The sequence below is a fragment of the Parasteatoda tepidariorum genome, chromosome 7 (genome assembly GCF_043381705.1).
Source record: "Parasteatoda tepidariorum isolate YZ-2023 chromosome 7, CAS_Ptep_4.0, whole genome shotgun sequence".
Lineage (NCBI taxonomy): Eukaryota > Metazoa > Arthropoda > Arachnida > Araneae > Theridiidae > Parasteatoda > Parasteatoda tepidariorum.
This window is the reverse complement of record NC_092210.1, coordinates 71,560,420-71,632,508: the sequence shown is the minus strand read 5'-3', so window position 1 is coordinate 71,632,508 and position 72,089 is coordinate 71,560,420. Positions and strand designations below refer to the sequence as shown.

The 72,089-nt window shown below is 28.6% G+C and overlaps 5 protein-coding genes across 7 annotated transcripts in view; 3 read left to right on the top strand and 2 right to left on the bottom strand.

Annotated features, from left to right (window-relative positions):
* Positions 1-211, bottom strand: part of LOC107440022 (solute carrier family 12 member 2) — an 86,110-nt gene extending 85,899 nt beyond the window's left edge. The window contains exon 1 of the mRNA XM_071183816.1: positions 1-211. This exon is cut by the window's left edge and continues 273 nt beyond it. Within this exon, the coding sequence (XP_071039917.1) occupies positions 1-111 (111 nt within the window). The 5' untranslated portion in view covers positions 112-211.
* Positions 212-11,645: 11,434 nt separating this feature from the next.
* On the top strand, positions 11,646-20,115 carry LOC107440021 (Cytochrome c oxidase subunit 5A). Its single transcript, XM_016052794.4, has 4 exons — positions 11,646-11,972; positions 13,982-14,244; positions 17,299-17,459; positions 19,913-20,115. Exons 1-4 carry the CDS (start codon positions 11,897-11,899, stop codon positions 19,923-19,925), a joined length of 513 nt encoding a protein of 170 aa, XP_015908280.1. The 5' UTR covers positions 11,646-11,896; the 3' UTR covers positions 19,926-20,115.
* A 3,461-nt stretch (positions 20,116-23,576) lies between these two features.
* LOC107440020 (GDP-fucose transporter nac) lies at positions 23,577-36,089 on the bottom strand. The gene is made up of 7 exons (XM_016052793.3): positions 35,861-36,089; positions 31,609-31,669; positions 29,905-30,045; positions 28,708-28,824; positions 27,260-27,368; positions 24,765-25,057; positions 23,577-24,004 (listed from the first exon to the last, which is right to left on the bottom strand). The coding sequence occupies exons 1-7, from the start codon at positions 35,920-35,922 to the stop codon at positions 23,753-23,755; spliced, it is 1,035 nt and encodes a 344-aa protein (XP_015908279.1). The 5' UTR covers positions 35,923-36,089; the 3' UTR covers positions 23,577-23,752.
* A 78-nt stretch (positions 36,090-36,167) lies between these two features.
* On the top strand, positions 36,168-55,165 carry LOC107440019 (Alpha-methylacyl-CoA racemase). 3 transcript variants are annotated; one of them, XM_043043628.2, is made up of 6 exons: positions 36,168-36,454; positions 39,372-39,510; positions 46,172-46,315; positions 48,969-49,126; positions 51,944-52,136; positions 53,787-55,165. In XM_043043628.2, exons 1-6 carry the CDS (start codon positions 36,347-36,349, stop codon positions 54,179-54,181), a joined length of 1,137 nt encoding a protein of 378 aa, XP_042899562.1. In that variant the 5' UTR covers positions 36,168-36,346; the 3' UTR covers positions 54,182-55,165. The 3 variants fall into 3 exon arrangements, with proteins under 3 accessions (XP_042899562.1, XP_042899564.1, XP_042899561.1); XM_043043627.2 differs by lacking the exon at positions 46,172-46,315 and adding an exon at positions 42,930-43,073 and having other exon boundaries at positions 36,192-36,454; XM_043043630.2 differs by lacking the exon at positions 46,172-46,315 and having other exon boundaries at positions 36,171-36,454.
* A 9,580-nt stretch (positions 55,166-64,745) lies between these two features.
* The window catches only part of LOC107440018 (retinol dehydrogenase 7), a 22,055-nt gene continuing 14,711 nt past the window's right edge, over positions 64,746-72,089 (top strand). Inside the window, exons 1-2 of the mRNA XM_016052790.3 lie at positions 64,746-65,080; positions 70,578-70,790. Of these exons, the coding sequence (XP_015908276.1) occupies positions 64,870-65,080; positions 70,578-70,790 (424 nt within the window). The 5' untranslated portion in view covers positions 64,746-64,869. The remainder of the gene's footprint in view (positions 65,081-70,577; positions 70,791-72,089) is intronic.

Genomic DNA, 72,089 nt, shown 5'->3' with positions numbered 1-72,089 from the left:
TACTTGAAATCGAGAATGTTTTGGATCGGTAAGAGATGTTTTACGCGTCATTTCAATCCAATCATTATTTCGAGGCAATAGTTCACTTTCGGGTTCTGACATATCAGCCATCTTCTTCGAATGTAAACACCGGTCTAATGACTTTTCGAGTTTCCGCCACTACGGCGAGTAGATTCACGGAGCAACTTCAATGCGCAATCGCTGACGTATTTTCTCTTCATTTCACTTCTATTGCAAAATGAAATAACCACGACTAGTAAACTTATGATGTCATTAGGTCCTATTCCTATGCATTGAGAGCCTCATCCAAAGTATAAATCTGTTACCAAATTTAATTTTCCTAATGTTACGAAAAAGTTTAATCAGTTCCGTTATTCTTGAACAAGGATGAACTAAATCGTAACAATGAGTGTTTTAAAAACGCTCGTGCTGTTAATTTGCACCAAAACTCTTGAATGAGTTATCGTTTTTAAATTCGTAAATTGTAAACAGGTTACTTGATTCCAAGCGAATGAATTAAACTCAATCAAAAAACAAGAACTGATTAGAAAACCAATTTGTTGTTTTTAATATTCCAAATTCAATTAAATGAATTAGCATAAAATAGTGAAGATGAAATTTAAAACAAAAACCACTGGTTTCATATTTTTCAAAATTTAACGAGAAAAGGAATAGTTGTAGTTCAAAATTGATATTTTATAAAGATCAAAAAAATTACTAGAGATTTGTTACAAACTTTTGAAAAATAATGAATTTAAAAGAGTTAAATAAAATTAGTATCATCAATTTAAATCAAGTGACTGAAATCTGTCATTTAAATTTTAATTTTAACGACCTTATTTAAAATTAAATCTCTCTAGCTTATGTAAGGGACTTCTAGCTAGTGCAAAAGCATGAATTGTGGCGAAATTTTCTCTTGACTCTCTCCGTACTCTTGATTTTCTAAAAAAACTTTACTTTTATTTGTACTCCAATTATTTACAAAGTTATAGCAGTTTTTGTGCAAGATGATAACAGTAGGTAGACTAAGGATTTTAAGTCTATAAATGAGTTTATCTTAAAATCATATTTTTTTTCACATTTTACACCATTTTTAACACGATATCCATGTTGTTGTTTTTCTAAAAATTGTGTATTATTTGTCAGAAGTGTTTAGGGTTATAGCCCTCATTTTTCGAACTACAAACTAAGATAATGTAGGGTAGGGTTTCATTTTTTATGCATGATTTTGCGCAAAGAAAAGTGAGAAAGTTCCTAAAAATTTGCTGTGTTTTAAATACGTTGATCCCTAACTCTGTAATATATGCACTTGCTTTCAGGATAATAATTCAAAGCATAGTTGATAGCCTTCTATATGAAATCCTCAAAAGATTTTTTTTCTCTTAGGCGATAGAAAGTTTTTACTGTGTTTAGCGTAAATGCAGAAAAGAAAATTCCTTTTTTTTTTATTACCTAAAATGGCCATTAAAAATAATAACTTTTTTGTTAGTTTTGAATGTTTTTACGCCTAATAAAACAAATAAACTAATCTCTTTAAAAAAAATTATATTAATATTTTAAAAAATTTCTAACTAAGTCAGACACCTCAATACAATTTTTAGCTTTCCTTTTTAAACTTAAAACAGCAGTCATTTATAATATATTATATATTTTCATAAATATATTCTAAAAGATTATCAGAATATATACCGCAGAGGCATACATTATTTACTATACAGCAGTTTATGGTAAGCACTGTTTCTAAACAAATTACTAAAAAATAATAATAATAAATAAATAAAAAATTTAATGCTAAGAAGTTTTGAGAACAATATAAAAACTTTGAAAATAATTTGTTTTTTCATGTTAATAAATTTTTTTCACATGAACGTTAAAACCTACCATTATTTAAATTTGATTTTAAATCGGCAAAAATAGAATAAAAGATAAAACTTGCGTCCTTTATCTAACACGAATGTATCTTGCCATAGAAATTGGTTACGAAAAATTCTCAAAATAAGCTGAAGGATTAAAATAACATAAAAATGCTCAAATGAAATAAAATAACATCTTAAAAATTATTTTATGCAATATGTTTAAATTTATATCCCTCGAATAACAACATAAGAATAAAAACTGAATTTTGTTCATTCTCATTTATTATTTTTTATCTGAAAGATTTTTAAAAAAATTAAAATAAATTCATGATTTTATCAATCTGATTTTTTTTAGAAAACATATTGACTAAAAATCTGTATTTACTAAATATGTAGTAGCAAATTCAGATCTGTAATCTTGAGGAAAAAAATTTGCTCCAATCTAAAAATTTATTTTAGTGCACAATATCTTTCAAAACACAATTTTATACACAGATTTTATCACAAAAATTTTATATAGCAGAATTTATTATCATTTTATACAGCTACAAATCGAAATTCAATCATTAAATAATTAAAACTCCTATCTATTTTAGCAATGTAGAATATCGTTAACAGCTTAGTATGGTTATATAAATCGATCAATTGTTGTTTAATAATATTTAAATAGTTTTATATCTTAATATGGGTGAAATGGTTCGATATTTTTTCAATATTATGTGAATTGTTTTATCAACTTAGAAAAAAGTAATGATAATCTTCCTTTTTCCGTTTCGATATAAAACAACAAGCCTGAAACAAAAAATACAGGCAACTAAGTAAACTTTCATGAGAAGGAAAAAAGAAGAAAATATAGTAAAATTGAAGGTTAGGGTTTAGTTACTAGTAAGTGAACTTTAATGAGCCGAAGGAAATATGGTGAAATTGTAATGTCATAGCACCAAAATTTTAACTCACTATAATTAACATCAGAGGAGCCCTGTCGAACATACTGGAGCTAACAAAACTCAGAAAAAAAAATATTTCAGGAAAGAAAATTAGAAAACATATTTGCATAGCAACTAGTTGAATTTATATTATTGCAAAGTTATCTACGCTATCAACTACTATCAACGCTTTTTATTGCTCCAATTTTGAAAAAAAGGTTTGATAAAATTCCAAATACCAATATAACTATGTGAAAATCGCAATTAAATAAAGAACAACAATATGTATTTTAATAATTTTATATTTATTACAAAAATTCAATTACAGAAATTCAAATTACGGAAATTCAATTTAATTTATTTATTACAGAAATTCAAAACATTAAAACTCAACAGCAGTATATAATTTTATAAAATCCCTGTTATTAATTATAATGTTATAAAAATAAGAAAAAAAAGCTTGTTGAACAATCCCCTAAGGAAAAATTGAGGTATTTCTAAGCTATTTTTCAAAGGTAAAAATGAGGTTGTTACTTACAATACATCGTTAGGTAAAAAGGGTGCAAATGAATACCTCAAAATTTACCTCTATATTTACCTCAAATATGCCTACAGATATATATATATATATATATGCCTCAGAAAACAGTACTAACGGTCAAATATATTGTANCTCCAATACAATATTTTTGTAGTAAGATTCTACAGTGGGCAAAAAATATATATATATATATATATATATATCAACCTAAGATGTTTCATTTAGTACTTCAGAGGTAATTATGGATCTACTTAAAGTGTATTTTTTGACAGTTGTAAAGGTAATTTTTTACAAATATGATATGTTTTATATGCTACCACATGTTTCTACCTCAAGTATATATTTTTATGCTTGAAGAGATATTTTTTTATCAACTTAAGGTGCGTCATTTTACACATCAAGTTATTATTATCAAGTTTTTTCTTCATGATTTAAATTAATTGGATGAAATAAGTTTTCTTCTTCAGATAAATGGCACTACACTTCTTTCATTTCTATTCAATCCTCATGGCTAAAAGCGTTTGAAAGTGAGACAGGTACCAGAGCTACAAAATAAAATACACTGAAGAAAGTACTACCATTAACAACCTTCCTTCATAAAAATTTAAATATATAATTAGAATCTCATTAGGAAATTTTTAGACTTTTTATTTCTCCATAATTGAACCAACATTTTTCATTATGGTACTTATAAGTTTAATAATTAGATTTTGTTTCTTTTTTTTCTTACAAATCTTTACATAAACTCAACAAGACTAGATTATATTTTTAAACTTTTTGTCAGATTTCATAAAACTAATAATTTTATAATCAATTTTTGATTCTGACTCTGAAAAGGACATCCGTTATTATTAATCACATCAGAGTATCATAAGAAATAGTTGTTTTAATATTTTAACCAATGTAATCATCAAAAGTGTTTAAACAAGAAATAAATTGCCTGAAACAGTGAACAATTTACACCATGAATTACTAATATTTATTTTTGTTTAATTATATAGGGAAATAAAGCTTTATAAATGGTAGAGGTAACTTAGGGGAAAGCTTATGGCAGAGCTAAATGTTCTTCCATAGAAAATAACTGAATTTTAGTCATTCAAATATTGATACATAACTATCGTTCTTTTATTAAACTAAATCTTTAACGAAATACTAAATTTAAGGTCAATAAATAAAAATACCCGGAACATGGTAATTAGGAGGAAGAATAAAATAGGAGAAAAAGAAAGTTGTCAATTTAATTGATTAGGTTCATTCAATCAAAAGGAGGTACGTTTATATATAACTGAAAAACGTAATTTGATCTCACCATAAAAAATCAAATGGACATTAAAGCAAAAAATTTAAAACAACTAAAGAGATTAGAGAAAGAATCAGGTAAGTAACATTTTAGTGAATTTGAGTAAATGAGCTTCAAAGTTTATACGTTCCTCGTTTATGCTATTTCCCTTTATATATGTTTTTAGTATATTTGTGAAGATATAACTCATAAAATTTTGGCGGGTAAATTAATTGCAGCTTTTTTTATAAAGGAAGAATTTTAAATAGTTTTTCGTGTTTAATATTTGATTGTTTTTAAGGGAGGATTTTCAATATTTTTCAATGAATACAATTTCGTCTGAAAAGCTAAAATAAACATACATATACGAGGCGCATCCAGAAAGTAAGTTTCCCTAATTTTTTTTAAAAAAAGAACTCACACTTTCAGGAACATATTTATTGGCAGCAAGTACAGCAATGTTTAAGCTATTTTTCAACATAGCCACCACCAGAATTGAGACACTTGTCGTATCGTGGGATCAACTTTTGTATCCCTCTGTCGTAGAACTCTGCCGCCTGTAAATGGAACCAGCGTGTGACAGACGTCTACCGTTACTGTGAAACACAGCGGAAATTGTGTCGTGCCATTCAAAACACGAGTCGTGGAATGCTCACTGCAGGTGTTGCGCACCACCATGACAATGCCTGTCCACATACGGCATAACGCACCACAGCTGTTTTGACGGAATATGGCTGGTTGTTGTTTGATCATCCACCCCACAGTCCTGATATTGGTTCCAGCGATTCTCGCGTTTTCTTGCACCTCAAGAAATTCCTGTCCTCCTGTGAGAGTTTTGGCAACGACGAAGAACTGAAGACGTCTGTCACACGTTGGTTCCATTCACAGGCGGAAGAGTTCTATGACAGAGGGATACAAAAGTTGATTCTACGATACAACAGGTGTCTCAATTCTGGTGGCGGCCATGTTGAAAAATAACTGAAACATTGCTGTACTTGCTGCCAATAAACATGTTCCTGAAAGTGTGAGCTCTTTTTTTTATAATATCTATATATAAATTAGGGAAACTAACTTTCTGGATGCGCCTCGCATTTAAGCTTACATTCACGAAGCGAACTCATTTTAGCAAACTCAATTTGGAACGAATTTGCATCAAATTTTATCTTGTCTTGTTTGTCTGAAAATCTTCCCAAAACGATTCAGAGGCAGTGTGACCTCAACATTCGCGGAGTGGACGGTGTACGCTTAAATATATAAGTATATCTTTTTTTGGTAATTAAATTTATTTTTGGTAATTAGGCGATTTATCGCTTAAATTGGAGATAATTTATTAATTAATGACTTTAAAAAAATTATTTTTTATTGCACTTACTGTGATCAAAATGTTATATCATATTATTACTCCTAAAAGTAGGCCTAAAACGGAATTAAAGTATTTTTATTCATTTTACTACAAAAAATATTAATAGCTGTTGAAAAATATTAATTGGCTTTAATTTTTTCATTAAAAAATAGCAGTTTCAAGCAAAAAAGGCATATTTTTTAAAATTAAAAAAATGATAATAAAACTGTTTTGGTTATTTTGTATCGTGGTGATGCGACTTTCATTTTTTTTATACTTTGAGTCCCCACGTCACAAATTTACGGCGATGAACAGACAATGCACTCATCCACTCAGTTTACATATGCAGCTTTTTTCTTTTTTAACTTCTTAGCCTTGAATCTAGAAGACAAGAGGTCGCCTTCTTAAGGAACCAGATAACATTCGAGAAGAATTTTTTTAATCGAAACTAATCAGTATTTTCGTACAGTAGAGGTAAAAACCACAAAAACATCTCATGGTTAGCCCGATGAACTGGAATTCTACTCTGTCTTAATCAAAGTATAATTTGTAGTGTATTGTAGTCTTAAACTTGTTATTTACAATTTAAAGGAAATAAGCGGAAAAAAAGAAAACTTTTGGCAATAAGTATTACTGATATTGTGTTTATTGGTTCTGTTTTAATATGTACTATGTGTACTAATATAGGTACCTCGATACTTGCTATAGAATTTGGAAATAGGTTTTTTACGGCTCACCGAATGGGATAAACACTGAAAATTTTTTCTTTGATTATTTTAATTTTTGTCCACGAGGAGTAAGCCTCGAGCGTTAGCGTCATGCCAAATAATACTGAATATCGTTAATCTTTAACTTGATGGGAAATCTTCTAAACATATGTTTTTCGTAATCCAATTAACGCTGTATGTAAACTTAAATACGGAATACCTATCCCTATGGGGTATCTGCTCTTTCATCTAATTTTAAGGAAATTGAAAGGGGTGTTCGCAATTGCATATCTAACATGATGCAGATGAACACTATACAAATTTATGTGCAGTAAAAAACTAATTTAGAGTAGGATATTAAATAATTATGATTATGAGTAATATACTTAGAACTCTTCCTCGCCTCCTCCATAATAGGCTTCATTGGTGCAGAGAGATGCAGTTCATCTTACGGTTGAAGTGTCTGGATATAACGAAGTCAGTTAAGAAAAAGGCCGTAGCCGTGTTGAAATATTAATATCAATAAACTCAAAATCGAAGATTTTGAAGTCACATTCAGAGCAACTTATAGCTTCTTGGTAAAAAATGCACATTTAGCTTCTAAAGATAATCAATGATTTTTATCCAACTTTTAAGTCTTTACCAATAATTCCAGGGGGTCTAGGAGTATAAACCAGGGGGTCCAGGTTATATGCTCAAAAATGAGTAATCTTTTGATTTGCATTTAAAAAGATCACCATACCGGGAAGGCGTATCTGAGTACTTGTAAGTACTCGCAGAAGAAAATTTGCTTATTTTGACAAAGCTTTATTTTTATGGAATACAGCAAATATAATGATAAATTTTAAGTGCTACCAATCTACCTGGTTGGTCAATCTAAAAATAGGCCATCCAACGGCTACGGGGCCGATTTTAGAAAACTCAACAAATTTAAAGCAATTATGGTAACAGAATAGAAATAGCAGACTGGAAAAAGTCCTGGGACAACATTAAAATGCTCTATTTTTACTTAAAATTAATTTTAAAACTGCGTATTAAATAAGTTGTGTACAGTGTGCAAAAACAAAAATGAAAAAAAAAGAAGAAGAAAAAACGATTACCCAGAATAACTTTTGATCTAATGAATCTTCACGTTCTAGTACTCAATCTTAATGGTTTGAAGGGATGACCTCAAATATGTTAATTAATAAGTGCAGACAATATTTTAAAATAAGAAATCAGACACAAAAGCGTACTTTCTCTGAATAAACATAACCTTTTTTGACGGATTCCACTCATTGACCCCCAAAATATAGGGGTTGGCTGCGATTTGGAAAATATGGTCCCAATAGTTTAGTCAAGATAGGACTCCAAAATTTGGGTCCCTTAATATTAATTTTACCTTTTTGCGTAATTCACTATATCTCGAGAAATTTTTAAGTGAATATAAAATTTTTTGCACACAATTATAAAATTCATTTATCTACAGATTCAAGACCATGCAAAAATAACTTTAACCAAATATTTATTATTCTATTTAATAATAATTTTTTAAATTTTGAATTGTAAAGTATACAATTTTTTACATCATTTTAAAGAATATAATTTTGCATGGTAAAATACAAAATTTGAGCAAAATCGGTCAAATATCCCGATAAATTTTTGAGATTCAATTTCTCAGGAGTATTTCTACCGATTTTGCTCAAATTTTGTGTTTTATCATGCAAAATTATTTCCTTTAAAATGATTAAAAAATTTAATACCTTACAATTCAAGAATTTTTCAATTATTATTAAATAAAATAATAAAAAATAATAAATATTTACTGAAAGTAATTTTTCGCATAGAATTATCTTTAGATGGACGAATTTTATAATTGGGTATACTACAGCCTACGTTACAGATTGTGTTATTCCTACTAAATTTAACTAGTAAACAGCATTTTCTGCGAACCTGATTTCTAGCAACAAGTAAAAGCATCAAACGAAAAGTCTTGTTATAAGTCGGTACTCGCCAGGTTGGAATTGTATTAGTCTAGTTCCTTTGGAAATAATTTATATTGTTGTTTTATCGAAGTTTATGAATTTAGTAAGCATATTTAAAACTCCGTTTAATAATTAAACTAAAAGGTAAATGTTATTCCTAGTAAGTGGAAGTAGTTGTGCTTTTTTCATATTATACCCATTTGTGTGCAAATTTTTTTTAATTCGCTTAAAAATTTCTCAAGATATAGTGAAGTACGCAAAAGTAAAATTAACATTAAGGGGTTCAAGCATTGGAGCGCTCTCCTGACCAAACTATGGGGACCATATTTCACAGATTGTGGCTACCCCCCCATATATTGGGGGTCAGAAATCCAAATCCGTCGAAAAAAAGGTATGTTTATTCAGAGAAAGTACGTTTTTCGAAATTTATTTTTTTTAATATGTTTTTTCGAAGTGATTTCGAAATTTAAAATATCGTCTGCAATGCACTTATCGATTAGCATATTTGAGGTCACATCCTAGAGCCATTCAGATTGTGACCTAGAACGTAAGATCCGATTAGATGCCCAGAATTCGTCCACGTGATCCACTAGACATCGTGGATCAACGTCTACTAGACGTTTTCTTATAACTTATTTGTGGATAATCCTCAATGGCTTTAGTATCGACGGCTTATAGATAACTATGGTAGACAAAACTTGGATATAGCACACGACTATTAAAAAAACGACAACGAAACGACGATTAAAAAAAAATCTCTCTATTCCCTTACGAAAATTTAAGGTATATTTGTGGTAGTTTGAGGTATTTTTGAGTTATCGAGGTTGTTTTGAGGTATATATGACGTATATTCGAAAAATTTAAGGTATATTTGTGGTAGTTTGGGGTATTTTTGAGTTATCGAGGTTGTTTTGAGGGATATATGACGTATATTCGAGGATGCTGAGAAAACAACCATAAAAATTTTACTTCACAAAGGTTGTAATTGTGGTGCACGATGTTCTTTTACATGCACTTCGGCTCCTTTTGAGATTGTTCAAAATTCACTTCAAATCAACTAAGCTGATGAGGTGATTTTCAAAGTATGCAGCTTATTATTCTGACACTTATTAAAAAAATGTATTTATGGGGTATAAAAAATTTACCTCATTTCAACTAACTTGAGTAAGTTATTTATTGAGGTCTATGAAGTCATTTTATTTATACCTAAGTTCATTTTGAGGCTGTTTTAAATTAACTCCATATCAACCAGACTGATAAGGTGATTTCTAAGGTATACCAAGTTGTTTTTCTGCCACTTGTAACAAAAGAGCTATTTATGAGGTATAAAAATGTCACCTTATTTTAACTAAAGAGAGTCAGATATTTATTAAGATGTATAAAGTCATTTTATTGTACCTAAGCTTAATATAAGGTTGTTTAAAGTTGACTTCATATTAACTAGATTGAGGAAATGATTTTTAAGGTATACAGGATGTTTTTCTGACATTTATAACAAAAGAGGTATTTTTGAGGTATAAAAAAATTACCTTATTTCAACTGAAGAGAGTCAGATATTAATTGAGGTGTTTGAAGTCATTTTATTTATACCTAAGCTTATTTTGAGGTTGTTTAAAGTACACTTCATATTAACTAGCTCGCTTCCCAGAGTTCCGTTCGTGCCGCACGCGTGTTGACAATTGAAAGTGTATGCTAAATTCGGTAAGTGTGTTTGACATTTATTAATTTAATTTTATCACTCTTAATCAAATATGTTTCAATTTTCAAACTTAAATTTTATTATTTTTGTTTTAAAAATGATTCCTGATCTTAAATAATTAAAGTCGGAGGATATTCTTAGATTTTGTTGTTGTAATTCATTTACGTCGCACTAGAGCTGCACAATGGGCTATTGGCGACTGTCTGGGAAACAACCATGAGGATGATCCGAAGACATGCCATCACAATTTTGATCCTCTGCAGAGGGGATGGCACACCCGCTTCGGTAGTCCGACGACCTGCACGCGAAGTCGAGCACTTTGCGATAGAACCCTACGCAGACTGATCCAAGTGCTCACCCATCCGCACACTGACTGCAGCCAGTGATGCTTGACTTCGGTGATCTGCTGGGAACGGTGTCTTAACAATCAGTCAACTGTGGGACGGATAAGCAGACGTACAGTCTAACTACACAGCCAGGAACCGATCAAGACAAATGCAGGCTCAAGGCCCACCAAATTTTCCGGGACCCTTGCAAGATATTTTGAAATTAAATTACTGAAGAGTAGTCCTAACAATGAAAAAGAATCTATTGAACTGCATGATTCAAGAGAAACATTCTAAGAAATTTTGAAACTAGACAATTGAAGATTATTTTTCTAAGATAAAGTTTACGTATCCATAAATTAAAGCAAATTATAAAACAACAAAACAATGTTATATCAAAATAAAAATAGTTTGGTGGCCACAAACGATTGAAAGCAGTGATTCTTGCTAAAAGTCACTTATTTTTATTTAATACTGTTTGTTGTAACACTGTTTTTTATTTAATACTTAAACCAACACAAAGCTAGCCCACCTTTCATTAGACTTTTTACAACTTTTCGAGGCCCTCAGAAATTGTGGGCCCTAGGCCCATGCCTATTGGGCCTAAGCGATGATCAGGCCCTGTGCACAGCTTGTAACAAAAACAAACAGTAATAAACAAACGGAATGGGGCCAAGTCAGGACTGCCAAAAAATGGAGTTATTCAGAATCTAGCAACCATGTCACCTTTTTTAACAATATATCTATAAATAACTGAAACAAATTTCCACTTCAAACTAACCGGAATTACTTAATAACATTAATATCTTATGAAATACGGCAGATTTGAGATCAGAAATTATCTAATTTATTTCTTTTATTGAAAACAAAATTATCCGTTTGAAAATACCGGCTCGCAGAATTAACTTGGAGCTCGAGATTGTTATTGTTTGCATTTATATAGAAAACACCAACGAGGAAGGAAAACACCATCCATAGTAACCATAATTTCTGGTGTTCTAAAAGTTTCAGTGCGAATATTGGAGCGTGACCATTTTATGTCCGAGTAGATGCTTGAGTAAAAGTTAAAGTGATTAATATTTTTCATTGTACGCTTTATAAATTATTATTTTTTTTATCGTTAATTTATGTTTTAAATGTTGGAGTTCATTTTAAATATCGATATATAATAATCGATAGTTTGTTTAAGGATACATCAAGACCAAGGAGTTTTAGAAGGGCAAAAATCTTCGAGACTCGATCTTCTATATTAGAAAATGTTACGCCGAGTTACTTCTTGCTTAGTTCAAAACATTGGGCCTAAATTGCTTACAAAACCTAGTACTTCTAGAGGTAAGTTTTTAATTCGAATATAAAACTGAATTCGCTATCAGAAATCTCAGTTTTCTATGCACATTGCAAAAATGTTTTGGAATTGTGAAGAATTGGAGAATATTTCATAATTTCCACATCGGTAGCTTTGAATTTATAGGTTTAGATTTTATTCCATACATTTGAAATTATTGGCTGTGAACTATTTTGATCTATGTTTTTTCCCCACCATGTATTACTCATTCAGCTGTTTCTTATACTACTTACTTGACCTTAAAACAAACTATTAAAGGCTTTCGTAACAAATAAGTAGAGCAGAAGTAGTTTTAAAATATTGAAGTTAGTATGATGGGACTATTTTTTTAATTGTATATATGTTATTGATATTTTAAGAAATTAAAGATATATCATGCACAAAGAACAAAATATACATATGGGCAATTCCACGATTGCGAACGTAAAATTTATAGACTTTATAACTGAATTAAAATGCATCAAATATTTTTAATGTTTTTGTAAGGCTAATTCTTGGTCTTCAGCAGGAGATATTTCCGCATCATAATCTGTCGCCAAGGTATACCAAATAGATTTTGAGCTTGCAAAACATGTAGATGTTGGGTGGCTATATGTTATATCATAGTCCAGTTAGTATCATAGGGATGATGCTTTTTTTAGATTCTCGCTGGCCACTGCCCGGAAATTGCCCACTAATTGCTGTCTAGCTCTAATTGAGTTGCTCTATAGCACTAATATATTTCTGCAAGATACTTTTAATAATAACCAACATATATGCTACTAATTTCAAATAACAAAAGCTCTGTGTTTTAAAAAAAAAATTAAACAATTTTTTAAAAAATTGAACATGTAATTTTTATTAGAATATTATGTATTACAGTTGATATTCTCGCATTTTGTTCAGAGTGGGGAACACGTATTTTGTAAATAATCATCACTATAAAAAAATAATTAAAAATGATAAAATCCGTAGTAGTACTTGCTGAATCTCGACAAAATCATGCGAATCGGACACCTCAAATGCGTGTTTCGTTGCAAGATTAGGCTGTTGTAATAAATAATATTGTATAAAAAATATTGGATTTAAAAACTATGGAGAAGTCAACTGCCAAAAATACGATAGAATTATTGCCTTAAATGTGTCAAATTTTAAATATATCGGGATATTTAAAATCCATATGAAAATCAACTATAATTGCTGAAAATACAATCGTAACATTACATCGATTTTAGATACTATCGGCGTATAATGAGTGCGTCAAAAAGTGATTATCTAAATGCATGATACAAATATTACGTGTAAATTTCTGTACAAAACAAACAAATAAATAAAGAATTTTTTTCTTTCTTTTCAAGTGAAAAATCTTTCTGCAAGAACTCAGTGATGTTCTGCGACAATGTCGCCTTGTTGCTGCGATTCTGCAATAGGGAATTTATGTAAAAAATTCTATTTCTTTCTGTAACTAGTTAAACTGTATTTGCAGTATTTACCAAATAAAGTTTAAAATACTGGCCTCGTCAAAAAATTTAAAGTTATTTATTTTTACTTCGATTGGTGACATCTAAAAACTAAAAGAATAACAAAAATAACATGGTATATATTATCAGTGATCTGTCTAGGTTTTTCTAAAGAGTATCTATTTTGGGAAAATGTAGACATAATTTGTGAAAATTAAAAATTATATGAAAAAATTAACACAAAATTATGATAAAAATATAGATTTATCATATCTAACGAGACACAAAATAAAAGTTTAAAAAAAAGTATTTTGTGAAATTTTTCCTACAGTTGAATTTGTGAAGGTACCTCTAAATGCTAGTAAATTTGGCTTGGATAGACCTCTGATTATAATATAATGTTCATACTCTCGTGTTAGTAAGCCTACTGACTAAGTTGATCAGTATAAAGAGCAAGTGTTTACACAGGTTTCACTGTATCATATTTCTTCAGAAGATAATGTGGTTTAGGTTTTATGAAGAAATTGATCCAAATACCCTCTAATTTACTTTTATAGGGGTCCCAGCCTCTCTTTTACTAAGGTATACCCCAAGGGTACAATATTCATCAAAGAAAGAAGAGACAGATGCTGAATTTGATGCTCGATATGAAGCCTATTTTAACAGACCAGAAATCGATGAATGGGAAATACGTAAAGCCATGAATGATCTTCAAGGTATGGATTTAGTGCCTGAACCCAAAATAATCATTGCCGCTCTCAAGGCCTGCAGAAGGCTCAATGACTATGCTCTTGCTGTACGCTTTTTAGAAGGCGTTAAGGTAAGAAAAATAAATTTTATCTGTAGATATTCTAACATTTGTGATTTAAAAAAGTTTAATAGAATAGTAGATGTAGATTAAATTCAAAGAATTTCTATTTATAAAAGTAAAATTATCTTAAACGTCTAACTTTTGATTGTTACATGGCAGTATTTTATTTTATTTTTTAAATTTTCTGCTTTTAAATGTGTTATTTACCTTATATAGAAGTGAAAACTGAAAGTGAATTATTAAACTAAATTTTTGTAGAGTACAGAATTCAAAAATTATGTGTGATTTTTTAATTTTTTAATTTTAGTTTATGGTGTTAAATGCTTTTAATTACATTGATTGATTTGGCTGAATTGTGTTACAGTGGCATTATTGAAATTTGATTACACAGTAGTAAAATAACTATATTGCTAGGAGGCATCAGCTATTTATCGCTGTGCTTTCCTTTTCAGGCTTTGCAATAAAGCTCATTTTGCTTGTTCATTGGGTAGTGCTTTGTTTTAGTCGAATGAATTTTGATGCTTATTTAAAAAGAAAGTATAAAAATATCGTATGACAGTGTTTTCATCTCAGAAAAAAAATGGGTGAGAATTTCTCACCCTTTCTCAAAAACAGGGTGAGATTTCAAAAAGTTAAGTGAGATTTCAAAAATTAAAAAAAAAACACAAAGAGACTTGAAGAGAAAAATCATTTCTTTAATTATAATGCATTTTGAACATCTTCTAATTTTTAAAGCATTGAATATTTTTGCTGCATCATCATATGGAAAATGTTCTACATCTACTTTTTCATCAGCTATTCTCATTAGGTTGCTCAATTGCGTATTTGTTTCGTTTTGATCGTTTCTACCCACATTTGTTTCATTTTCATTTATCCGTTTCGGAGTAGAAGATATTGGCTTTACGAGGTATTTATCCATCTTACATTAACGAGCAAAAAATTTGAACGTCTTACATGAAGAAACCTTACCTACGGTAAACAAGTGGTTGCAGCGAAATGCGTTCTGAAAGAGGTTCCGTGGTTCGGTAGGATGGTGTTCTGTTGTTCTTAAAGGTTCTGAACAATACTGGTAAATAGGGAAGCTAGATAATGGGGCAGATGTTGAAAATAATAAAAGATCCAGCAAGAAAAGTGAAACGGATTTTATTCAAAATGGTGCAAATGAGAAATTTTTTTAAAAATGCGAGAAATTTGCGAATTTTGAAATTGGTTTATAGAATGCGCGAATTTCTCGCGGTAATCATTTTTTCATGCGAGAATATTAAAAAATATGCGAGGTTCTCGCGCTGTAGTGAAAACACTGTATGAGTATTTTTATAACTTTTTTATTTACTTTGAATGAATTTTGATACTCTTTTTAAAAGAAAGTTATAAAAATAAGAAGCATATATACTACATTTTGCGACAATTTTAACTTGCATGCATTATGATTGGATATAGATACATTTCAATATTTGGAAATTTCATTTGAAACAAATATTTCATAAAAGTTCCCTATATTCCAAATTTCAGAATTTAGAGACATAACAATTTTAAGTCCTTTATTTTGCCACAAACTCTTCAAAACCAAAGAAAAGGTAAATAAATGGAAAAAGATAACATTTTACAAGATCAGTAAACATGACTAGTATTCTACAGTTAAAACAAACATTTAGGTTGAATTAATGAGTAACATCATTCAACATAAATAGTAAAATGATGTCTATTCTTCTCTTGTATAAATTATTAAGCATTCTTAAAACTGAAATATACATCTGAATTATGGCATAACCTTTCGTAAATTATTAAACATTGAAAAAAAAAAAGATGAACAATTTACTTTTAACTTTCCATTTCTGCCCATCTTATTTCTTTCAATTCTCTGTTGCCAAAGCAAGAAAATAAATTTCACTGGTTTTGTATAGTCACTAAAGTTTTTTGCATTAAAATTTTTTTAAACATTTAAAAAAATAAGAGCATATGCATCACATATTTGTGTAATATTCAAAGATATGTAGTAGATAAATTATCTCTATGTTTTTATCAAACTTGGCTCAGTCCCGACAGCAGGATTAATGTTATTAAATGCGATTTTTTTTTATTGTATAAAGTTTTAGTTTATAATTTAAGATATTAAAGTTACACTGTAACATTTACAGTTTGTTTATTATTATTTTTTTTATACGAATGTTATAGCTGTGATATTTCAGGTTATATAACAATTTTTCCATAACTGTTCTGCATTTTTCAATTATCTTAAATCCTTATATGGAATCTAATGAAATTGAGGTAATTATTAAATTATTTTTGTATTTATGTATAAATTAAATATTCTTGTAAGTTTTCAAAGTAGTGTTAGTTAATATCAGGAATTGAATGAAATCATTTTAGTTTGTTAATGCTCATTTGAATTATTCTTTGATAACTTCCTTTTTCTTTTAGGTAGACATCACACTAGGCCTCAAAAAAATTAAATTAGTATTATTTTTCAAATTATGGCATTAATGGATAAGAAAAATTGCTCTTTCTATCATAAAATTTTTTTTTTACACATGTGCCAATTCTAAAAGTTTTTATTAAAAACTGATTAATAAGTATTTTTATATATCTCTATGATTAAAAAATTCTTTTGGTGATTGTCTCTGTGTTTAGAAGAGACAAAATGGAATTTCTTCATAGACATTTTTCCTCATTAATTTCACATAGAAAAAGCTAAAAAAAAATCTTCATTATGTTATATATTTGTAAAATGATTATTTTTTAAAATTTGTTAGCTTGTTTTTAATTTAGCTGAATTCATATATCAATGAGGGCTTATAAAAGTTTACTGAATTTGTATGAATTATAGGTGTAAGGGATTTCTTTACTTCATTATTTAGGAGTTTGTTTCTAAAATTTCGGTATTTTAATACAATATTACAACACATCGATTTCAAGTTTTGCTATTGAGTAATCTTATTTTTAAGCATTTTTTGGCAAATGTTTGGATGTTTTGGAGTATGTAATGTAATACTATATTGTTCTAATAGGATATGATAAACCTGTTCTATAGTCATGTAATGTAATACTATATTGTTCTAATAGGATAAATGTGGTTACCGGTTGAAAGAAATTTATCCTTACATCTTGCAAGAAATTCGCCCAACTCTAGATGAATTAGGAATTTTAACTCCTGAAGAAATGGGATATGATAAACCTGAATTATGGCTACCAAACCATTTTGAAAAGCCAATGTTTCCAACCAGGTAATTTTTGATTGCATATTTTTCATGTAAAGCACCTCAATTATTTTAAATTTACTTTTGTTGCTCAATTCATAGTTGTATGAATGACAATTGCGAGAGCTAAATTATCCTTTGGCTAGAATGTTTGTGAATATAAGTTTTCGATTTAAATGTGTTTCCATGTAGTCAGCTTAAATATATACATAATTATATAGACAGGGTATTTGTGCACCTGGAAAGTCATGAAAAATCACGGAAAGTTATAGATTTCGGCATTGAACAAAATTTGTCATGATATTAACTATTTAAAAAAAAAATCCATGGATTTAGGTTGCCGAAAAATCTCATTTTTAAGATGGAATTTATCCCCCCTCTCGATTTTACAGTGTTCCGAATATCTAAATTTGTAACAAAATCCCCCTCTCATAGTCATATTTTATTAAAATATAAAATGTTTTTATCCTGTTCTTTAAAAATTATGGTGTTCTTTCAAAAAATGAAAGAAAGAACATTATTTCTAGAGCGAATTATCTTTTAAACTTCTGTGATTTCAGAATTTATCTATTTATTTAATCAATTTAAAATTCTAGTTTAGGCTTTTAAGAAGAGATAAAACAGGTTTAAATAACTGTATATATCTGACTGTATTTAGATATTTGCTTTTGTATTTTTTTTAGCTATTTTGTTGCTTCAACTCTTTCTCTACTCTGTTTTTTAAGTTTATAATGAATAAATATGAAGATGCAGAGTATAACAGTTTTAGTTATACCTATAGTTTCAATTAATGCTATTATAATGCTTTTTTTAAATTTATTGTTTGTGTTTTGTCAGAGAAAATAGTAGCTTCGGTAAGTCGTGAAATGGAAAGTCATGGATTTGAAAATTTAAAATGTAACAGATACCCTATATAGGCTAATAACTTGTTTAATATTTTGTTTATTTAAGTTATTATTTTAAAAGATAATTACACCAAAAAATTTTGAAGCATATAACAATTTAAAAAACTGATTATTTATCTAGTGATGCTCAAACGACTTTTCTGTGAATAAACTGTTTTATGAATTTTTATTTATGACCTAAACACTTGTTGAGTCATAGACAATGACTAGTCTAGTAAAATAATATTACATAATTCCCAATTGTACAATATTTGTTAAAGTGGTAATTTTTATTTTTAATTTCATCTCGTGAAATGTTTGTTGATTAATAGGTGATAAAGCTGTGAATTGGCTTGTTAAAACTAATTATTTACTAAAGAATACATTTTTTTGAAAAAACTACTTTTACATAGTTTTTTACAAAAATTAAAAATAGTAATAGTATAGTTGACATGAATTTTAATTTTTCTGTTCAAATTTTTAAACAGAAATGACAATTATACAGTAAAATCTTAGTATTGTGCATCGTTAGGGATAAATGAAATTGAAAGGTTTAGGGCAATAAGTGTAAGGGGAGAAAAAAGTCTAAAATTATTTCTTGCTTTAAAATATGTTACTTTGCAAAAAAGGTTAATTAAAAATAATCGGTTTAATGAATTAATAGTATACTTTTACACGAAAATACAATCAAATTGCTTTTTGTATTTATTAACTTATGTGGCATTATATCGTAATATGCATTATATCTTAAATATGCTGCTCCTCAACTTGTACAGGCGATATTTTTAGTTAGTACTAAATTGGGCAACAAAAAAAAAGTGCTTTCTATGGATTTATAATGAGGGACTTATTTATAATGAGGTAAATATTGTTCCAATATAGTTCAATGGGGAGAGGTGTTGAATGTTTGGACTTCTTAATGATAATTTCTCTTTTTATGTGCTTCATAATACGTTTTTCTGTTTATTTTAGTGTATCAAAAACATTTTGCTCACCATTGTAGAATGCATTTTTCGAAAATTAAATTTATCAAAAAAATAATTTTATATGATAATTATTCATTTAATAATAGTTGAAAAATATTAGTAATTTTAATAGTTCTAAAGATGGTATTTACTCAAAAAGGTTTTTAAAAAAAGGCCAAACTTTTAATTACTTTCCTGACTAAATATTTGGGGCTATATTTTCCAGAGTGGAGCTACCTTCCTTATTTTGCAGGTCAAGAATCTAAATATTTTGAGGGGGGGGGGAGGAAACAAAGGAAAGTGTACAATTTTGTAACTTAATTGATAGTTGGCATTTATGATAATTTTAACATCTTTGAGTTCAACCCTTTTATTAAGATTGACTGTTAGTACTTAAAACTAGTACTTATCATTAGAAAAAAAGTTTTTCAAGGGGATAATTTTTTTTTTAGCTTACAGTGAATGAGACACTGTTTTCAGTACATTCTGTGGCATATGTATATCCTGATGACTTGGTTTAGTAATGCTCTATTGGGTCTTTATTAAATTATTATTTTAGAATTTTGTTATAGCTTATTTAAATATTGTTGTAATTTTATAGTGTTTTGATTACTATTTTTTTTCTTTTTAGGAACGCTAGTTAGATTTATGATAAAAGAATCAAGTAGAGAAAAGCTACATCTTCTAGTTGTAAAGAATAAGTTGTTACAAATCAAATTTAATTTTTCTTTCAAAAATATGTAAAAGGAAAAAAGAAGTTTTAATTTCTGCTTTTTATTTTGTGGCTATACTGTTACTATTTTCAAGAAAATATAAAACAATCACATCTAAAAATTGCGTTTTAGTCATTATTACCAAAGTTAATATTTTTGTGATTTATACAGTAAATATTTAAAAAAAAAAACATTACTAAATTTTGAATATGCTTACTTTTCTAGAATATAGTGTAAAATATTTCTTAGAAAATGAGCCAAACCACACTTTTTGCAATAAAAATTGCAAGATCCCCAAATGTTCCTCTTTTATTGATTCGAAAATCAGTTTAAAAAAAAGTGTTTAGATAAAGTTAAAATTGCAATGCATGCTAACTTTGGACATTAACCAGTCTCCTCAACATTCAAGTTGTTGTAAAGCCATATTGGCGTATTGCTCTATAGATCAGTACTACAATCTTTGAACTTGGGAATTGTTCGCTATTCAAAATTTTTCATGTGAATTCAGGAAAGTCAGTGATGCTGAAGCTTCATCACTTCAAAATTTTTGTATTCTTTTAATTCATTTGATTTAATACAGATATGATCAAATATTCCACAGCATTCGGCTTTTTCAAATGCTTTTAAACAGAAGATTTTATTAATAATATTTATAAAAAAAGTGGGGGCAAAAATTTTGCAGTTTTTTCTACATAATTTTGAGCAATTGAATAATGGTAAAAATTTTAAACTTCATTGCACAAGAGACTATATTGGATGCATTCATGCCTAATAAATTCACTTTTTCTATTTGAGATAGTTGCACTAAATTTACCTCTTTTTTGCTGGCAAGTTTCACAGATCTAAGATATTTTCCAAACCAGTTGACTTCATTTTATTGCAAGTCATTCAATGTCCTACGAAAACTGTAACTATCTTTACTGTGATACAAACCTCTTTTCTTATATCTGAGATAATTGTCTGCCCACGTGTACAGTATGTCAGTAATTTTGTGACAAAAGCATATAGACTGGTGAGTCCTTCAACTACAAGGTGTTAATAAATTGTCTACTTCTAACTTTTCAGCTTTAATGTTCATTATTATTTTTCAATAATCCTGGTGCATTTGTAGAATAAATGCATGTATAAACATTCATTACATCAAAAGTAATTAACAAGCAAATCTTTTTATAATTTCATTTAAATCTCCATAAAAATTTATAAACAAAATATAAACAATTGGCATAAAAGAAAGGACAGTTTATATGCAGGGCTGCCAAATTTTTACACTTTTTGTAAAAATTTGTTCTAGTGGTAGCTAAGTATTATTCAAGGTATTATTTTTTATTCATTTAAACTTATTTTCCAGACCACTACATATAAATGATTTAAAAGTTCGTATGCAACACTACTTTGTTTCAGCTCTTTCGTGGTGAAGCTTTTAAAATGTTGGCAAAATTACCAAAAATTTGGAAAACTTGGGTTTTTAAATGCCTACCACTCTATAAAATATTTTGCAAAAAGCATAGTAAATGGCAGAACTGTATATGCATCACAGAAAGTAATTGTAGAATGCAATTTAGTAGTATGCAATTACAAATGCAATAATAAAATATATACTATTATAGGTGTAGCTTAAGGTAGGGGGTGCACATTTTGTTTTTAGAAAACTTTATTTTAAGTTTAATGTGTATATATGCATAGTTATTTTTATATGCATGTATATATATAAATGTATGGATAAAATTTAAAACAGGCAATTTTCTAAAATCAAAAAGTGTGTGTCCTCCCTCACACTACATCTATGAATAATATTATCAAAATTAAATCAGTAACACAGCCAAATTTTTTTAGAATTTCAATAAATATATTCAATATGAAATTAAATTTTAATATGAAAATATATATAATTATAATTTAAGCATATTATTTGTATAATAATAAATTTCTAAAATAAAATAACTAAAAATTTGTTAATTTCTATAATATAGCTTTTCTTTTGTTTTTTTAAAATTTTGTTTTAGATCTATAAATCTTTCTGATGTTATGCTATAGTACATTTTTTTATTATCTCACTTGTACTATAGCATTGTTAAAATTGTCACGGTGTGTTATTATACTACATTTCTTAAAATCGGAAGCTAATATATATCTAGAACACAGATTAATCAAAAATTTAAGTAGCTTAAATGGAAAACAATTACCCTGGTAAGTTATTTCATGATAAAACTGTATTTCTTTATATTTAAAAAAAAATTATATTTTTTAAAAAGTATAAATTATAGATTAGTTAAAGTTGAGAAATAAATAAAAAAGGAATACCTTAAAGCAAAACATAAGACCCTGATCAGAAAAAGCAATCTTCATAAAAAATAATCAAAGTAATAAAAAAAAGCATGGAATTAAATCACTTTTTAACCAGCTTTCTCTCTAAAATATGATCTCAGGAGAAGAAACTTGTGGGACATTATTTTGAAGTTGGTAAGGAAAGTACATAGTAAAATGTACCCTTTTGGAATAATAAAAAACATAATTAAACTTCATAACAATTTTGAGCTTCTAGGTGATGAAGAAAATTCATATTATATACTTTTATACTCTGCATAAACAGTATTTACAAAAATGTCTGTATTTTATTAATACAGAATTTTGTTTATTTAATGATACTATCTTTATAGTTAAATTAAAAACAGTATCAAAGGATTTAAAAAAAGATACATAGTTATTAAAATGTTAGCTGTTTCTTATTGCACATTTAACACAGAACAACTTTAGATATGAAAAGTATCATAAGGAATGTTATTGTTACCTTGAGTATCAAATAAAATTTCCATTGTTGACAGAAAAAAAATAGGTTGCAAAAAACAATGCTTAGCTTTTAGTTAATGCCAAGNAAAGAAAGTAACTCAAAATATTTATTATTAAGAGAAGGAGGGAGATCTTTGCAGAAATGTGCACATTTTGAAACCCATCTTTGAAATGGAAAATACAGAAAGCATTTTAAAAGATACTTATTTTGTTAAATTAAGCAAAAAATTGTTATTAAGTAAATGTAGTTATACTTTAGTAAAGTGTACAAGCATTCTTGTCCATGTCTCAAATTTAAAAAAAATATTATTTTTTTAAATAAAACTTAAGTGATCATTATTTACCCCAGAAACAGAGTGATCGTGAATTACCCCGGGTCACCCTAATACTAGAAAATGGTCAATTTTCGAATTTCTCCATTATTCAAAAATATCGATAGATCATTATTATTTATTAAGTCTTTCTTTAGTTTTAAATTATGTACTTCTTAGATACAACAAAGCAAAATAAAGTTAACCTACTATGAGGAATCACATAACTAATAATCTTCATTAAACTCATATAAAAAACTAGTCACTGTTAAGTTTTTTTTTATAACGTTTTATATAAAACATTTTCTTAATGTTTTATTCATTATTTTTAGAATTAAATATAAAACTTAGCAAGTAAAAACATTAATGTAATCATTTCAGTAAAAAAATAATTTTTTAAAAATATAAATATATTTACAAATCCTTTGTTTTTCAAACACAAATCATCTAGTTAAAGGTGGGCTGACAAAAAGTTTATATACAATTTGCTGTAGTAATTCAGATTTTATTTGAATAAATTAAGTAAATATACATATATATTTGTGCATTTTGTATTAAATTAAAAAAGGTGCATAATGGAAACTAGAATTTTTGTTTAAATATCAACAATATATCAGCTATACTTCTAACCCATAATATGGCTAAATTGGCAGGCTAAAATCACAGTTTAACATTGTCTTTTGTACTTTCTACATTAATGTTCTCTAATTCTCTGTGCTGTTTTAACTTCTGATAATCAGCCATCATTTCCAGTTGCCGTACCCTTGTGTAAGCTGCAGAGCCAAGGAGAACAATGGAGTTGCTTATCCACCAAATTGGAGACTTGGTTTCATTAAACCAGGCAACTGCAAAAACAGTTTGTGCACAAGCTTTTGCTGTTCCACTGATATTGTGCGTCAAAGGAGAAGTAACCTAAGAAAGAAAGAAAAGTACTATTAGTTGCTCATGCATAATAAATTTTACTTTATAAGGGGGATCTGCTGTTGCTCGCTGCACTCACTGAACCAACCACGTTTCCCAATTAAACATATTGTTGCATCGAAATTAAAAGCGATTAAATTTAGAGATGAAAATATTTTTTTGTTGTACTAAAACAAATTAAGTGCCACATATTTAAATTCTGATTTTATTAGGATAAAATTTAAGCCTAATAAAAGGCAGAGCCTAATTATTACCTCCTTGCATCATGATCATAATATAATTGGTGAGTTCAGAGTTGCAATTTGATCATTTCACTTGCCAAACAAATTACTGTAAATACAGCTTACATGAACAAACATATAATGTTATGGATAAAAGAATAGGAGAAAAAAAAGAGACAGTGAAATGGAAAAGTCGAAGAAGAAAACATGAGAAGGGAGAGCAAGTTTGTAATAAAACCATTTTCACATGTTCTGACTTGTATCCCTTCTCTTTATATTCCTTTCCCTTCTAATCTCAAGTTTTTCTCCTATTTTTAACGTGTCTTTGTTTTTTATTTGCTACTCATTTTTTCTGTATTGAAATTTCCTTTCAGTCTTCCTTTATCATGTTTGTCTTAGTGTCATTTTAACTACTTGATGAAAAAAGGTCTGTTCTTTTCAAAATGCTTGAGTTTTATTCTTCAGTTAAAGTGTTTATAAATATTTATGCTTTTCACAGCTATTACAAATTTTTTTTAAAGAAAACTTACTTTAATTTGAAGTCCAGTAACATATCCAATAGCAAAACCAAATGTCCCACCAACGAGCATCAAAGCCCAAAAGTAGGAATCGGAAATTAAGTGAAAGTCCATAATAACAAATATTTCTCCAAATAGCAGCATCAGTGGTATGAATAGAAACACAGCATTAACATTATTGTAGAATGTTAATCTCCATATATTACCATCAACAACTGGGAGAATCTTTTTCATGTAGATGGAGTAGAGAGACACAAAGAGACTGGCAAGTATACCGTAGATCACTCCTTTGATGGACAATGAACCTAAAGAGAGAATTATTTCACATCACAAGCTATTCCAAAATTAAAATACAGTAAACTATAGTGTCCAATGAAGTTCTGGTTGAAATTTCCCTGATTTTTCAGTTTTCAAGACTTGTAGGCTAAAACTCAGAATCACTTTTTTTCATAATATTTTTTTAAAAATAAATCTTAAAAAATATAAAATAAGCAACACAAATTTAAATTAAACTTCATGAGCACAAGTTTAAACAATATTAAATTTTTTATACTGTCACTGAAAAAGAAAATTTTAAATATTCAAATATAAGTGTTTTTAAGTGTTTAAGTGTTATTACATGTAATATTTACCGTAAAGTAAATTGAGAAAATTACAAAAAGAAGTTAAGTTGTAGACTATTTTATTCTTGCGACATAACACGAAGTTATGTTGCGAGTATCAACTGATCTAAAGAAATAATTCAGCAATTTTATTGAAGCAATATTTTACTCATTTAAAGCTTTGGTGAATAATAGAAAAATTGGTAACAATGCAACTTTTTTCCTATATATGTAAAAATACCTTTTAAAATACTTCATTGTTCACAAATGTATTAAAAATAATACAATGGTTTTGGGCATATTATTCAAGCATAAATAACATATGCTTAAAGACCACATGCTTTAACTCAAACATAATCACACAAGGGGACTTAATAAAAATAATGAATTCAATTTTCACACAAGAAAAGTATGACTGATAATTTTATTGTATCCTTTGAAACAAAAATTACACAAAATAATGACTATAAATTACAACTTAATAGGATTCATTTAGAGGTTGTGTTTACTCTTCCTTCATTTAAGGTGTGATCAGGTCAAAGGAAATAATGGTTTAAGTAATATCTTTGAAATGTTTTATAAATTATCTGACTAAATTTCCTTTGCTACATTGGAATAAACAGTTCAGCGCAGACATTCCAATGGATGTATCTGTTGCGTTTGTGGAATAGCAAATGGGGTTTTATGCAGTGATTGCTACAATGAAAGCGTTACTAAAACAGGGAATTGTACTAAAGAGTATAAACTGCAAAATTATTATCTTATTTTTATCATGTATGCTTACTAACTGAACTGAAAAATATAGATTTAAATTTAACAAACTTTTGCAGCAACAAAATCACTCTATCAAGAAAACATACATTTAGTCTGGATTAACAGAAAATAATATTCACACATCCATGTATATGTGTGAGAAAAAAAATCTATTTCTTGATTATGAATGAATAATTACACAGATATCTATATACACATAAAAGGGAAAAAATTGGGTGAGCATTAGCTTAAATAAACAAAGTTTTCTACTTTACTTCCTTAAGAAATTTTATACTTTGAACTAAACTAATCAAAAATTAAAAAATATTCTTTTTAGTCCAGTTGTTATAAGAGCAGCAAAGAATGATTGAGTAATTAGATGCAATGTTTTGGCCTTCAACTGATATTCTAAATTATGGTTTTTAACCAAATTATAGATTCAACATTCAAAACTTTGTCTTTAAGCATGGATTTTTCTTTTTTAAGAGCTACAGTAGATATAAACATGTACAGACTATAATAGACATCTTAATATAAAATGGGGACATTTTGGTCTAATCTTTTAAAATACTCTTTACCAATATTTTTAAAACTAAAAAATTACAATATCAATATATTCCTTTTGAAATATTAAATATATATAATGCCCATTGATTTACTTTAACAAACCCTGAAAGGTTTACAATCCAAATGAAATATGCAGCAAGTGTTACATATAATTTGTTTATAGATAAGTAATGTATTATAATTTGGAAATATGTTTTTAAATCATGTACAATTTTTTTTTTCATGTATTTAGTTAATTTAAATTTTGTTTTCGAAAATCCAATTACTGAAATATATTGAATAAATATAATTAACTATAAAAAGTTTCCAAGTAAAATTTAAAAGACAATAAGTTGATAATTTCTAAGAACAATTTGGTTTTATAATTGCAAAGAAAATAAATTTTAAATTATAAAAATGTGAAAATACCCACTTAGTGGGTATATAGATGGGCTTTTTCAAGATGACTCACTATAAAAATAAAAAAAAACTGCCAGGTTTTTTTGGACTGGACCCTTCTTGGTGAACCCTGTTATAGAATTTCTATATTTGAATTTTTGTGCTTTTTCCACGTTGTTTAACTTAATTATACATGACATTACAAACCTTCCATTCCTTCTTCATTTACACCCAGCACAAAACCAAAAATAATGATGGCACAACAGAAAATTGCCTTGAAAGAAACTTTTTGATGAAGTATAGTAAAAGTCAAAATCTGAAGGAGAAAAAGATAAGATAGTTTTAAATACTTTTAACAGCCAATAAAAAAGTATTCAAATGCTTAGAGTTATACTATTTATATTGAGACAGCTTAATTTTTTTAATAATGTATATGCAAAATTTTGACTAAAAAATAAGCTGCATTTTAAGTTCATAATATATATATATATATACATATTTTAAGCAATTTAAAATTAAATAAAAATTGTTACTAATATGTAGAGACAAACGCAAAAATTGCCCAGCGCCCTACCGACCAGGCTATCCCGGCCTCTAGCTAACCCATCTTAGTCTAGGCTTTTCTCAAATCTGTGTACCATTTGCTTTAAAATTAAAGACACAGGATGTTAAAGAAAATGAGTCCATTTGGAAAATGTATCTCGTGAATGGTTACAGATTTCACGGGCAAATTATTATAAATTTGATAATTGTTTTCAAATATAAAAATTCTGCTTATAAGTTGTTCCACATCTAGGCTTCTTTCTTAATGTTATACGATAGTGAATTATTACATTTTGATAAGTGTTTTTTCTTATCATGAATATAAAAATATTTAAAAATAATGTCTTTAAAAGAAAGGAAAATAACAGACTGAATGAAGATAAAAAAAAATCACTCTTTAAACCAGAATGTTTGGGACTTTTTTATTATCTTTGGAGAATAATAAAAAATAAAGATTAACGAAGTAAAAAAATTTGTTTTTGCTTTTTTTTTCTGTGGAAATTTTCGTTCCAATTTTTCATGCAGTTATTACTACTGATTTTCACATAGCTTTTAAAATCAGATATTATTTATCACAACAACAGAATCTCGAAATGAAAACACACATTCAGTAACGCCTCTTTGAAGAGTCCGATTCGCGTGTTTTCGTCGTGTATCTTTTTTTATCGGCAGTTACTACTACAGATTTCACGATTTAATTTTTTTAATGTGATGATGAATTATAAAATGCGAGAATATTGCCCATAATATTAGAATAAAAAATCACATATTCAATTCAAAAAATTATTTTATTTGATCCAATTTTTATTTATTTATTCAATTAATTTAAATTTTTTTGAAGTTTCTATATTTGTTATTGTTAAATATCTTGCAGAAAGATATTAGTATTAAAGAGGTATGTCGCAGAAAGCCCGAAAAATTTTTGCCACAGGGGTTTTGTGCATAATGTATAACATTTCTGCTGAATGTTATACATTATTGCAGATGAACAACTTAAAACTTTAAAATTGAAAGAATAAAATAGAATTTAATATCAAATCACTTAAAAAAATTAAAAACATTCATTAATAACATTTATCAAAAAGTAAATTAAAGAAGGAAGTTTTACTCACAACATTAAAGACAGTAGTCAAAGACCGACCAATATAATAAAATGGCACTCCAACAAACTTAAGACACAGATTGTTGAATGTTATCATAGCTACAAAGACTATTGATAATGGAAGAACCTGAAATGAGAAAATTTCAGAACCAAAAAGAAAAACATAATATGATATTATGAAAACCTCAAAAAAACTTTTTCTTCTTCTTTAAATCTAAATCAGGCCTTGAAATAATGTTTGCTCTTTGGTGAGTTCTTATTGAAGTTTTTACCTGAACAATTTGATTTTATATCGTCTATATTTTATTTTTTCTCCAAGTGGGACTTAACAACATAAACAACACTTTTGTTTCGTAAAACAATTATTTACAGAAAAATTCCTGCATGAATGCATGCAAGGTTTCTCAAGAGGATCTATATTGCATTTTTCTTTTCATTATTCTTTTGTTACATTTTAATTTGATCTAATATTTAAATTTAATTCAATTCTCTAATGTCTATGTAGATATGTTTTATCTAATACTCCAGGTCTAGATTAATAATTAATCTAACAAAATCTTCTACATTATTGAAACTAAATGCAAATACATATGAATCCATTTTTACAAACATGAATTATGTTTCATTATTCGTTAAAAATAATAAAATATAATTCATGTTTTTTTTAAAAAAACAAACAAACTTAGGAACATTCTTATTGAATCTGGTTTCATTTTTATGTTTAAAATACAACATTCAAATTCTCAATTTCTAAATGTATATGTCCTATGAATTTTCTAAATGTAATTTTGGTGAAAAAGTTACAATAAAAAATTAGTTGGTGCAGAGTTGAAAAATATTTTTTACTGAAATGAAAAGTTTGTTTTCAAAACAATTTAATTCAATGAAAAATTATTAGTTTATAACAAAAAGAATAGGAGGGAATATCCTGACTCTTCTCAAAAGATTAAAACCAATTAAACTTCTTTGTCAATTTTCGATTGGTATTATTAGAGAATCTTGGAGTGAACTTTGAAAACTCCAAGTCAGGGAACTGACCCAATGATAAAATTAATGACTTTCTTGTACAATAAAATACACAGTGGTTTGTACAAGAAATGTTTGGAACATTACATAACCTCACACAAAACAGCAATTTTGTTAGACAACAATAATTAATTTAAGACTCTTTGAACAATATTAACTTATTAAAAAATTCCTTACTTACAGATTTTAATATTTCAGCCGAAATTGTGATGTCTGGAAAAGAGACAATAGATGGAACAGCTGCGGACATAAAGCTTAAAATTATACATAATAATATAGTCACTAAGCATTGGAAGCAGGTGATAAACAAAGGTGCATCAATCTGGAAATAAAAATTTTAAAAAATTCATAAGACATTTTTTAAGATATGAAGAGGTTATGAGTTTTAATTATGATACAGATTACTAGTGATAAATTATTACTAGTGCGAACATACTTTAAGGTCTAATTATATGTTAACATACAACAATTTCATATTTAAATTTCTTTCATAACTATAAGTAAAAGAATACAAAATATTTATTTCTATAATAACAGTACTTTCTTTCATAACTATAATTTTTTTTCTTCTGGGATTTACAGCATTTATTCTCTTTATATTTATTTTTTAGAGAAATTATTTTTGAGATTTTGAAAAACTATTTCTAACAACATTATTTATTTTTTGCAGTAATTTAAATAATAAAAATAAATTTATAAGTAACAACAATAACATAACAATATCCACAATTATATAAATAAAAAAATTAAGCTAATAATAATCAAAACTATTATGCATTATTACAAATATCAATGGTAATTAGTAACAACATTTATAATGAAATCAATAAAGTGAATTGTTTAATAATGTTGATTCAAAAGTGTAACAATGCTGAACGCAAAAAAATTAAATTACTTTTAAAACTAAAGAGCTAAAATCATAATTGACTTAATAAGTTCAAAAATTAAGCTGGGATTTTTAATTAAAAAAATCATTTAAATATTTTAAGGCATTATCACAAAATAGACAAAGCTTTGATTTTTTTTATACAAACCCTGTTGCTAGTGTTAGTTGCATTCTAATGGAATTTCAAGTTGCATATCAAAATAAGTTTACATTTGAGTTACTCAAGCACACTAAAATCTTGTTTAGAATGGCATTTTAAGACAAAGTCTGATATAACAGTTTAGAACATAATTTATAAAAATTATTAAAGAACATTAAAAATTTTTCAGTTCAAGTTTCCTGACAATTCTCCAAAACTGAAAACATAATAATACATAAAAATCAATAACTGCAAATTTAAGTTAAGAATGCTTTATTTTTTCTCTGAAAACTTCAAAAGTATAAATAGTAAAACATTATCTGCTGAATCACATGGCAATTAAAAAAATGGTATTCTTTCCTTTTTTAACAAATAATGCAAATTTATATTATGTATTGAAGATTGAGCTCATAATTGCTTTTAAAATATAAGTATCATAAACTGGACATAGGTTTAACCAAAATTTTTATTTTTTAAAAAAAATAGTTACATTTAAAAATGGCTTAGCTTTATCACTTGGGCAGACATATTGGAGCCAAATAATTAGCATACTTCATTATGGAGAAAAAAAAATGTGTCCCCAATGAAAAGAATGAAACATTGACTGTATCAGTTATCATTATTTTATATCACTTGTAAATCTCTGGGAGTATATCAAACCACTTAACTTAATCAGTAAGTCCTACCTATAGGTAACAAGTATTTAAAATCAATAGATTACATAAAATTGAGTAAGATTTGAAAAATTTGTATTTATTTTCGATAGATGCAACACACAAGACTTTAATGTTAATTGGTAATGTAGTCACAAAGAAATTATAAACTAAATTTAACCAAATTAAAATATTGCTACTACTCACCTTAAAACTATCTCCACTAAGTAAATGCTTATTAACAAATACCAATGTAATGGATACAACCCTGTAAAACAAAACAAAAATCAGAAAGGCAAAATGCAACGTTAAAGAAAATATATTACGATCCTCTATGACAAGGAGCCAAAATGTAATTATTCAGATTATTTATAAGAGATTTATGACATAAGATATTGAGTGAAATCAAGATTTATAAATCACAATTAATAAATAAAATAAGATTTGGAGGTAAATTTCGCAATTTACCTCCAAAAGGAAACTAGCCAAAGCACATTGTTTTATGTCACAACATGCTTTGTTGCAAAATTACTGGCCCCTTCATCAATATCGTCTACGGTCGAAAACTTAAACATAGGGATTGATCAGGGCTGCCACTTATCTGAAAAAATTTATTAACTGGTATTAAGAACATTCACAGACACGCACAGGAATTTTTCATTGAGGAGGCAATGAAATACACTAAGTTAAAAAAATTTGATATATGTATACACAAAAATAATAAATATTTAAAAAAAATTATAATATAAGGGGTCTGTCCAGACCAGGGTTGGCAAGATTTTGCCGCAGGTGGAAAAAACCATGGTAAATACCGGTAAAAACCGTCCTGGCAAAAACAGGTTTTTGCCAAGCAAATTGGCAAAAAGTGGCAAAAACCTATATTCTCCAAGATGAGAGGACAAAAACACATTTTTTGCACAAAATTATTCCTAAAATTGAAATATATACTATGAATATAAATATAATTACAGAAAAATTAACAAAATTATTATTAAATCATAATTAAATGATAATGTAATAATACATCATTTTAGTAGTTTAAAACATTATTGATTGGAAAATTTGTGATTATTCTCTTTTTTCCAGTGAAATGAACTTATTTTAAATTAATATAACTATAACTTAAAGCATAAAATATCTGTCAACATGTGTAGTTAATTATTGTACAAATAATAATTTTTTATAATAAATAATAATATTATACAAATAATAATATTTATTTATTTGTAAAAAAACATTTATTTTAGGATTCTAAAATGAAAAGAGATAAAAAACTTTCAATCTTTAAAAATTATTACCCTTATATTAATTATTAATATGTTAAAAATAATTTTTCATGTAATGTATCAAAATTATTATTCCTTATGATTGATTTAAATTTGTTACAAGTATTTTGTAATAATATTTAATCAGCAATTTAGATAATTTGGTTTTTGCTGGTTTTTACCAGTTTTTGCCACTGTCCTGGCAAAAACCCCTTTTTGCCGGCAAAAACTCCAACCCTGGTCCAGACATTTTCTGAAAGGTCCTGTTTTTGTAAAATTGTGAAAAAAATATTTATAATTTGTGAACATAAAATAAGCGTTAAGTCACATTCTTTCATCCAGGGTCCTGCTCTTGTGAATTTGTGCAAATAGGGTCCTGTTATTGCAAAAACTGCTGAAAACCTTTTCAAGAAGCTTTTAAATTACAAATAGATACAAGATTCTGCTCAACAATTGCTGCTACTAAATTAGAGATGCAACATACAACACAGACTATTCATTTCGGATGAATGATGGAAACAAAATCACTCACATTTTTAATAATTTCAACTGACATATTTTAAATAACACAACTTAGTAATGTATCACTTTTAATGTGTTACACATTAAGTACACTTAAACAATTCTCAAATTTATAATATTTTATTTAAAAAATTGCCAGAAAATAATTTTTATTAACATAATATTTAATTAATTAATTTTATGAGTAAATATAAATTGATTAATTATTGAATTACGAAAAAAAAATGATTTAAGATTAATAAGAATGCGCACACAATGCTTGTAAAAGTAGAAATATTTTCTTAGAATACTACATTTGGAATTTAAACTTAGGGAAACTTTGTCTGTCTTGAACTGTCTTTCTCCCCCCCCCCTCCGGAAGGGTTTATTTGATTAACAAAACAATAATGAAGATAAACAAATTTATGAAGGACTGGATTAAAAGAAAAATTATTTTGTGAAGGGTGCATTTTCATGAAAAGATATTTTGTGTATTTCTTCTAAGCAGACCTCTGAATATATATTGTTTACCTACAGATAATTTCATTGAAATGACATTTTTTTAATAATTACTTTTCATTAGTTTATTTACAAACAATTGAAAAATGTTGTTGATCTAAAATTAATTTCTTGATCACTACTCAACTGGTCTGTATACAATGTAATTCAAACACTCTTAGACTATTATTAAATGAAACAAAGAAAATAATTATTTGCATGGAATCATTTTAGGATATTGGATTTCCTAATTATGAACAAATATTTTTCAATCTATTATTTAAAAAGTTCTTGAGTTCTTTAAAGGTCTCTGTTGATAATAATACAAGTAGAAATTTATATTTTTCTCAATAGGGACCTGTTTTGGTCAAAGAGTACCCAGAAATTTGGAAGTTTTGGGTCCTAATGACCAGTACTTTTCAAAGTTTCATATAAACCTAGGATTTGGGTGTAAATATAGTGACAAAATTACTATAGTTTCAAACAATTTTTTAACTGTCATAAATGAAACTATCAAATTAAACCAGTATCCACTATATAAGATAAGAATAATCAATTAGCAATAATGCAACTATAAAAGATAAGTCACGTTGTTTGGATAAAGAATAATGAAAAATCAATAAAATCGTAAAAATAATCCCCCAAAGTATAAAAAAGAACCACACAAGTAAATGCTTAATGCATACTTTTCCGATAATTTCATAAAGAAATTGTCACATTTTGAGAAACATATAATTAATTTTTCTCAGAGTTCCCCATATCTGAATTATTTTATAACTTAAGGAAATCCTGATAAGGTGACATTTATTCCGCTTTTTTCAATACAATAAACTTCGAGAACACGACTTCACAAAAAAAAAAATTCTGCTAGAGTAAATTAACAACAAAGGCAAACACAAGTATAAAATTGATTACCTAAATATTAATTCTGTAACAGATAATATTTGAAATATCGTGCACTAGAAAAAAAAAGGGTATTTGTCTCAATTTTTTATACTTATAGTTTTATGAGCAGCAGTTTCGCTGAAGTAAAATAGCCTCAGTGTGCGAATCATGGGTTAAAGTATTCTTTTAGTCAGGCTAACCGTGGAAGGTTTTCGAGTTTTACCTCTTCATGTAACGCAAATGTGGATTAGTTCCATCAAAAAAATTTTCACGGAGGCAAAATTCTCCCAATACTTAACTCAGAAGCTCTCCTGTCTTCTGGATTGCGTTGAAAATTACAAGGCTATGGAGTAAATTATTGGTAATTGTAAACTTAAAATTATGTCAGCTGTTCAACGACAAAAATAAAATAATATATATGTGCTGATGAGAAAAAATGTGTTAGTTAAAATTATTTTTGAATGTCACTTTGTGCACAAAAATGGCAGACTATTATTTATCTTTTAAGTAAAAGCAGAAGAAAATTAAGTTCTACAAGAAAAGAGAATTGCAGCTAAGTTCTTCTTCAAACAATCACATAACTGGGATTATACTCATTTACAAAATAATTGTATTTGATTTGCAAATATTTATCATATATATAAATATACAGTAGAGCGCCGATTATCCGAACTGCTCGGGACCGAACATGGTTCGGATAATGAAAAGTTCGGTTAATTGGAAAGTAGCTTAAAATCTAGTGTAAATGATTATTATATGCACTAACTTCCCTTCGCACCTTTTCGTTGTAGGATTAGGACTAGCAGTACTATCTAAAATAGCTCTGGCGTGTTTAAAGTTTTTTTCTTCTAATTTTTAAATACTTTTATTATTTTTTTTAAAACTTTTTTTCTCATTTTGAATTATTTTCATCGTATTTCAGTTTTTCATAATTTTTTCGTAATTACTGATTTTACCATATTTTTCATTATTTTCCATTGCAAAANAATTTAGAAAAATTGTCGATAGGTTAAAAAATATTCTAAACTTTAAAAAAAAAAAATCGAATTTAGACATAGTTCGGATAATTAGACGTTCGGATAATAAGGGTTCGGATAATCGGCGCTCTACTGTATATTTATTTCCGTAATGTTTTTTTTTTTTAAATTTCTTGCGGGCGGATGCCCGGAAGTTGCCAAGGCTTGGCGGTTATTCTGCCACAGATCACGTTACGGAAATCTCCCCAAATTACTTAACATTTGAAACACTATCAGCACTATACCATAATAATTGAAAAAGAAACGGGTAACATATTGATTTCAATATCGTACCAATAACTTGCAACGACTGCGATAATACGCGTGTATTTCGAAAAAAGTGATTCCTGTTTCATCTTTGTACTGTAAAATGTGTCAAATAAATAAGTGGAAAAATTCTATTTCTCTAGTCAAAATTAAAACCTTTTACAAGACAGAAGTTAAAATTATTCATTATCAATGTCTTGGCAAGATCAATGTGTTTATTTATTTAACAACGCATCGAGCTGATTACATTTGTGCCGGTTTAGGTTCATAAATATCAATAAAGGTATAAAAAGAAAATGAATAGTACTTCGCTTTTTGGCAACACTAAAAATGTAACCTTTTTGGTGGAAATATTGTTGCAAAACAGGTTTGTAATGGCAATAGCAGCAGGATAAAGAACTGAAAAGAAAAAGTAGATTGTTTATTTTCTGTCAAATCCGAATCAGATGACCAGATGACAATTGTTTTTTTTGTTGTATACTTCATTTTTATGCATTAAATTAAACTGTCAAAATGGCATTAAGAGGTCTTAAAGTTATCGAGCTTGCAGGTTTAGCTCCAGCTCCCTTTTGCGGCATGATTCTTAGTGATTTTGGAGCAACTGTCACACGAATTGATAAGGTAATAGCTGCTCTTTGTCGTTTACACTATTTAGTAAAACGTAATGTCCTTTTGTATTACTGAGGCGCTGAGGTCCTCAAAAAGTTGTCAACTTTCGAGTTTAATTGATAGATTGTATGGTCTTATGTATTACTCCATATTTTATTAATCGTGCCCAGGAAATAATATTGCAACCATTCAGAAGTTTGGAATAATAATCACCTCTTATTTACGAATGCATCGTTGTCTTTCATTACCTTGTTCTGTCGTTGTCAAGGCAACTCTTAATAAAACTGGATCGTTAGATTTTTAGTCTTGCCATACACTATGCTGAACAAACACAAACTTTAGGATGAAATAAATACAAAATATGTATAAGCCATTACTACAAAGTACACAACAATTAAATAAAAGGTGACTATTATTATTTTAATCTTTTGATATGGTTACAATTTTAAGGATTAATAAAATATGGAGCAATACACAAAATATATTGGTTACCATGACTTGATTTTTACTACTTGCTCTTTGCCTTTGCTGACTTTAGCTTCTACGAAACAGAACGGTGTCAAAAAAAAATTGATTTTATCAGGAGTTGTTTTTTATTTACTGCATAAATCTCCATGGGAAAAGGTGTCACTTCTAAGATCTTATATGACTCCTTTGTCTGTTGTAAGATCTGTTAAAGCCGCCAAAATGGTTTGTATCGATGTTGGCAACTATTATAAAAATAATTCTAACATCAATTTTCTCATACTTTTAACTTTTCTGTACAATTGAAAGACTTTCTATTTTCCAATTCTTTGCCTGATAAAAGCTGACAAACCTCCTGTTGTGAAGATTCACTTGACTGAATTAGAATTTTATTATTGACATTATTATAGGGAGCAGCTTCATCAGGAGAAACCAAAGTAATAATCCAAGAGATGCAACCTCTGTGGGTAAATGGGAAACCACATATTTAAATTTAGTTATGGGTTTGGGTTATGATAAAGCAAATAAACTTTTGCACGTAATAAACAGAAGAGCTGGATCTGCTCTATTTTATTCAGGTATTTTAACTGAACTTACCTCAGACATTTTGCAAGTGTTCTGTTTATTCCAAGTACTTTCAATGAAAAGCTGAGACAAATGCATGAAGTTATATTAGAGCTAAAAATGTTAGCAAAATGAACTCATTATAAGAGATTTAAGTAACAAATGAAATCAGTGTAGTTTCAGTTGAAACCTTTGAGAAGTCACTAATGTAGTCTTGTATATTGCTCTATATTTTATTAATCGTGTGCAGACCATACTGTTGCAACCATATCAGAAGATTAGAATAATAATAATAATCACCTTTTATTTACACTTTTATTGTTGTATGCCATTATCTTGTTCTATCGTTGTGACAGCAATTCACGTTAAAACTGGATCTCTAGATTTTATTGTTGCCAGATTCTACTAATGGGTTAGTTCCTCAACATAGAGCTCTTTGAGCCTGCTACAAACTGTTAAGACTATGGCAATCAGAAATAAAATGTAAAGTTTAATCGGTGTTCATCTTCAGCACAGGCCTGTATAATACACATGAACATATGAACTCCATTCTCGGAAAATTTGTCACCATCGTGGAAAATTTTTTACTGTTACAGAAACGTACTATTACATTTTTTACTATTTATGAAGAAAAAAACTGCTTATTTTACGTGAGTTCTTTTCAGAATTCTCGCGAAAAAATTCATTATTATGCTTTTTCTTACCGATGCCAACACGATTTTAAATTACATTCACATGATTTAAAGGCCCCAGTATGATTGATGTTTAAATGACTTAAAATTACAAAAATTTGGACTCTCCAAATCAATTGCTTTGGCAGGAACGGGATAGATTAAAAGTAGGAGACTTTTGACCCGTTGCTGAAACTTTCAATAAACTTTTAACCTACTATTAGGAGTCTATTATCATTTATTATATTTTCTTAATTAATAAATTTATTTTTTAAACAATATTAAAAATTGTTGGCTAGATATTTTTGCTGCACATTGTATAAAAGTATCAATTAATGATCAAAAGATTTAAAATAAGCAAAATCTTGGAATTCATTTATTATTTTAAATACTTTAATATAAAAATGCATTCATTTTGACATTTAAATACTCTTTTTCATCATTTTCTTACGATTTTTGTTGTTTCAACATAGCCAAGCAAAAGTAAAGCATTGCTAATTTCAGATTGGACAAATGAAAAGTTAGAAAATTCTTTTTTAAAGACTGCATTACTATTGAACATGTTTACTAGTGGGCTTTAAACAATCTATAGAATTTTTTGAAACTATGCATGACTTTTCTACACTTTTTTCCCACTTGTTGGCATTAATCATAGTAATCACATTGTTTGATAAAATGTAGCTACTTAAAAATGGTGTTTTCTTCAATTAAAATTCATTGCATAGAAAGCAAATAAAGTACTTATTTTAGTAACTATTCTATGGCTTTTATGTAAAATTTTTGCCATAATAATTTAGGTGCAATGGCTAAGAAAGAAGATGTAGAGTTAAAACTGCTTTGTTGAACTTTTTTTAAACTTTTGTTTGAAAGGGATTAAAGTTGTCATAATTTAGTTGTTCAATCTATAAATGGCAAGCATCTACTAGTGTCATTGTATCTGACTGCAAGATATGTTATGCATATGAGGTATATGCTTATTGGTTAGTAAAATCTGTTAATTGTTGAAAAATGCTAAAATCACCTATACAAACTATAATAAAATCCATTTCTTCAGAATGTATATATATATATATATATAGTAGTGTCAGTGGATTAGCACATTGCATTATTTTATTGCAATCAACAAGTATGTATTAAAATCTCATTTTTTTAAAAATGAAATATCCTTATAGAATAGATATTTTTTAGCAATGTATTTGTGATAAATTCAATATATTTTTAATTTTCAGCCTGACACGTATACAGATAAGGATAGTTTGTCGAGAGGGAAGAGATCTTTATCTTTAGATCTCAAAAAAACTGCAGCTGCTCACATAATTACTAAACTTTGTTCTACAGCAGATGTACTAATTGACCCATATCGACCTGGTATTATGAATATTATTTTTATTCTTAATTCTATTGCATATTGTTTACAAAATATTTTTTAATTAAACCATCCACTTCTAGTTTGTTTTCAATATTAGATGTAGTATCAGATGCAGTCATCTAAAATATGTCTCTTTAGGAAAAAAACCAATTCAAGAAAGGCTTTAAAAATTATGATTCAAGTGAAAAATATTAAAATATAGAAGGCCGGCTTTGTTAAAATTTATAGCTTATTTTTGGCAATGCATGCTTTTTTTGGAAAGATAAATCAAGTTTTTGAGATGGCTCTCATAGATAAACACAGTGACAAATAATGGTCTGTAAAGTCAAAAATGAAAAACAACTATAACAGTGGTTGAGATGTAATTTTTTTTTTGTAGTTTACAACAACTATTTTATTACAAAATGTAATTAAGTACAACTACTTTTTTTAAAAAATATAGTGAGTACAAACAACTTCTTAAATGTAGTCACTACTTTTAGGAGAACTTGATTTTCAAAATGGTTTTTGTTTCGTGAATGCTAAGTGTAAGTGCATAGTGAGAGACAGCAAGACATTTTTAGCAACGATCAAAAACTTTTATTTGGAACTAAGTGATTATGAATATTTCACACAGTCTCTAAGATAACAATTTTACCCTCAATATTTGTGTCATTAAATTCACAATTAAAAAATGTAGATAATTGTTTTGTGGATCTAAAAAAAATTTATCTATTTCAAGTGAGCTTTAACATTTTCTTGGCGAAAACTAGTATCAAATCATCCTTTACTTATCCCACAGCTGAAATAAATGTCCCTATTGCTGACTCAAGGGGAAAATTCTTAGTTTCAATTGTTACAGCAAATAGAATAAAAGTTTAAAAAAACAGTGAAACAGAATAAAATAATATACTGTTTAAATGAGAAATAAATAATTTACAGGTAAACAATTTTTTTAATTAATTTTTTTTTAAATTTTAAAACCAATTCAAATCATGAAGTTAAAATTGCAAATTGGAATTCTTGATTGCCATTTTGTGAGGTTCAGATAATTCAAACATGGTTGGTGTGTGAGTATATATGATATATAAGGCTCTCTCATATAAGGAGAGGCCCCTCTCCTCTTGAGATACTTCCACAGTCCCATAAAACATCTCTTTTCACATTGCCCATGTTAAAATTTCACATTATAAATGCAGTTTTAATAGGTACCAAATATACAAATTTTTCCTACATAAGTATATTCTGTATTGATTAAAATTAGGCCAATTACCACAGCCATAGTGGTGCAAAAACTCTTTCAATAAATTCTAATATCTTTAGGTCATCTGATGATTTATCACTTGAAACATAGTCTTAATGTTAAACTTGCTATTATGAGCCATCTTGCGTGGGATAAATATTCAGGGTGTTTGTTGACTTAAATGTAGTCGCATATGCCAGACAAATCTCATATAGGTGCTTTTGATTTGTACATAGAATTTGAACATCAACTTTAGGTAAAACAAAAAGTTTGGGGATAAATTTTTCCACAGATTTTTGTTCACAATGCTCTAATTATTTTATAATGGGTCCACTGAATTCTCGTGGTCCAAGCATGGCTCTGTCTAAATGTCAGAATAAGTGCTGTAGTGGAAGCTCGTGATGCAATAAACATATAAATAATTTTAGGCGATGATTTAGATGGTGTTTTAGACATTTTATGGTACTAATTATATAAACCTGTATTGATATTTATACCGTCACAGCCAATATCTTGTAAATTGTCAATATCTATAATTCTTGACAAAAATAATTCAATTATGGAAAATTCTACATTCTTAGTTGAACCAGAAAGTGGCATGGTATGACCTAAATATAAAGATTTTTCTTTTGTGTGTGTTAATTTTCTCTTGATAAAGAGTTTTGGTATGTCTCCTGTCTAAACATAGTCCTCTTACACTTTTGAGATTTCAAAATTTTTGAGAAAGCAATTACGTTGGTGAGCTCTTTGGATTTGATTTTTGTCAAAGATTAGTTCAGTTTCAGTAATACCAATCTCTTGCAGAACTGCAAATGCTACTATGACTGCAGGTCTATTAAGCATTTAAAGTTTGTGACAAATACCTGCTAGTGAAGGTATTTGATTGTAGTTTCTTGCAGTAACAAGGGGTTGTTTGTTGTTCCATTTTTTCTTTGGCAGACAGTTCAGTTGCAAAAAATTGGGTTTAATTATTTATAATATCTTTGCCCATTTATGCTGAACTTTACCAGTGGAGCAAATCTTTTACCAGTAAGAAAATTGAATGAGTTACAGGCTCATTAAATTCTTTTGCTTTTATTGCGCATAATTTTCATTTTTCTGCTCTTAATATTTTTTTTTTTTACTCTTTGTCTTTCTGTTACGCTAAGTTCTACCATGTCTTTGATCAATTATGAAAGATCACTCTTTGGCAGAACTATTCTCGACCTTTCACAATTGCGTTTTTCAATATCTGCACATTTGCTATATCCTATATTAAATAACATTTGATTTGCTTAAAAAAAAAGTACTCTGGAATCAATGTGCGAATTTCTTTTTCTGATAATTACGAATGAGTTGTAAATGGCGGTCATGAGAGACTGTTGGAATTAATACACTCAAATAAATTGCTCCGATTTTTCTAACTATGATTTGGCTGAAATCGGAAATACTTGAATCTTTCCCAGAAACTAAGCAATGTTTGAGGTCATATTATATATCTAAATACCATTTTATAACATCTTCATAAGTAGGTAGTCCTGAATTGTAAAAGTCTAATGGTGAGCTGAAAATAGGACAAAATGTTAAACTTGTTAAGTTTAATAAATATTTACTTAAAAGAAAAAAATGAGATTTTTTCTAAAAATATTTCTTACTTAAAATACAAAATCTTTGATCACAAAATAGATTTCGAAATAATCTGAAATGGAAATCAAGTGATTTTTATGGCATCAGCTTGTAGTGAGTAAATTCAAAGAAAGAACTGATTTTATATAACTTATGACATTCAGTTTATCATTGAAATTGTACTGATCATGAAAGAATAATTTTTTTTTAAGAAAAAAGAGAAAATAACTTATAATTCCAAATATTCAAAATTCTTATTTTAAGTGTAATACTCTCAGGCTGGTAGAAACTATTAAGAATTTAATGTAATCTCTGAATAATTTATTTGTTATCTACTGGTATCACAAGACAACTTTTGATGAGTATTACTATTTTTATTTCAGAAAAGAAAGAAATCAGCTTTCCCTAAATAACACATTTATTATTTTGACTCACTTTTATAAATTTGGGTATCTCAAATAAACCTTTCCTACATCTCAAATCCTAAAATTAAGGTTTTACTGTGCATTATATTCATGCATTTATATTTTAAGCAAATTACTTGCATAAATTTTGTCATAGGTTATTCTAAATTTTTGCTAATATTTTTAGGTGTGTTAGAAAAATACAATTTGGATCCATCTGTACTGTGCAAAGCTAATCCTGCATTAATATTTGCTAGAATGACTGGTTTTGGACAAAATGGACCCTTTGCAAAAATGGCGGGACATGATATAAACTATATAGCTATATCTGGTACTTTGTATTCTAAAACTTCTTATTCATTTTAGTGTAATTGTCATGCTGAAATATGCATAGCATATTTCTCAACATTTAAAAACTAAATTATTCTTATTTCACCCTTTTTTCAGTAATTAAAAATCAATTATATAATCGGTAATCTTTTAATACCATTATCTTGAATTGAGTGTAGAATAAAATCTATTTTTATTGATTCTCTTTACATCTTCGTAACATATTTTATAACCGTCGTTGAACAGCCGACCCAATTTGGGGTTTACGACTACAAATGTTCAACTCTGTAGCCTTGTAATTTTGAACCCAATCCAAAGGACAAGGGAACTTCTGGATCAAATATTGGGAGCAATTTGCCTTCATGGAGGACTTTTTTTATAGAACTAACCCACATTTGCGTTAAATGGAGAGAGAAACCACGCAGACCTCCACACGGTTAGCCTGACATCAATGGACTCTAACCCATGATCCATCTACCACTGAGGATATTTTACTATGGTCGGTAAGAGCCAGTTGCAGAATTCCTATCGACCAGCTATAGCTGGGATTCGAACCAGGTTTACCTCATTGGAAGGTGAACACTCTATCCCCTGAGTCGCGCATAGCTCATTAGCACAGAATTTAGAAATTGCTATATGGTTACTATTGTTTTGAATTCATTAAAATCTGTTATTATTTCTCGCTCCTGCCATATGAGTGTAACGGTAATTCATATGTAAAACTAGTTAGTTATTGAAATTAATAGCTAATTTTAAAATAAAAACATGAAATGGTTAAAAAAAAAAAGTTATACTTGTTTTTGAAAATAATAAGTAACCATAAAGATGGGAGTTGATTAAAAATAAACAGTGTCTGATTCAGTTCTACTAGGAAAAAAAATTAAAGGAAAAGCAGATTTTACTGTAGCTCAGTTTTTTTTTTTTAGAAGAGATAGTAGGCCATATGCTTTCTAAAAAGATTTTTTTCACTATTCTTTGAAATTCATTCAAATAGAGGGTTTGAGAGGAGAAGGTCATAAGAAAAGGCAATAACCACCCATCTTTTATGCAGTGGAAGTCACACACCACATGCTGTAACTTGACCACTTAAAGGAAGACATCAAAATCTTGGAGAGGGTCATCCTCTTAAGAAATAGTCATAATCTCAAGAGGGGGGAAGCTCCTCTTCCTTCCTCTGTGAGTGTGTATATATATAAAAGAAGAAAGCTAACTAAAAGAAAACTAAAACATTTGAGCCTTATTGACGTTTAAGAGCAAATATATATATATATGTAACATAAAAAGCTTCTATTAATCTTTTTATGTTAGTTTCTTTGCTATAAAACAACTCCTACTTTATTACTAATTAATTATTCTATTCCAAATTCTTTCTCACACTTTTAAAAGCCACATCCTGTTCTTAAATCTATTTTTGGTTCAACTATGCATTTAATTAAGAGCAGGACATATNAATATGTTATTAGTTCTATGTTTATTTTACCTCTTAAACATTGTTCAGATAAAATTGTGACATAATTTGAGAAAAAGGGTTTAGGACAGTTTAAGACAGTTTTGGACAAAGGGGTTTTGGACAGGACGGTTTAAACCAGGGTTTAAACCGTGGATTAATCCATTCTGTCCTAAACCTTGCCAACCCTGCTAGAAAGGCTTTAAAAATTATGATTCAAGGGAAAAGTATTAAAACATAGAAGGCCGGCTTTGTTACAGTTTATAGCTTATTTTTGGCAATGCATGCTTTTTTTTTAAAGATAAATCAAGTTTTTGAGATGGCTCTCATAGATAAACACAGTGTCAAATAATGGTCTGTAAAGTCAAAAATGAAAAACAACTATACCAGTGGTTGAGAAGTAATTTTTTTTTTTTTTTTTTTGTAGTTTACACCAACTATTTTATTACAAAGTAGTTAAGTACAACTATTTTATTACAAAGTAGTTTACAACTATTTTATTACAAAGTAGTTAAGTACAACTACTTTTCTTAAAAATATAGTGAGTACAAACAACTTCTGAAATGTAGTCACTACTTTTAGGAGAACTTGATTTATACCCATGTTCAAAATGGTTTTTGTTTGGTGGATGCAAAGTATAAGTGAAAAGTGAGAGACAGCAAGACATTTTTAGTAGCGATCAAAAACTTTTATTTAGAACTAAATGATTATGAATATTTCACACAGTAACAATTTTTCACTCAATATTTGTGTCATTAAATTGACAATTAAAAAATATAGATAAATTTTTTTTTTGAGTTCTAAAAAAAAATTTCTCTATTTCGAGTGAGCTTTAACATTTTTTTGGTGAAAATCATCCTAGTGTCAAATCATCCTTTACTTATCCCCCACAGCGGAAATAAATGACCCTATTGCTGACTCAAGGGGAAAATTCTTAGTTTCAAATGTTACAGCAAACAGAATAAAGAAAGAAATAAAACCCAGTGAAACAGAATAAAATAATATACCGTTCATTGAGAAATAAATAGTTTACAGGTAAACAATTTCTTTTAATTATTTTTATTTTAATTTTAAAACCCATTCAAATCATGAAGTTAAAATTGCGAATTCGAATTCTTGATTGCCAGTTTGTAAGGTTCAGATAATTCAAACACGGTTGGTGCGTATATATCATATAGAGCCCCCCCCCCCCACTCTTTAGATACTTCTGCAGTCCCGTAAAACATCTCTTTTCACATTGTCCATGTTAAAATTGCACATTATGAATGCAGTTTTAATAGGTTTCATTTATAATTCGAAATATTTAAAATTTTTATTTTAAGTGTAATACTCTCAGGCTGGTAGAAACCTTAAAAATTTATTATAATCTCTGAAGAATTTATTTGTTAACTACTGGTATCACAAGGCAACTTTTGATGAGTATTCCAAATTCTTATTTTAAAAAAGAAAGAAATCTGCTTTCCCTAAATAACACATTTATTATTTTGACTCACTTGGTATATAAATTTGGGTATCTCAAACAAACCTTTCCTACATCTCACATCCTAAAATTAAGGTTTTACTGTACATTATATTCATACATTTATATTTTATCCAAATTTCTTGCATAAATTTTGTCATAGGTTATTCTAAATTTTTGCTAATATTTTTAGGTGTGTTAGAAAAATACAATTTGGATCCCTCTGTACTGTGCAAAGTTAATCCTGCATTAATATTTGCTAGAATGACTGGTTTTGGACAAAATGGACCATTTGCAAAAATGGCGGGACATGATATAAACTATATAGCCATATCTGGTACGTTGTTTTTTAAAATTTTTGTATTCTAAAACTTCTTATTCATACTCGTTTTAATGTAATTGTCATGCTGAAATATGCATAGTATATTTCCTAACATTTAAAAACTAAATTATTCTTATTTAATCCTTTTTTCAGTAAATAAAAATTATTAATATAATCGATCTTTTAATACAACTATCTTGAATTGAGTGTAGAATAAAATAAATTTTTATTGATTCTCTTTACAGCTTCGTAACATATTTTATTTTATAACCGTCGTTGAACAGCCTACCCAATTTAGGGTTTATGACTACAAATGTTCAACTCTGTAGCCGTGTAATTTTGAACCCAATCCAGAAGACAAAGGAACTCCTGGATTGAGTATTGGGAGAAATTTGCCTTCATGGAGGACTTTTTGATAGAACTAACGCATATTTGTGTTAAATGGAGAGAAAAACCATGCAGACCTCCCCACGGTTAGCTTGGCGTCAAGGGGACTCTGACCCATGATCCTTCTACCACTGAGGATATTTTACTGTGGTTGATGAGAGCCGGGTGCAGAATTTCTATCGACTAGCTATCGCTGGGATTTGAACCCAGTTCACCTCATTGGGAGGTGAACACTCTATTCCCTGAGCCACACATTAGCACTGAATTTAGAAACTGCTATATGGTTGCTATTGTTTTGAATTCATTAAAATCTGTTATTATTTCTCACAAAAAAAATTTCTGCCATATTGCCAAAACGGGAATTCATATGTAAAACTAATGAGTTATTGAAATTAATAGCTAATTTTGAAATAGAAATATGAACTAGTAAAAAAAAATTATACTTGCATTTGAAAATAATCAGTAACCATAAAGATGGGAGTTGACTGAACCTCACAAAATGGCAATCAAGAATTCAAATTTGCAATTTTAATTTTATGCTTCGAATTGTTTTTCGAAGCCTTAAAATTAGAAGTAGTACATTTTGTTACTCTTAAGCTATAAAGTTTGCGTTTACTTAAGTAGAGAAAATTATATTCTTTTTTCTTTTTTTATAGCGTATTTACTCTATTTGAAATTAGTCTGTTATGTTCTGATTTTTGTCCTGATATTTAAAAAAAATATATAAATAAATAATTCCTAATTATTTCTTTGGCTACCTATGGTGCCTGAATATTTGATGCCCCAAATCATTATTCTTATCAAATTTTATCCTAAACCGTTCTGCACTTTTTTCTTGTTTTAGTTATGATTCAGGTTTTGTGATCAATATTCAGTAGTAATCCTTTTAACATCTCTTAATCCTCAAAGCATTCAGCCCTTGGGCAAAACTGTGCTGACATTTCCATGCTATAGACTAATTTTCCCATTTAATAGCATGGAAAAACTGGTGCAGAAAAGCCTTTAAACTAAAGTTTGACAAAAGCCAGGACTACTCAGAAGATTAATTGAGAAGAAACTGTTATTTGCATGCTTTATTTATTTATTTAAAAAAAAACCTTTTTCTACCTTAAATTATAGAGAACTTGATTCACTTATAATTCTAACATGCAGAATATTTTCATTATGTAATTAAAATTTAAGGTAAAAGAAAGGCTGAATTTAAATTAGTTTAATTTCCTGCTAATTGCCTTAAACTGTATTTAAACTTTTACTTGAATAAAGTAAAAGTTTTGCCTTAAATTACAAAGAAAAAAAATTTAATTATTAAGCAGATATTTTCCCGGATAATTTCACCTTCCATTTATTTTTTTGTAGTTGCTACAGTTATTTGAAAAGTAATTCATATTTAATTATATTTGGTACAAGGTATTTGAAAAAAAAAATTTGTGTTTGTCTAAATTTGCAATTCTTTGTTAGTAAATATTTGCATTGCAATTATTTTTGTATTGCTAATTTTTAAATTTTTTTTTTTAATGAAAGTTAAAACTTTTGCTGGAGTCTGAACCTTTATTAAATGAAATGTTCTGAAAAGCAAATTTTTTCAACTGGAAACAAATAATTTTGTTCTAGAAAGTCTCCACTGTATGTTGTTTATTTGTTAACTTGTCTATATTGTTTAAAAGTTAGATTTCATGAATTATTTTTTTTAGTACTTGTTAAATGTACAAAGTTCAAAATGTGTCCTACTTTGTGTGCTCTTATTAGAGATGAGACAGGCTTGTTTACTGAAATTAGTTTTCGAACTCGGACTCTTGATAAAATTTTTATAAACTTTTTTACTAATTTGCTCACCATTCAATAGATGAAGCAGAGTGAAATAAAAATTAATTCTTAAACTTAACTGTTTATAAATAGGTTATCTCATTAGGAATCTTACAGACAATAAAAACAAATGTTTACTGTTGTCGATCATTTCTCTTCAACATTTCTCTTTCATATTCAATTTAGATTTTTCTCTCGATATTTGTTTTACAAATTAATGATGGTAAAGGGTTTTAATGACAAGTTTTCGTATTAAGACATCAGAGGCAGAGTAACAAGACATCGAAATTTGGCATATGTCCAAAGTATATCTTGCGCTGGGGCGGGTTCGTGCTCTAAGTAATCCTATGTATCTCGGGCTCGGGTTAAAATTCTTCAAGCTCAGGCGTACTCGAACCTCTAAAAGCGAGCCAGAATTTATCTCTAATTCTTCTTCTTTTCTTTATAATTCTTTGGGCTAATTAGATTAATATTTTAGGAGTATTGTCAATGATAGGTGGAAAGGATAAACCTCAAGCTCCAATCAATTTGTTGGGTGACTTTGCTGGAGGTGGTCTTATTTGTGCACTAGGTATCTGCTTGGCATTATTAGAACGACACAAATCTGGGAAAGGTCAAGTTATAGACGCCAACATGGTAATTTTTTCCATTTGCATTCTATTTCTGTTGCAACTCATTCAAGAAAAAGATACAATTCATGCAAATCGAGATTTATCATTTTATAATCTGTATTTTTATTTTGGTTTATTATTATCAGGGGTCTGTCCAGGCTACACATTTACTACCCTTTAGTGGTACCTTCACAAACTGAACTTTACGAAAAATGGTAGTTTCACAAAATACTTTTTCTTAAAATTTGATTTTTGTATCCAGTAAGAAACGATAAATCCATATTTTGTATTGTTTTTTTAATGTAATTTTTAAATTTCCCAAATTATATCTAAATTTTCACAAATTAGGTACCTCTCAGAAAAACCTAGACAGACCCCTGATTATAGATTATTCACTTTAAATATGTTTGAGTGATTGCTTAACATGAAAAGAGGTTTAAAGATTTTTAGTTTCCTTTCCTTTTTTGTTTTAAGTCTCTGATGTTGTTTTATATGCAAGTTGCTGTATTCTTAACAATTCAATTAAAAAAATTGCTAGTGAAATATTTTTTTAATTAGGGCAGATCTAAATAGATTTTTGTTGATTCTAATCTTTAGAAAGACCTATTGGTCTTTATGGATGCTGTTAGAGGCGATATATTTGTTTATGGATATCTAGCTCATTAGATAAATTTGCTAGCTGAAGTATCATTTATTAAACGTGTTGTAGAAAGACAAAAGTATTTTGAAAATCATCACCAACCAGCAGGATAGCTTAAAGAACTTTCAGCTACAGTTAAATTCCAGATACCAAATGAAACTAGGTGAAATAGAATAACAGTCATGAAAGTGCTCGTAACGGTCTTGAAAATCATTAGCATTCAAAGACTAGTAAACAACCATAACTTATTTAAACAAGCAAGTTCAGTCGGTAGCATACCTTTAAACAATTTCTAGAGTGAAGAAGCAAAATAACTAATGCATTTTATGAGTGGCTAACTGTCTTGAATAATGCCTCATAAAAATGTTATTTTAAAATGAATGAATTTAACATTAAAGCCTCTTCATTTAAAACTTGTTTTTGACTGCTAACTGCTCTAAGTTGCAATAAACAATTGCAATCACTGAGGACTGAATACCTTTTTGCTTAAAATGGATCTTTTCGGTGGCTTACTAGCTCCTATGTTATAGTAAACAATCCAATTATTATTACTTTATCCACTCCAAAATGTATCAAAACAATTATTTATTTTCAATATATATTGATAATTCAGTGAAATCACCAATGGTTTTATCACGCTATGATTTGATAGTTATAATGTATATATTGCCTTATACTTTGGACCACTCTCTGGTTCAAACTAAATGGGCCATATTTCCCAGATCGCTGCTACTCCCTATAGTTTGGTGGTCAGCAATCCGAATCCATTGCAAAAAAGGTGTGTTTTTTTCAAAGAAAGTGCGTTTTTGTGTCTGATTTTGTTACTAAAAATATCGTCAGCACTAATTAATTAGTATATTTAAGGTCACCCCCTCAAACTGGATTAAGATTAAGACATAGAATGTGAAGATAGAATAATTAGATCAAAAGATATTGAGAGTGGTCCGTATTTTATTTTGTGCACTGGACATCGAAATTATTTGAATTTGATTTCCCTCCATTAGTAGAAGTACTGAGTATTCTTTGCTGCTCATTTTGCTTTTTAGACATAATTATCCCATTATTAATTTCTACATCTTCCGAATCTAGTGCTTGTTTTCTCGTGCATTTCACCATTATAATCTTTACTAAATCCAAAATTTTATCCAAGTTACAGTTTTCTCTCATAACAAATTTTTGATCAAAAGCAGTATGCAAAAATCATGTGCAACACAAATGTCATATTAAAAATAAGAATGTTAAGGGAACAATCACGCCTCTGGCAACATACAAAACAAATTTAAGACAGAGAAGGACTGACCAAATAAAAGAGAGAAACAAATATTGAACTTATTCCGAATGCACATGCATAGTCTATATCTATTTTAAATATCTATAATTTTGACTAATCTGTCAGATCTTCCCTCATATTATGCTTTTACTTATTTAGCGTAGTGTAAAAATAAAATTCGATGTTGTAGTATTTTTCCTATAAAGGTTACATACCTTGTTTATAACTTACTATGATTTCAATATGTGGAAGGAAGGTTACATTAGTTGTTCTTTACTTTAATGATATGCAAAATGTTCAGTGTATTATAAATTAGTTTACGATGCAGCTGAATCTGAGATGTTACAATATACAATACCAACCTAAAATGTTTTGATATTGATTCTTTTTTTTTTCTATTTCAAGCTTGCTTGTTTATCGTCATTATGTAATTTCCTGCGAAATTGAGTGCTAGAATACGTTTTTATTTCATTTTAATCATATGTAAATACTTACTATCATTTTGTTATTGCCATTATTGATTATAAAAGTTTTGGATTATTGCTAAATTATCTTGCAGTTTCTCTCTACTTACTATAACCACACAATATTGATGGACACTTGTATGTGCCCATAACCAGTCAAAGGGATAATAGCATATGTAGATCATCCAAATCGTTAAAATTATGAAAGACTGAATGAAAATCAGAACGAAAAGAATAGCTCATATCTCAAAGCCGAAGTAGTTTTCTTTTTCAAAACAAATGATGTGTAGGTTGGAGTTTGGTGCGAAGGCTTTAAATAGTAATGAAATTTGTCCTGAGTTCACATATTTTATTCCAAAAATTGTTGTATATAAATATGTCTTGGACATTTTGCTATTAATTATCCTATGTACTATATATGAATGTCTGGATAATATGCCTCATAAATAAGAATAAAGAATATTGTAGGTTGCTGGTTCAGCTTATGTATCTAGTTTCCTTTGGACCACAAAGTATGCCAATATACCGATCTGGTTAGGACCTCGTGGTACAAATGTTTTGGATGGAGGCACTCACTTTTACAACACCTACAGAACAAAAGATGGAAAGTTTATGTCTGTTGGAGCCATAGAAACCAAGTTTTACTCTCTTTTATGTAAAGGTACTCATATTTAAGTTCTTTTTTGTAATTTTTAAAAACTGGCTCAGTTTGCTTAGTTCAAAAGTTATTTATTCAATAATACTACAAGTTAATACTATCTGGTTATTAATTCTTTTCTAAGCATAGTCCATAAGTGTTATGTTGTATTTATATTCTCTAATAATGTATATTCGTATTGGTTGTTATTTTTTGTCACTTACATGTTAGCATTGAACCTTTTCTGTTATGACTGAATTTTTTAAAGGCATATGCATATGAAATTTAATCTAAAATTATTTAATTTATATAATTTTAATAATTTAAAATTATATAAAATTATTATTATCTTAACACAGAAATGTTTTTGAAAATGACTTTTTTTTTAACAAGAGATGTAAAAATTCTAAAATTTTACTGGATGCCCAGGACAAAATGAATACTTACCTGCAAAAATTTCATTTATTACCTGGATGGTTCTGGTCGCCTGGTGAAAATTCAATATATTCTCTAATCTGGTATTTTAGTGTTTATGCAAAACAAAATAAAAGTTTTTTGTGTAAAACAATTTTCAAGATATAGTTTTAAATAAAGTTATTGCATACATATATAAATAAAAGCATTTTTTTAAATGTTTTAAACCATAAGTGAAAATTTCATTAAAGAAATTTAGGATGATTGATCAAAAGTAGAATAATTAACTTATGACTTCGTTGTGTTTGTGTTTTATGTTCTGAAGTATGATATTAAACATTATGCAAAAAAAAAAAAAAAAAAAATCCTTTAATCAGGTNAAAAAAAAAAAAAAAAAAAAAAAAAAAAAAAATGCTAGTTTACTTTTTCTTCTGAAAATTATGATGTTTAATATTATGGGGAAAAAATTAAGTTGGATAAACTTATTTTACTCTAAAAAATTCGTGAAATTTTCTTAAATATTACCTCAAAAATAATTTCAATTCTAATATTAAAAAAACTTCTATTTATGTTTCCAGCATTTTAATAGTTCTTTTTCTTTTTGTGATACCAAAATACAAAATTGGCTTCTAAATAAGAAGTATTACTTATGTCATTTTGTTAAATTAAGACAAATTTCAAATCATCTAATAATTGTTTTGCTTCAAGAAATTTGAAGAAAAAAAATTTAGTTTAGTCCTTTCTTGTGTACTTTTCACAAGAAAATTTCTAAAAATCTGTGGCAGCAAGGCAATGAGTTTCTTTTTTATTCTGTTACATTCTAAATGTATCTTTCCTTTGAAATTTTTGCCGTAAGTTCAATTTTGTGAAAAATTCTTAGAGTTTAACTTAAAGTTAAAAATATTAATAAAATATCTTAGAATAAAAATCGATTTTCTGATGCATAAAAGCTGTAGTATTATTCATTAATTTTCTCTTTTTTCTTTTAAATGTTTAGAGCATGAACTTAAGAGTTCTAAATAAATTATGGTTTTTCATTTAGTATAAGCCATTGCTGATAATTTAAATGTGGCCCATTACATTTTCCTTCCATTTATTAAATTGATCATTGTTAAAACTTTGCAGAATTGTAAAATATATAGTCTTTCTTTTTAAACTGTAAAATGATTAATTATAAGTTTACTAATTTTGCTTTTGGTGGAATGGCATTAAGTTCTACTGAATCCACCCTTCAGTCTATAATTGCTTTTCTTTTTGCAGGTCTTGGTGTGGATCCAGAGAAGTGCCCTCAGTTTGATAATTGGGATGAAAACATAGAAATGTTTTCAAAAATTTTCCTCACAAAAACTCAAGAAGAATGGTGCAAGATATTTGACCTCACTGATGCCTGTGTGGCTCCTGTTCTACCAATGGAAGAAGCTCATCATCATCCTCACAACTCCTGCAAAGGAACTTTTATATGTTCTGATGAAAAAGTTGTTCCTTCACCTGCCCCAACACTTTCTAGAACACCTGCAGCAGTGAAACTGACCGAGCCTTTGAATGGACAACATTCCATAGAAATTCTTCGAGAGGAAGGTTTTAGTTCTGAAGAAATAAAGAAGTATATTGATGATAAAGTAGTTCACGCTTTAAATGTGAAGTCTTCTCTTTGATATGAATAATTTAATATGTGTTTTGTTAGTACTGAGCTGTGATAATTGATACTTATAATAGATTTTATGATTGAAAATGATATTTTATTTTATTTGAGTTGATGTCAAAACAGGGTTCATAAGTCGCAAGGAAAACCTGAACAACTCAGGGAATTTAAAATTATCCTCAACAACTCGAGAAAAAAAAATTTAAATGTTTTTCTCAGAGAAATTGCAATTATGGGAACTTTACCTACCTTTTTAATAAAATTCTTTTAAAGGAAATAAAGTTGTAATTCTTTGTTAGGATTTTAGACTGCAATTTCAGGTTAAGAAAAAGATTTATTTGATGTTGATTATTATGCAATTATTACTTGGATGAAGGTTTTGATTTACTTTTTGAAATAAAGGTAAGATTTTATTTATTTCAAGGTTTATCGGGGTTGATGTAGGGGTAAATATTATCAATGAATCTTTTAATTTGTCATGTTTCTATCACTATTTCAGAGATGCCAACTGCTCCGGATGTGCCATAATAATTTAAAAACGATAAGCAACTACAAACTAAAATTTGCTAATATTTGGCTAATTTTCTTTACTTTTTAAACAGTGTAGTACGACTAAGCTGTAACATAGTGACAAATTATATAACCCTTTGAATTTATTAAACTAAGAATCACACATTAATAAACTACCACTTGAAAATATTTATTTGCTGTCCGGAGCAAGGTGGCATCATTGCTTTTTTTGTGTCTAAATATTACTATTTTGTTTTCATGAATGATGTTTGCTGCGAGTATTATTATTATCTTGAATTATAGCTCTGGATAATCTGGGAGTTTTTCTCAGAAGTAAAGAAGCACGAACCCTGCATAAGTCTCTGTTATGTTTGAAATTATACCAATGTCTGATTTCTGTGATTGATGTTTTGTTTTTGATAATTTATATAAAAACAAAATATTTCTTGTAATTGTATGAAATTAAATAATGATTTAGAATCATCAATCGTTTAGTGAATGTGCCATGGTTGATTGCAACTGAAAGCTTCCTCAAACCTAATATGAAAAATGAACATAAAAATGTAATGTGGGGATTCTCTCCAGTGCGATCACTCATACTTAAAGAAGGCATTCTTAGTAACACCGAAATGTATCTGATTTTATTTTATTTTATTATAATATGCTTTGACTTTTTTCACATATAACTGATGTGAATCATAGCTTTTTTGGTTCCATAACTGCTGTATAGCTCAGTCATTGACCATTTAAAATATTCTTACTAGTTAAGTACTAACAAATATAGTTTTTCCTCCATGTGGTGCTAAAATAATTTATTCTCGGGTGGAAAGTATTTTTAAAAAAAGCATAACTACCCCAATGCTGAATCAGGAACTTAAATTTATCTTAAGGTTGGGAATTATAAAACTTTTAAGAATGCTAAGAGATTGTCTTCATGAAGTGCCCTAAATATACTGTGTAGATTGTCAATTAGCATATAATATAAATTTATACCAAAGCCTAGTAGAAAGTTCCTTTATGTGCAAAATTACTTATTATTTAAAAAAATGTTCAGTATCAACAGTGATAAATTTTGAGAAGTGTTTATTTTTCATGATACCCCTAATTATCTAAAGTTTTGTTGCAGAATTTAAGGTATAATTTTGATTCCGTATTTTAAGTTTAAATGCTGCACTATTCCTGTTTGTGAAGGAAAAAAGTGAAAGTATTTCAATTTATAAGGTTATAATAACATGAGAGACATTTCAAAATTTTGTTTTAGAGGCAGATATTACTAAAAAAATGTTTTTAAGTAATAATCGATAGGCAACTATTATTAAACAGGATTTTTTTAAAGTTTTACTTGTACATACTAGTTAAATTTATAAGTGAATTTATGAAAAATATTTGCTTTTATAAAATTCTTTTGTTTTTGTGAAATAAGTTTTGAATTCCCATTACTGTTTAAATATTATACGTCTGAGAAAACGGGATTTATATGAAGTTCATTTCTATAAGATGATACTATGGAATAAAAATAGCTTATTTTCCTACCTATGCCATTTTTGAAATATTGTTCATTTTAACTAAACACAAATCAAACGCAGGCCGTTGATTCACGGACTCTCCTAATCTAAAATTACATTTTGTTACTGGCGCAAAGTCTCGTTGATGGGACATTTATTCCGTCCTTAGCAGCACCCTCTTTTTCAAAGATTTTTTTTCCCACAGATTTGTTACAGAAAAACTCACCTTCAGATGTCAAAATGGCTAACAATTATAAGTTCGTTTGCTAGAGGAAATTTAGTTGCGAATTCCGATTTGTAACAAGAATTATTAAAGTATGATATATTTGCCCTCTTTTTTATGCTTCAATTAAATTGAATTAATTTTTAATATAATGTTACGACATAGATCCACACCTGTTGCAACTTGTCATTTTATACTGGGATAGTTAATGCTGGTTGTGGATACGCTGAAGTTATCGTCCAATGATGTCCCGTACTTGCTCGATTGGGGAAAGATCTGGTCATCTAGCAGGCCAAGGAGACATGCTGTAGATCATGTTGGTTTATAGCAGCAGTATGAGGGCTTGAGCAGTATCCTATTGGAAAATACCCTTTTGAATGCTGCTTATGAATGGCAACAAAATAGTTTGAATCACCAGGTTGACGTAAAAATTCGCAGTCGAGGTGCTGCCCTGGCCATAACTCCAGGTGTATCTTCGGTGTGTCTGCACCGGAGACAGGTCCGTAACAGGCGCTCACCCGGTTTCCTTCTAACTAGTATACGGCTAGCACTGGCACCGACTTTTATCAGAAAACACAAAAGATCTCCACTCTGTCCTTCAGTGAGCTCTAACTCAACACCACTCATGTCGTAAACGGCAGTGGTTTGAGCGAGTGGAATGCAAGCTACAGGGCGTCTCACTACTTGAAGTAGCTGATTTGATTTGTTGCAGTTTGTTGTGTCACTCAAATTTCTGATACAGATGCTGTACGGTGTACCAGAGCCATATGCCGTACAGGGCGCTCTTCTATCTGAGTAGAGCCATGTGGCCGCACAGAACCTGGTCTTGAAGTAATACCTTCCCTTTAGCACTGCTGCCACCAATCATGCACAGTGAGCCGTGGTGGCTAAGGTGGTAGAGCGTTCTCTCCAATGAGGAGAACTGAGTTTAAATCCCATCAATAGCATCAATACAAATTCTGTACCCTGTTTGCACCGACCACAGTGCTGACATAAAATATCCTACAGATTATGGGTTAGGGTCCTCTTGCCGTCAGGATAACCGTCGGAGGTTTTCCTCTCCATGTAATGCAAAGGCAGGTTAGTTTACTCTAAAAGCTTGCGAAGGCAAATCTCTCTCTATACTAGATCTAGAAGTTCACCTGTCTTCTGGATCGGGTTCAAAATTACGAAGCTACAGAGTTGAGCATTAGTAGTTGGAAAAACTAAATAGGGTCGGCTGTTAAACGAAGGTTATGAATTAAAAATGAAATCATGCATAGTGGATACATTTCTCCCCAGTCTTTCTACAATATCTTGGAAAGAAAACCCACTTTCTCGCAGCCCTATTACACAAGCACATTCAAAGTCAGTGAGCTGTTGATAATGGCTTCTTCGTCTTCTTAAAGACATTCTTGACTAACAGCAACTCACGATGTCAAAATTTAACATAAAATAACGGTAATAAACTGTAGAACACGTATTTAAAGCAACTTTGATTTGCATGTTTACAGTGGCGCTACTAGCTCGAAATTTGAATAGACATCTTTTAGTTGAAACAACCTACCAAATTAAGTTTATCCAGCACAACTCCTTCTTAGTGTTGAAATTTTTTTCCGTCAGTGTGGTGTGTATATATATACTACATACATACATGTTAGGTTGTTATCAGAGCCGCATTATACCTTTCGTAGACCCTAGGCATAGCTGTTTTTGGGCCCTGCCCTCCTTCCCCCACTCCTCCCCTCTTTTCAAAATATATGCTAAAATTTTCTTGCATATTTTTTTTATTTACATTTTTATTAATATTCGACATATTATTAATATTTGACATTTTATTAATATTCGACATTTTTATAAAATTCGACAGCATAATCAAGATTTCGTTGAATCCAAAAATCGCAAAAAAGTAATATATTTAGATCATAAGATTCTGCAAAATAATTTATTGCTGAAAAATATTATATTTTTATTTGTTTCTTCATAATTTTGTGCCAAATACACTTGTTGTTTTTAAAGCTAAATTATTTTTATCAACAAATTTTTTTCTCCCAAGTTTTTAATAGGCCCAAGGCACATGCCTAGTGTGCCTATAGGTTAATCCGGCCCTGGTTGTTATGAATGAAATGGACAAGAAAGTAAGATATAGGAATGTATATTGTTAGAATATAGTTAAAATGTTTTGTTTTCTTTTTTCAATATTTATAAATATTTAGAATTAATTTTATATTGTTTTAAATTATTCTGACAAATATAAACTTATTGTTTTATTAAACTGAGCATATTACTGAATCAAAGCAATTTATTCATATTAACCATAGTCAGTATTATATTTTAAGTGTATTTGATCGATTTTATTAATAAATTATCTTTTTTCTGCAAATTTTTAATTATATTTTTGTTTAGAATAAAGTTTTAATTTTTATGGTGTATTTAAATGTAATTATTATATTGAATATCGTTGTTAACGTAATTGTTTTGTATATGATAAAAAATATTTATAATAAATATATTATAATACATTATAGTTTCCTTTTTTTAGAAAATAAAGTTTATGAAGAAGACTAATTTGACATACTTAAGTAAAGTTAGAATTACTAACATAATTTTTAAATTGATAACCTTTTAATTAAATTTAAATGATAACTTAAATTATTTTATCTTCTTTACCATATTGAAGTATTGTCTTCAATTCTGATTAAATTATCAAAATTACTAAATTATTATTTTTAATTATAAAACTTGAAAAGAAAGGAAAACTTTTTGTATTCTCTGTTAAGAAGTGCTGCAATTGTAATATACAACAAATTGAGATTATCCCTCTTAAGATTTTATTGTTAACTAAATATCATTCCATGAGTACTGAGGTGCTTTAATGAATTTTACCTCTCTTTTTCTATGTTCATTTTCTATCTTTCTTTTTCCACAAGGGGCTTACCTTTTAAAGGTAAATGCAGGTCCCATGACCCCTAGTGATCTTTCATTTTATATCCCCCCCTTTTCTTTGTCAGATATAATTGATAACTCTTTTTATTACAACAAAAACGTGTCTGTGCACGTCACAGTATGGCCACCAGGGGCGCTGCAAGTTATACTTTTGGGTGGGGTTAAATTTCCGTTTTTCTGAATGATATTGCAAATTTGACCGAATCATTTGTAAGTATGTGATTCATTAGCTTCAATAATTTATTTTGTAGCTAATATTTTCACATTTCAATATTTCACATTTGTAGCTAATATTTAATTTTTTCTAGGAATATATTATTGATTAAACGACTTTATTATTAATTATTCTAGTCATGAGTTGCTATTGGTCACTGGGTAAGGCAGTGAACTGTTGTGAATAACCGGGGTTCGATCCCCAGTGGCGCTTTAAAGCTAACACAGCTTAAGATCGATGTCTATCAGTTTGTCTGAAAAGTAAAGTCTGCTAGTGCGCAATGCTGAACACATTGCCAAAAATCAGCAATTGCCACATTGTGTATCTTCAAGCTCCATGAACTCTCGGACACACAAAGGGCTGTCGCTAGAATGCTTTACTTTTATTCTAGTCAATAAGTTTTGAACCTTATGATAAATAAATATAAAACAAAGGAAGAAAAAAATTATTTGCAGGTAAGAAAAGAACACAATTTTTCATTCACAAATCATTTCACAAATTATTTAGTAATCGGCAAATCTCGTCGAATACCGCATGTATATAAAATAGATATTCTGATAGTCGTGCTTTAAAATTAAAAGATAAATTTACTAACAATATAACCTTTTATTATTATTTTTTAACTAAACAATGGATTAAAGAAAAGCATGTGGGTTTAAATTTAATACTGTACATTTAAGTACTGTCTTTCCTTCTTTTAAAAAGTTTTTAAAAAATCAAATTAAAACTTTAATACTGAAACTAAATAAATTTTTTTTAAAAAAATTCTTAACTTTTTTATGAACACACAGAGTATCTATTCTTTCTTTCTTAATTATTTCTCCCCAGCATTATATATATAATGCTGGGGAATATAGCAATATATATATATATAGATGATGCTACATATATATATATATATAAAATGGATGTGTGCAAGATAATATTATACAATTTTAATGATTTTAGAAAATTAACATTAATTTAAAAAAAGAGAGCGAGGGAGAAACTTGATTTGTCTGATTTTTAGCCATGGATTTGCCCGAAATGGATTTGCATATAGTAAAAATATAAATTAACAAAGAAGTTTTTAGTAAATTTTATTACTAATAACATACAATTAACTCAATGATTGTAAATAGAATTTAATTACTTCAGTTGGGTATCCACTGCTTTTTATCAAATTTTGAAAGAGGTTGTCTATTTCTTTTTTGGATAAATAAATATTTACTACACATTTTTTTAATTTTATGCATTTGATCAAAAATGGTATTTAAATAGATGTTTTTATACACATTAGAATTCCAAGTAAATAGTTAATTTATTTTAAAATTAAATTTATTTCTTTTATCGTATAAATCAATTTTTATTTTATTTTAATAATTTTCTTCTTTTTTCTTTATTCTGTAATTTTTTCCATGTTCTCTCTACCTTTTGAACTTATTTTATGAGTTCTATATACTTGCAGCTTATGCGCAGTAAATAAAACTTTTTAATTTTCTTCGTTGTTTTTCTTTTTACCAACACACACATATATATATATATAGATAGATATCTGCACCCCAGAGCCCAGGCCAAGGAAACTGAGATGGGCACAGTAGGTATTGGACCTCTAGGGCTGTCGCGCCGCTGAGTTTAGATATCTGAATATATATACATATATAATCTAATCTGAAGTGTTAAAACAGGGAGAAAATATTTCATGCTAAGAATCGTTTCAGTACTTTCTATAAAAAAAAAGAAAATTTAGTTGAGAAATAAAATAACATATCTTCATTTAAAAAAAAATTTCTTATATAAAAAACCTATAAAATAAAATTTTTTCTCTTTTCCTCAATTAGAGTATCTAAATATTGAATTTTAAAATATCGAGAAAACATTCATGATGGTCGAAACCGTCTCAGCTTCTTCTGCAACAAAAAAATTTTTAAATAAAAAATAACACATTTTTCATTAAAAAATAAGCACCTTAAATAAAACTCACTTTAAAAAAGAAAAGAAAGAAATACGTCCCATTCAATATCCCCTCTATTCACCAAAATTTTACACTAAAAATATTGAGAATTATTTTTATGAAAGTAACGGTTTCATTTTGGCTATCATATAGCATTGCAGCTGCTAAAATGCGTATATTCCCACATAAGTATGATATTAAATACATAAATTTACTAAACGTTAAGTTTCACATAATTATGAATCGAGCTCTCAAACAAATTATAAAAGTCTAACCATTCACAATGATTTCCGGAATATTTATTCTTGTGCAACTTAGGTAAATTTACGTTTGGTTGTTGTAGTTGTAGCTCATTCACGTCGCACTAGAGCTGCACTTTGGTCTATTGGCGCCTGTTTGGGAAGCATCCCTCAGGATGATCAGAAAACATGCCATTACAATTTTGATCCTCTGCAGAGGGGATGATACCCCCGCTTCGGTAGCCTGACGACCTGCACGCGAAGTCGAGCACTTTACGGTAGAACAGTTTAACGAGGACCAATACCGCACACCGTCGGTCCCTAAACAGACTGATCCAAGTGGTCATCCATTCGAGTACTGACCGCAGCCAGTGATGTTTGACTTCGGTGATCTGCTGGGAACGGTGTCTTAACGATCAGTCCACTGCGGGACAAATTTACGTTTGAACACATTCAGAAATATCAAAAATATTTAATAGAATATTTTGTTAAACTGTATCAACTTAGGATAGAATTCGAATTCATTTTCTTAATTCTAGAAGAAAGTTTTGTTTTTCATAAGATAATGCTTTTTTTCAATTTTTTCCGAAATTTTTTTTTTCCAGTAAGAATTAGTTATTCAATTTCATTATTCAAACAATTTAAACTGTTTTCTTTCAGTTTTGCCAGTTAAGTTCTATTTTAATTTCGCGATTTCTTCTGCCATTATCTTATTTTTCTATCCTAATAATTCAATTTCAAATAAAAAAGGTTGCTTACATCTTTGTTTCTTTCAATTTTAAAATGATTCAGTTATACACCTTTCATTTATTACCAGTATGATGCATCAGTATCTAAGTTCATAATCCCAAACAGGGGATTCAGTGGTTTTAGTTCGTTAAAAGAAAGGTATTCGAGTTAAGAACAATAAAAAGATGATGAATTACATATCTGCAATTTCATTAATTGTAATGATTTTCATTAAATTAGAATGTAAAAGTGAAGTTCCTTTCATTAGTAATATGTTTATATGAAATTTGATTGTAATACATATTGCTTTTGCCTTTCATTTGATTGATAGCAGCTGCATGCATAAAAACCCGAGCACTGAAATATGACTTTTGAAAATTGATGGTAGGAAATACTTAATTTATTATAAACAATTGTTTATAAATTGAAAATAAATTTTAACAAATTTATTTTTATAATATTGGTTTTGTTGGATTGAACCATCTCTCTTCTCTTGAGAGATTAAATTTACAAGTTTTAATGTTTTATTTCATATATCAATATTAGATGGACACAATATTACACTTCCCGATCAATATTCCGGAAATCAATATTACACTTCCCGAATATCGGAAAATTTTTCTTGAATTTCAGTTATTCCGCTTTTTAAACCTGTCTAACCTGCCCTTCGAGCACATAAAAGTAGTTTCTATAGATGGTTTTAAAAATCGGTATATGTATTTATTTTGAAGTAGAAATTTCAAAATTATTACAAAGAAAATGGGTTGGAAATCAGNTTCGTCTTGCGTACAAATAAAAATTAGTAATCGTTAGCTGATGAGCAATCCTCAACATCAAATATGGAAACACTTCCCGACTCTCAGAAAATTTTTCTTGAATTTCTGTCATTCCGCTGTTTAAACCTGTCTAACCTGCCATTCGAGCACATAAAAGTAGTTTCTATAGATGGTTTATTTTGAAGTAGAAATTTCAAAATTATTACAAAGAAAATGGGTTGGAAATCAGTCCAAGACAGAAAAAAGTTCATTATATCCAACTTCTTCACTTTTTTGGTTCACTACATCCACTAAAAATAACATTATACGTGTATAGCAAGGCACGGGACCGAGCATTTTGTTCACTATATCCAGGAGTTCACTATAAGCCGTGTTCACTACAGCGGGATACTTGTGATGTGATTGGCTATAACCAGTAACGGATCCAGCGGGGGGTCATGACCCCCCACCCAAAATTGAAAAAAAAATTTAAGTAATAATTTTTTTTAATAGTTTACTGAAGAAATAACGTCTAAGAAAAGAAATAATAAAAAGAAAAGAAATAATAAAAGGAAAAGAAATAATATAAAAGAAATAACCAAGTCTCAAAAGTTGGCTTAGAGCAACTCAGAATTAAGAACGATTAAATGGACTCGCACTATTAAACATTCATCGAGAAATTGATTTGCCAAAGTTTCTAAAAAACTCATTACATTTATTATTTAAAGATTTTGAATACTTGAATTTATGTATTGTTCTATTGTTCATTATGAAAAAAATAAATNTAGGCTGTGACCTAATGTCACAGTATTGTTCTATTGTTCATTATGAAAAAAATAAATGAGAAGACTAGCATTAAAAACCCTAGTTTTTTTTTTCCTTCAAAAAAATATTTAAACGAAATTTTTTTTATAAAAAAAATTAGTTGTGGGGGGGGGAATATGAGTCTATGATCACCCCCAGGAAAAATATCTGGATCCCCCTAAATTCGCCAAAAGTTTAACTGAAAGTTAAAATCAATTTATTTCGAAAATACGCTAGTTACAAAATAATTTTCTCGAAAAGATTGCGTGATTTTGAAATCTCCAAAAATAATAAATAAATAAGGTAAGGCACCTCAAAATAATTCTTAAGTCACACATTAATTTGTGCAAAATTTTAAAGATTTTAACTCATTTATTTTAAAAATATGAATTATTTCGTTTATTAACAATAAAATATTTCTATGCTAGATAGCGGTAAAAAAAACTTCTATGTAAAAATTCTTTCTTTTTTAATTAAGTATGGCTTATACAAAGAAACAATGAGTAACGCTTGCTCGTTGTGATAAAAATAATAATATTTAATAAAAAAAAAATATTATTAAAAAGAGTTGAAAAGACTGCTGAAGAAATTAAAGAAAGCTTCAGATAATAGAGAATGAAGAGATTTGGTATTTAACTTAAATCTCATTATCCAAAGCGAAAGGATAAGAAAACTATTTTCCTATAAGGAAATATTTTTAAAATTTAAATACGGGAACCTATTTCCTTCAACGTTGTTGGCGTAGAAATGTAGGGGTTCTTCATACTTTACTATCCATGAAATAATTGACACGGACGCATCTGTGTCAGTTACACAGTTGCGAAAGCATCTGTTTAGATTTTTTTTTAAAAATTCTCATAAGAAATGAATCATTACAGCAACCTCTTTTTGTTCATGCTGTCATTTGCTGCATTTTGGTTTTTTTCTAACTTAGTGCCCTCTTTTTGTATTATTCTAGAAAAATTATTAGTTGTTTCTGCTGCACTATTTGCATCTAGTTTGGTAGCCAAATTTTTAGAGAAAAAACTCTTAGACGGAAAGGTATCGGCCAATAACAAAGCCGTTTTCATTACAGGTAAAGTACTTCTTTTTCTTTTTTAACTTTATGATTGCATATCCATTTAAGAAATTTCATAAAATAAGCACGTTTGCGCAATTTATGCTTATTCATTTTGAAGGTCATAAAAATATTTGCAATTAAATTTTATAAAATATAATTTAAGTCTCAGCGTTAACAGAAAAAAAAACTTATTATGAAGCAAAATTTGTCAAGAAATTTAACTGTTGCAAATAAAATAAAGCATGTTATTGAATGAATTTAGTGGAATAGTGGATAAGCCAAATTATCGATAATTTCATACACTATGAAGCATGGTGACATTGATTTAAATCGAATGATATTTTTAAAGAAGAAGTCATCAATTTAAAAATTTACTAAGAATTTTAAAAAGCGGTTGGTCCTTTTTATTGTTTTACAAAGTTTTAAAAATTTAACTTTTTTTCCCCAAATATATTGTATAGAAAGCTAATATAAATATTCTATTATTTTCTTAACAATCAATGTAACGGCTAACTTCTTATTTCAATACAAATGTAAAACTCATTTATTCACTGTCGCGACTAAATTTAAAACAAAATCTATTTATAACTCCTTATTTCTTACCACAAAAATGTTTAATTTACATGGTTATACTAATTCTCAGACTTTTTGGGGATTCGCTATCGCCAAATTATTTTCAAATTTGATATTAATTACGGGGGGGGCTGGCTTTATTATCTTCCAATAAATCACCAACCTTGGATCTCTTCCCATGCTCCTAACTGTCCGTTTGGAACAATTCACTTACTTTTAATTTCGAATTCTTGGCTATCGGCTCAAAGATGCTAATCTCTCTGTCCTTTCAAAATATATATTTTTCGTTATTGTTTTAATAAATATTTTTAAATTGGTTTAACTGGTCTACTTTTATTCATCTTTCTTCTTCGCAACCTCAAATCATCTTCTACAAATGGTGACTCTTATTTTTGAAATACATTGCAACCTCTGAGTTCAAACTGCATTCAATCGTTGGCATGCGTCGCTGGTTTCGATTTGCAGAACACGGAAGTAAGTTTTCTACACACTTTGCCCGTAAGAACTAAGAAAATGTCGGACACTGCCGCATTTAAAATTCCAACATACAATCCCATCTATCCTGCATTGTGGTTCGCTGTGTGTGAATCAACATTTGAACTTGATACACCAAAAACAATAACGAAAAATATACAGGGTTATTCATAATTCCCTCCGCCTGTAAACGCCATTTTTTTTTACAACTGCCTTCAGTGGTACATGTTACTGCCATCTACCGGCAACTGCTTAAATTAAAACTTGAATACTTTCGGAATAATGTTCTTTTTTGCTATATTCGTTTTCGTTTTTTTACTATAACATTTCGAAATCCCGGAGGGAATTATGAATAACCCTGTATATTGAAATGAAAGAGAGAATAGTATCCGCTTGAGTGTAAGGGCATGTCCGATTTGAAAGGGGAAAAGCGATACTCTTTTGGCAGATTAAGTAGTAGATGTTTTTTTAAAATAAAATAGTATAGAGTTAGTACAATACCAACGCTAAAACGTTATCTATCAAAGGGTACCTCAAGACATAATCGAGTTAACATGTTTTATATACTAGTGAATGAGAATTGAGTAGTTGTATTGCTACAGTTTTGTGCAACCGGTCTGTACTTAAATAGCAAAACTGAATGGATGGCAACAATCTCGAGCTCTTGAACTGCTCTACTTCCGGTTAGAACGTATAAAGCTGCTTATTCTGCGAGGTGATATTTTCAAACAGATAATTTTGTTTTTAATAAATAAATAGTATAATTTCTGATCTCAAATCTGCTTTATTTCACAAGATATTAATGACATTAAGTAGTTCTGGTGGATTTGAAGTGAAAATTATTTTAGTTATTTATTGATGTATGGTTAAAGAAGGTGACATGGTTGCTAGATTTAGAAAAAACTCGCTTTTTTGCAGTCCTGATTTGGCACCTTTTTACTTGGTTATTACTGTTAGTTCTTATTGCAAGCCACACGCATTATCATACTTTAGTGTTGATGGAATATTGTTCGAGCAGCGAGATTAATTTCATTTAACAAATTATCATTTGAAATCTTGAAGCTGGTATATTGTTAACAAGATAAGAATTGTTTTATAACGATTATTTTTTCATAAGTTATTAGCCGACTTAATCATTTTTTTCGTTGCGTATATTGCATTTTTTGAACAACCCCATATTTCATGTGTAAGAAAGCGAATTTTTATGAAATACTTTTGTAACAAATAGATGAGAATTGCTTTAAAGATGGATAAATATGCAAAAAAAAAAAATTGTTAAAGTAGGTATTATTTAAACCATTTTTTTTTTTTTGTCAAAATAATAGCTTGATTTTGTAAATTAATTTTTTGAAAAGGCATGAAAACGCTTATTTGATTTTTATAAAAATTTCACAATCATTATTAAAGTTTATCTACTGCTGCCATTTGTAAAGCATGTTATCAAATAACCGTCCTATTAAAACTTAATACTACTTTTTGACTCTATTAAACTTCACATTCAATACAACTTTTAACTGTTGTTCAACAACTAACATTCTTCGCATAATTCCTTTTACGTAATTTTATCCAGTTACAGTACAATCCACAACAAATAATTTTTGAATGATTGTAACAAGATAGAGTGAATTAAAAAAAATAAAATAAAAAATCCGCTATGTTCGTAAACTTCCGCGGCATTATTTACTTCCATACTATACCACTAATTTTGTTTCTACAAATACCATCTACAAACATCACACAACTAAGTTAAGAAAACAAGTTTTATTTCACATTAGCCCCGTTTCACTTTCCCTAATTGGCCAAAGACCTTTTTTTCTCATTATAACCTCCACCTCAGACTCGTTTTTTTCTTTTTGTTAAACCTTTTTCAAGCGTGACTAAGTAATAATACTTATCAATCAAGCGAAAAATCCCGACTCGGATATTTTATTCATTATTCATCATATTTAAATCAATTGCCTGTGTTTTAAACAGACATCGTCTTACCTTTTTCCGTAGTTCTATTTTTGTCTTTGAACATGGGCGCACCGTGAAGGAAATTTTTGGGGGGGCGCAAGATTTTTTTCAAGAAGATTTCTATTTATGGAATAGGTTTCATATATCATTCATTTAACATTGTATTATATTTCCCCATTCCTTTTGAAGAAAGATCTGGCCAATGGGCTAGCATATTGGCTAAAACTTCCCGTCACGCGGTTGAATAAATTTTTTTTTAACTCAATATAATGTCCAGAACATTCCAAAATTATACAATAAAAATAAAAAAGTTAAGAATCTAAGTAACAATTTTTAATTTAATTAACTTTTTCAATGCTAAATGCTTCATAATTAATAATAAGTTCAAAAAAATCAAATAATTTCTTCATGAAAAGTTCGTAAAATGTTAAAATATTTGTAAGTCCAAGTCCTGAAGAGTCCAATTCTTAAAATAAGTACATTATGCAATCTTATTTACGTTTCTTCTTATTTATTATCTAATATTATTCCTTTAAAAAAATTTTTACGTATTAATTCATAAATAATAATAAAAAAAATTCTTGGCAAATAGTTATACATGTATTTAAGATACTTTCATGAAAAATAAGTAATTCGAACATATGATATTTTACAAATATTTACTTTTCATTTAAAGGCAATAATTTTATGAATTAACGTATGAGAGTCGTAGCTGTTATTATAATTCTTATTATAGCTATTATTATAATTCTTAGAAGGCTTTGAAAATGAAAGGAATACATCATAACTAATGTTTAAAAATAACTGAGCTGGTAATCAGTGACTTGTTATATTCGGAGGTAAAATTGCTCCCCTAATTTTTTAAGATGTTTCTGAAGTCCAGCACAAAAAAAAAAAAAAAATAGTTTTAATTGTTAAATGTTTTAAAATTATCATCATTTATTAGTCCTTTTATTGTATCTTGTTTTATGATGGTTTCGTATATCAAAAAAACATTTAATAAATAAAATAAAAAATAAAATGAGCGAGAGAGACATTAAATGTTGCCAGGGAAGTTTATAACTTATTTCTTGCTTTGATTACCTGAAATTTTGAATTTTTTTTATTGAACTGCGATATTTATATAATGCTTTTAAAATTATGATGGTATAAAAAAAGGAAAAAAACTTTCAATTTTCTGAGCTTATTTTGTTCGATGGAAATTTTGCAGGAGTAAAAAAGTCATATTTCTAAAAGTATCAAGGATGATCTTTCTAATCGCATAGAATGTGTGACACAATAAGAAGTAATAAATGAGAAGTGAAGTAATTTTACTTGTTTACACTAAATAACGGTTGTTTATATTATATGACAATTTAAATTAAAAACAGTTTTTTAAATCTTGACATTGATAACAAAACTCACAAACTCAAATCTGTTTTTAAAAAACTTCGATACAAATGTTAAGAATTATATTTCGCAACATCTTTCAATCTTACTTTTATATTCATATTTCTTTTGTTACCTTTGTCTAATAAAGTGAGCGCTTATAAAATAAAGATCTCGAGAGAGATAATTTTTTTCTACAACAACAAATAAATATTGATGCAAATGCAATGGAATTCTACGGTACTTTTACTACAAGCTTAATAGCTAAACCCAAACGGTATTTTTTACTACAAGCTTAATAGCTAATGATTCTCGAACTACTTATATGAGTAGAATGCTGAAATTTTATTATTCCGTGGTAATTCTTTTACATTTTGTCACAAAATGGTAACATTGCATTACAAAATGTAACATAACATAACGTAAAGTTCAGCACTCAAAACTTTGCCGGCACTTTCGATTTTTTTTTTTATGTAGGGAGATAAAAGTTTATTATATCAATTGAAAATATGCTGAAGGATACTTGTCAATAACTTTTAATAATTTTGACACAGCCGTGGTGGCTCAAGAGGTAGAGCGCTAGTCTCCCAACGAGGTGACCCGGGTTCGAATTCGGCACTCGGCTCGCACTGACCACGGTAGTGACATAAGATATCCTCAAAGATAGACGTATCATGGGTTAGAGTTCCCTTGTCATCAGGCTAATCGTGGAAAGTTTTCGTGGTTTTCCCTCCATGTAATGTAAGTGCGGGTTAGTTCCATCAAAAAGTTCTTCACAACGGCAAATTTCTCCCAATACTTGATACAGGAGTTCTCTTGTCTTCTGGATTGGGTTCAAAATTACAAAGTTGAGCATTAGTAGTCGTAAAGTCAAAATTGTGTCGGATGCTCAAAGACGGATATAAAATAAAATAATTTTGTTAGAACATGTATTACGTCTATGTTAATAATAATTGACCGTATTTACTTCAATAATAATTCCGTGTATACTTAAAATAAAAGTGTTGATGTCGACATAGTGTCGTTAATCCCATCAGATAATAAAACAACTCAGTAAACAATATTTTACATGATTTAAATAAATAAATTTTATCTAACTATGACGATTTCAACAAGGTTTTTTTAATTTTTTATATTGCAGGCTGTGATTCAGGATTCGGAAAAGAATTGACTAAGCGTTTGGATCAGCTTGGTTACAAAGTCTTCGCTGGTTGCCTGGATTCAAAAGGGAAAGGTGCACTTGAATTAGTTGAAACTTGCTCTTCCAAAGTTGAAATTATCTCTCTAGATGTCACAAGTGATGAGAGCATAGAAGAGGCGAGAAATCACATAGCTAATAATCTCAAAGGAAATGGTGAATACATGCTTTTAGAATCCTTTCTTGACTTGAAGAGTTTACATGTCTTTTAATGAATATGTTACCGTTAAAGTGTAGAAATCAGTTGTATTCTACAGATTATCTAGTTAATGTGCAACTTAGCTAGAGCGATTCGTTGAAGTGCCGAAAATTTGTTTAATTTCTCAAGTTACCCAGGGTAATCCGCACATTACCCACTAGGCACTCGTTAAAATGAAAAAAAATTTTTTTTGTAACAACAGCAACGTTTCTCTACGCCTAAATTAACATTCAATGTTATTTATTTAATTTTCGCTTATTTTAAAAATCAAGTCATCAATCCGTTGAAGTGCCGAAAATTTGCTTTATTTCTCAAGTTACCTTGGGTAATCCGCACATTATCCACTAGGCACTCGTTAAAATGAAAAAAAAATTTTGTTGTAACAACAGCAACGTTTCTCTACGCCTAACTTAACATTCAATGTTATTTATTTAATTTTCGCTTATTTTAAAAATCAAGTTATCAATCCGTTGAAGTGCCGAAAATTTGCTTTATTTCTCAAGTTACCCTGGGTAATCTGCACATTATCCACTAGGCAATCGTTAAAATGAAAATAATGTTTTAGTTGTAACAACAGCAACGTTTCTCTACGTCTAAATTAACATTCAATGTTATTTATTTAATTTTCGTTTATCTTAAAGATCAGGTAACAATAATCAACACATTGATAGAATCAACCACTTTAAAAAATATGATATAAACAGGGGGCGTAGCGTTTTTAAAAAGTGCTTAAAGGTGCTTATTTTCGATTTTTAAAAGCCCTTAAAAGTGCTTTTTTCATTGGGTGTTTTTAAAAAGTGTCATTGTATTTCGGAGTATAGTCAGTCCGTAGCGTATGAAAACGCCATTCGTTTTACACGATTCAAAATTTCATGATTTTTGACAATTGTCAAAAACAATGCCAAATTTTTTTTGACATGACGGTTAAAACAAGATAAAACCGTCGGTTGTCAAAAACTTTCCAACCCTGTCTAATTATGATATTTTTTTAAAGTGCTTAAAAATATTTTTTGAGTGCTTGAAAAGTACTTATTTTTTGTTGAATAATTTGACTACGCACCCTGTATAAAGAGTCAAACGATTTAAAATATTATTTTAACTTATAATTGAAGAACTTAACATGGGATTTATTTACTTTTCGGTGTCTAAAGAATCAATTAAAATAAATACAACCAAACCATCAACAAATTAGTAGATAGAATGAGAGAAATTAACTTTTGAACTTGAACGATACTGTGACCGTTTATGCACGCATT

Excerpts from the sequence above, each read along its gene's own strand:
- LOC107440021 (XM_016052794.4), top strand. The coding sequence starts at position 11,897 with ATGTTACGCCGAGTTACTTCTTGCTTAGTTCAAAACATTGGGCCTAAA. Across the intron at positions 11,973-13,981 it reads AAAACCTAGTACTTCTAGAG|GGGTCCCAGCCTCTCTTTTA; the intron begins GTAAGTTTTTAA and ends TTACTTTTATAG. Across the intron at positions 14,245-17,298 it reads GCTTTTTAGAAGGCGTTAAG|GATAAATGTGGTTACCGGTT; the intron begins GTAAGAAAAATA and ends TTGTTCTAATAG.
- LOC107440020 (XM_016052793.3), bottom strand. The coding sequence starts at position 35,922 with ATGAAACAGGAATCACTTTTTTCGAAATACACGCGTATTATCGCAGTC. Across the intron at positions 31,670-35,860 it reads GCAGTCGTTGCAAGTTATTG|GGTTGTATCCATTACATTGG; the intron begins GTACGATATTGA and ends TTTGTTTTACAG. Across the intron at positions 28,825-29,904 it reads CGGCTGAAATATTAAAATCT|GTTCTTCCATTATCAATAGT; the intron begins GTAAGTAAGGAA and ends TTCTCATTTCAG.
- LOC107440019 (XM_043043628.2), top strand. The coding sequence starts at position 36,347 with ATGGCATTAAGAGGTCTTAAAGTTATCGAGCTTGCAGGTTTAGCTCCA. Across the intron at positions 39,511-46,171 it reads AATTGACCCATATCGACCTG|GTGTGTTAGAAAAATACAAT; the intron begins GTATTATGAATA and ends TAATATTTTTAG. Across the intron at positions 46,316-48,968 it reads AAACTATATAGCCATATCTG|GAGTATTGTCAATGATAGGT; the intron begins GTACGTTGTTTT and ends TTAATATTTTAG.